The sequence below is a fragment of the Canis aureus genome, chromosome 2 (genome assembly GCF_053574225.1).
Source record: "Canis aureus isolate CA01 chromosome 2, VMU_Caureus_v.1.0, whole genome shotgun sequence".
NCBI classification, from domain to species: domain Eukaryota; kingdom Metazoa; phylum Chordata; class Mammalia; order Carnivora; family Canidae; genus Canis; species Canis aureus.
In genome coordinates this window covers 27,281,355-27,352,964 of record NC_135612.1, presented here as the reverse complement: position 1 = coordinate 27,352,964, position 71,610 = coordinate 27,281,355, and the positions used below count along the sequence as shown (strand labels likewise).

At 44.2% G+C, this 71,610-nt stretch overlaps 1 protein-coding gene, 1 long non-coding RNA gene and 1 pseudogene across 2 annotated transcripts; 2 read left to right on the top strand and 1 right to left on the bottom strand.

Moving 5' to 3' along the window:
* Positions 1 to 12,915: 12,915 nt before the first annotated feature.
* On the top strand, positions 12,916 to 54,973 carry THBS4 (thrombospondin 4). Its single transcript, XM_077866877.1, has 22 exons — positions 12,916 to 13,048; positions 17,812 to 18,015; positions 29,019 to 29,266; positions 31,558 to 31,666; positions 32,041 to 32,123; positions 32,471 to 32,522; positions 32,734 to 32,945; positions 34,728 to 34,865; positions 37,377 to 37,445; positions 39,368 to 39,520; positions 42,598 to 42,702; positions 43,228 to 43,335; positions 43,609 to 43,768; positions 45,650 to 45,768; positions 46,654 to 46,706; positions 49,307 to 49,500; positions 50,415 to 50,593; positions 51,161 to 51,209; positions 51,307 to 51,503; positions 52,222 to 52,394; positions 54,079 to 54,218; positions 54,752 to 54,973. Exons 1-22 carry the CDS (start codon positions 12,961 to 12,963, stop codon positions 54,811 to 54,813), a joined length of 2,895 nt encoding a protein of 964 aa, XP_077723003.1. The 5' UTR covers positions 12,916 to 12,960; the 3' UTR covers positions 54,814 to 54,973.
* Positions 48,533 to 54,701, bottom strand: LOC144294848 (uncharacterized). The gene is made up of 3 exons (XR_013362186.1): positions 54,026 to 54,701; positions 52,676 to 53,094; positions 48,533 to 51,899 (listed from the first exon to the last, which is right to left on the bottom strand). It is a non-coding gene; the product is annotated as an uncharacterized LOC144294848 (long non-coding RNA).
* Positions 54,974 to 63,392: 8,419 nt separating the features above from the next.
* On the top strand, positions 63,393 to 66,012 carry LOC144294836 (WW domain-binding protein 11 pseudogene; annotated as a pseudogene).
* Positions 66,013 to 71,610: the final 5,598 nt, after the last annotated feature.

Sequence of the window (71,610 nt, the reverse complement as noted above, 5' to 3'; positions counted from 1 at the left end):
TCATAAGTTCTTTTTTTTTAAGATTTTATTTATTTATTCATTATTCATTATATATATATATATAGAGAGAGAGAGAGAGAGAGCGCGAAAGAGGCAGAGACACAGGCAGAGGGAGAAGCAGACTCCATGCAGGGACCCTGACGTGGGACTCGATCCCAGGACTCCAGGATCACGCCCTGGGCCAAAGGCAGGCACTGAACTGCTGAGCCACCCAGGGATCCCCGAGTTTAATAAGTTCTTTATAGATCTTGGATACTAGCCCTTTATCTGACAGGTCATTTGCAAGTATCTTCTCCCATTCTGTAGGTTGTCTTTTAGTTTTGTTGACTGTTTCTTTTGCTGTGCAGAAGCTTTTTACCTTGATGAAGTCCCAATAATTCATTTTTGCTTTTGTTTCTCTTGCCTTCATGGATGTATTACCTCTTTATATAAGAAAAACTTAGTAATACGGATGCCATCCACAATATAGTTTGGCAACTTACAAACCAAAAGAATTCTGTGTATTTTGAGGGATTTTTTTTTTCCTTGTTCATTTTCTTCCTTTTACTGGAGCAATACATCCTTTGTCTATTCTTCCAAATGTTAGTATAAATATATTAATTTTTAATAACATCTAAATTTAATCAATATTTTTACCTGCTCCTGAGAAGTACAAGGACATTTTAAGATTGTATCAAATTTCTTCCCTCCCAACTTTATTTTTTTTTTCTTTTTCCCTCCCAACTTTATAAGCTTACTATAAGTTTATAGTACTTTGGGTTTTTTCTTGCTTTGTAATTCTACAAATTAAACGTTGTTATTTTATGTAGCCAATGTTTAAATTTATTTATATTTATGAATGGCTTTACTCACCATTTTTTGTTGCATTCCAGACTTTCAATTTGCGTTCATTTTCTGAGTCTGAAGTAAATCCTTTAGAATTTGATTTTGTGAGGATTTATACTCAGTTTGATTTGTCTTAAAATGTCTTTATTTTCCTCTCATTATTAAAAGAACTTTTCACTAATTGTAGAGTTTGGGATTGATAATTATCTTCTCTCAGAACATTAAAGGTAATTCCTTATGTTCCAACTTCCACAATGCTACTGAAAACAATGCCACAACAAAACAATTCTAATTTTTATTCACTTGAGGTGACTTTGGCTGCCTTTAAGATCCTCTCTTTGAGCTTGGTATTCTGAACGTTTGCTACAATGTGTCTAGGAGTGATTTTCTGCTTATTTATCTTGTTTGGGATTTGTAGGGATTCTGTGGTTTGCAGTCTTTCAACAATTCTGAAAAACTCTCAGCCACTATCTCTTTAAATACTGTCACTTTTTCATTCTTTCTACTGTCTCCATCTAGAACTTCAGTAAGACATGGACTTCCTCATTCTATCCTCCTTTACTTGTAATTACTCATATTCTTTTTAACCTGCTTTTCTGTGCTACCTTCTGTATAATTTCTTTAGCTTTATCATCTGCTTCACTAATTATCTCTTAATTTTGTCCAATCTGTTATTTAATTTATACATTATTTTTAATTTCAATTCTATTTTTCATTTCTAAAAGATCTATTTCAAATACACTTGGTTTTTTATTTAATACTTTTTGTTTGTGTGTTTCTTATTCTTGCTTTCAGGCTTCTCTTTTATTTCTTGAGGCATATTAAATGTACTAACTGTATAGTTTGAAAGTTTGTGAAAATATAATTCTGTTCTCTGTATTTTTGTTGGTTCTCACTTATGACCCTTGTTTCCTTGAGTGTTTTGTAATTTTCTTTTCATTATGGGCCTATATTCTTTGGAACATTATCTGTAGGAATTTTTTGAGAACTGGGCTAATGTTCCTGTCCCCCAGAGAGGATTTTCTGTGACTTTAGTTGCCTGGAGTCACTATCAGTTCTCTATTTGGGTTTTTCACACCATATTTGAGCATGAATTTGAGACTACAGAACAACAAGGAGCAACATCAGCTATGAAGCATTCTTGATGAAAATATTTCACCTGAATCTAGTCATGAGAAAAAATTTGATCAAACCCAGAATATAGGACATTTTACATGACTACTGGCCTGAATTCTTAAAAAAAAAAAAAAAGTCATTGTCACATAGGCAAAAAGAAAGGGCAGGATACTCTTAATTAAAAAACAAAACAACAAAAAAACTAAAGAAACAGAACAATCCAATACAATGCACTTTAATCAGCTTGTTTTCCTTTTTTAAAGTCATTAAACATATTTGGGAGACAAGAATATTAAAATATTGAACATATATGAAATGATATTTTGGAATTCTTACTTTTCTGAAGTAAGATATGTTCTGAAGTAAGAATGCCTATTCAAGTATTTAAGGGTGCTGCGTTTGTGTCCTGTGCTTATAACTTCATTTCAGCTGGTTCAAACAAAAATCCCCTAGGGACAAAAAAATGAGCCCGTGGGTGGCTCAGCAGTTGAGCATCTGCCTCCCAGCTCAGGGAGTGAGCCCAGGGTCCTGGGAAGGAGTCCTACGTCGGGCTTCCTGCATGGAGGCTGCTTCTTCCTCTGCCTGTGTCTCTGCCTCTCTCTCTCTCTCTTTCTATCTCTCATGAACAAATAAAATCTTTTAAAAAGCCCAGATGGTTATTTACACACACACACACACACACACACACACACACACACAGAAGTATAGGTATAGGTAGAGAAATTGGTGATTCTAGGAAAACTATTCATTTTTATTTTCTCTTGACTTTTTTTGTAGGTTTTTAAACATTTAAACTTTTAAATTTTGTGGGAAAAGGCAAAGACAAAGAAATAAACCACATGAGGGATAGCTGTAGCTACAAATTTTCAGGAGGAAGACTTTCTCCCCTCCAGGAGAGCCAAGATGAAGACAGGCAAGTCTCCTCATTCTCCCCCTTCTGAACAGAAGGTTTATTTCTAATCTTGTCTTACACTATGTAACCCTTGAGGTCTCAGCCTTATATGGAAGAGGAGGTCCTGTATTAGACTCTTCACCTTAGAAGAGCCTTAGGCTTTTTAAAAACCCCTTCAACCTAGGAAACTGGTAAAACAAAAGTTCAATATCCCAGGGTTTATCAGATAATTTCAGGGTAAAAGCTGATTTTCCTGCTCATCTACCTCCCAGGATTCACACTCTATATTTGACTTCTATGGATTTCTTGCTTTCTTACAGCTCAGCAATTCATCTAATTTGTAAAATATTTTCCACCCCAAAATTTTAATTGTTCTTACTAGGAGAATCATTTAGGGCATCTTGCCCTATTATACTAGTAGAAACAGAAGTCTTCATGCAACAACATTTTAAATGAAAGGTATTGTTTTTCTTCCGATTCCTGCAGAGATTTAAAAAGCGGTTAAAGGGGATCCCTGGGTGGCGCAGCCGTTTGGCGCCTGCCTTTGGCCCAGGGCGCGATCCTGGAGACTCCGGATCGAATCCCACATCGGGCTCCCGGTGCATGGAGCCTGCTTCTCCCTCTGCCTGTGTCTCTGCCTCTCTCTCTCTCTCTCTCTCTCTCTGTCTCTGTGACTATCATAAATAAATAAAAAATAAATAAAAAATAAATAAAAAATAAAAAGCGGTTAAAGCCACAGGCACATTTTGAAAAAACATTCCTTATCGTATCATTATTATAAACCCTTGGCCTTAATACATAAATCCAGTGTATTTACCTTTCAACTATCCGATTGAAAATATAGTTGTCTCAACACAAAAAATTACTCCATTAAGTCGATCTTTTCCCCTAAGTTAAGAAGCTCATTTATTAAATTTATTATAAAGTCATAATTCTACATTCTGTGCCCAAAATATATATATATATGAGAGGCTAGATCATGAAAGAACACCTTCTCAGTAAGTCATAAACACCTTTCATAACAACAGTAGAAACAGCGCTGTTGAAAAGAGCAAAACATCCCTTTTTCTATGCTTGATTTATTTGGCTCTGTGAGGAGCAGACTACTAAAGCCACTATCTCTCACATCTTCTTTCTTATTGTAGTGGACTTGGGACGCTCTGGATCAAGGTACTCCCTAGGATGTCACACTTCCCTTAACACAAGCCTCCAGCTAAGAACCAGGGTGAGCCTTTCCCTCAAGTAGCTGAGTAGGCTATCATCAGTTCCCTCAGTTGTGTGAATACCAGCCTCAATTGGTGAACAGAAAATAAGGAAAAAGAAAAGAATCATTATATATTCTGCAACAAGCAAATTTCAGAATCATAATTTTCCATGATGTTCCATAGTCCCTGATTACAGTAGAATAATTGTTCTCCAATGTCAGTTATGGGTTGTGGATGGAGGATATTTTCACTCTAGGACCTTCCTTGGCCTGAACCAGACTCAAACTCTATTTTTCTGATCTGTATCTTGGCCAACATATCTAGGTGTCCCTGTACACACATAGTTACTTGGGAGTGAGATTATTCTGCTTCTGTCTATAGTAGTATAACCTCCTCCCTTGATTTTGAAGCTCAATTTTTGCCCTTGGTTACCAAAGCAGTCAAAAGCATCAATTTTTGCTTGTAGTCAGGATAATTAAAACTTCCTCTAAATCCTGCTGTCCTTTTCTTCTTTTTACAAGAGGGTGGGTACCCTTTCCCTACAAGAATATGCTCTACTTGGGACGCCTGGGTGGCTCAGTGGTTGAGCATCTGCCTTTAGCTCAGGGCGTGATCCGGGGTCTGGGGATTGAGTCTCGCATTGGGCTCCCTGTGGGGAGCCTGCTTCTCCCTCTGTCTGTGTCTCTGCCTCTCTCTGTGTGTCTCTCATGAATAAATAAAATCTTAAAAAAAAAAAAAAAGAATATGCTCTACTTGTTTAAAGATTGTCAAGGCAAGATACTGCTTCTCCATTTCCTTTCATTTAGGCTCTGGATAATAATAGATTAACTAACTCAATGACAAATGACAATACCTGAACCTCATGAAAGAAGAAGAAGGAGAAGGAGAAGGAGAAGGAGAAGGAGAAGAGGGAGAGGGAGAGGGAGAAGAAAAAGAAAGAAAGAAAGAAAGAAAGAAAGAAAGAAAGAAAGAAAGAAAGAAAGAAAGAAAGAAAGAAAGAAAGAAAGAAAATACAATGATCAACAACTGTGTCCTAGGCAATAGGCAATTAGGTCAAATTGATCTTAAATACTTTACTAGCATCTCCATTCACCTTACAGCAGGTACCATGAGCATCTTTATCCTAGAGTGACACTCCAGTCTCCAAGACAGAGCTATTTAATGGCTTCCCAAGGATACATGGAAACAGAGTCAGGAACAAAACCAGGCGTTATGGCCACAGAGCCTCCTGCAGTCCTAACCAGGACACTACCCCTGCTTGTTTTCACCATCTGCTCAGAATTGTTTTGAATTCATACATCTGGGATGTCAGCTTCAGGTCTCCAGAGTCAGAGCCCCAACCTAGGAATAAACAACCACTACTAATTGAAAGCCACAATATATCAGGTACCATCCTAGAGCTGCCTTTCTACAACTCACAAGGTTGGTGTCATTTGCACTTCCTGCTGAAGAAATGGAGATACCATCCCTCCCACAACAAAAGCCTAAGGGTATTCCCAAAGCCAGACACCTAATAAATGCCTGAGCCTGGTGTGGCTCCTCCATGCTACTTCCCGGATTAGTCATAGCATTTCCTTCACAGGTCAGGGCTAGGTGGTAATATACTGTGTTAATGATCATGCCATTTTGGCAATGGTCTTTAAAAGGTATATATATATAAAAAGTAAATACTGGAAAACTGAGTTTTTGTTTCACATACCATTTTTTAAAAAGATTTTATTTATTTTTTCATGAGAGACACAGAGTGTCAGAGACATAGGCAAAGGGAGAAGCAGGCTCCCTGAAGGAAGCCTGATGCAGGACTCAATCCCAGGAGCCCCAGATCATGACCTGAGCCAAAGGCAGACACTCAACCACTGAGCCACCCAGATGTCCCTCACATATCATTTTCATATAAAATTAACAATAAGAAAGTCATTCTTATGGCTTCACTTCACTTCATCTGCCTAGGAAGCAAGGTTTTATGCATTGATCAGATTTTCACTCTCCCGAGGCAACACAGCAGAACAAAGGGGTGCTGGGCCTGGGATCAGAGACCTGAGTGTGAGTCCAAGCTCCGGCATTTCCTTGGGAAGGTTGTTCAACCTCCCAGACTTTTAGTTTTCTAGTCTGTATAGTAGGAATTATAATCATCCTATCCATCACATCTTGTTGTGAAGATTGAGATGAAATATATGAGCTACTGAATGAGATATTAATGAGATATTTAAAGTTGATTACTATTATGATGTGGGGTACTACGACTCCGCCACAGAAAAAAGAAAAAGATGAGGTGTATGTATGTGCTTACGAATATACACACACACACAGATATGCATGCATGAACACATATGCATGTACTATGTATAAGTAAGCTGTGTTGTACAGATGAAGGTGAAAAAAATTAGTCATAATATGACAGGAAAAGCCCTGATACAGTGTGCTAAGACAAGCCTGCAGGCCTCGTTTTAGCTGCTAACTATGGGATATGCAAAGAGTGTTGAAAGATTGCTGCTGTGACCAAGAGGAATGATAGTCCTCAGAGGACCGGAATGAAGCTTTGCCTCCACTGGGGACTCCAGGGAGCTGCCATGGAACACCCTAGTTCCCCCAGAGGGCACCAGAAATGAGCTCTCAAGCCAGGGGTGTGGGAGAGGGAGGGATGTGGGATGATGAAAGAGGAAGGTATTACAAGGGGCATGGGACTCACTGAAGGGAGTTTACAAAGAATCAGCATTTAACAGCCCTGGACACAATAAGCTTGTCCTTAAGGGATGCTTTGCTGCCTTCTCATCTCTCCTTCCCCTGCTCTCCTTCTCTTTTTCTTATTCCCTAGTTCCTCTTCTGCTTTTGCTCAGTTCTGGTTTTTTGGGCACAACTTTTACGCAACTGAATTGGACAGATCTATTTTCCTTTCCTGCTGTTCAATTTTTAAATGCAGCAGCCAGAATAATCATCACTAGCAATTAGATCTATACTCAGATTACGTCTGTGAAAGGAACACGCCAGACCCCATAAGGAAATCTCTGAGAATTACATAAGTCAGAATTTCATTTTTAACTGACATGTATGATGGAACACATGCTATATACCAGTGAAAGCCATTGTTCCAACAGAATGCTAAAATGTGTTTGCAGTTCCCATTTCCCATAAAAGGAATCACATTTTCATTAGACATTTTTCAGGTCAGTGACCAACTCTTCATCTCCTGAAACGGATAGAAAGCTGGTCCATTTTAATACCACTGGGAAAAAACTGTACCTCGAAAGAGGAAGGAGAGAAACCGTGGATTTAATATTAGTTTGTGGTGCTAGACAGCAAGATGTAACTCATGCCCATGCCCCTCAAAACCTAGGTTTGAGCAGAAGATAGTAGAGTAAGGAATGGAGTATCAGCAAGAGGAGTCCACTAATATTTGCTTCTTCCTTCCTACCCTTTTTTCCTCTCTGCTTAGTAATTAAGCCTAACTTACTGGACAGGATTTTCAGAAAAATTATGGTCTGAAACAGAGCTTGGTAACATTTCTGTAGAGGGTCAGGGAATAAAGACTTGAGGCCTTTACATTCCATAGGAATTCTGTTGCAACTGCTCAACTTTGCAGTTGTGCAATAAAAGCAGACGCAGATGAGTGAACATGGCTGTGTTCCAATAAAACTTTACTTATAGCTTAAATTGTACCTAATTTTCACATGTCAGGAATAATACTCTTCCAGTTTTTTCGTATCCTTTTAAAAATATAAAAACTCTTCTTAGCTTGCTGAGTCTACAAAAAGAGACAAGGGGCCACTGTAGGCCAGTTTGCCAATTCTGGTCTAGAACTTTTTAAATATTAAGAGTATTCTTCCCATTAGACTCGTCAAAGTAGAAGTTACTCTGTCTTTTATTCCCCTTCCACTTTTCCCTACATCAGTTATTTTTCCCCATAGCCTCCTTCCTACTCTGATTTGCTATTTTGTACTATGAACCTCACAAGAGAAATTGCCAAAGACCCCCTTGAAAGCACCCAGCATTGGAGAGAGCACTAATGAGATGGAAGACACAGAGTCTGTGGCTAACCACGTTGACACGGCCAGTTATCCATTATCCTCTTTCTTGTCCTTCCTAGTACATTCTACTCCCACAAAAGAGGCTGAACACTAGTCATCACTTTCCCACCCCTCCTGGTAGACAAGACATGGGTATGTCTGTGAGCCACACCGAGACAATTAAACCTGAGAAGTCTCTTTGGGTGCCCCTGAGAAAGGTTTTTTTCCACTAGAAAAAGAGAGAAAGAGAGAGTGACGGCCAAAGTGTGAGAGAGAGACAAGAGCAGAAGCCTCATCTCCTTGCTACCTACCTTTGGATGATGTCATATAAGATTTGGAGCTATAGCAGCATCCTGCAACATGAGGAAAATCCAAAATCTTTCTGTCACATGGAAAATGCCTTCTTATCCTTTATGACCCAAATGAAAAGCCAGCTCTTCTGGGAAGCCCTTTCAAATTCTAACTACAAGTTATTTTCCCTTAAGTACTTCCTAATTTCTTAGGATACATGTCTATTATAAGCCTGAACATATTTTTTATATCTTTTCTGAATAGACAATGAGCTGGAGAATAAGAGCTATCTTATTTGACTTTGTATGCCTATCATCTAACACAGTGCTGGGAACATTCTAGGAGACTCTCGGTAAATATTTTTTGAGTGAATTAAGTAATGGATACAGAGTAATTATTTGTTGCTTACCTGATCACATGAATGAGAAGAAACTCTAAGATTCTGTACCCAATAGGCAAATATTCTAACTCAACACTTTTCTCACTCAGCAACACCCATATAATTTTAGAATTTGGAGTTGGAAAAGTTGTAAATATCTAGCCCTACTCCTTTATGAACTCATTTAAGGCTCATTTAATTAGCAGTATGAGTTTTCCCCTTGATAGTAAACAAAGATCTTTGATATGTTCATTCTCTTAGTTAGGTCAAACATGTACCCAGGAACCCAAGTGATTCTATTTGTCTGCTTACAAAACTTTTTTTCCACAGAAAAACTTCAATTCAAAGCAAATTATCCTCAACCCTAAAATCCTTACATCCAAATGAATAGAATTATAGCATTTTTTGCAAGTTTGCTTTATATCATATTATTTTATTACACTTTGTATTGTGTTTTCTTAGCAAATATATTTAGACATCTGATATAAATTTGATATTGTCCTGGCACAGTAATCATTGTTATCACCTGATATTGCAGGAACTACCATCTGGGTGGATTAATGTATTGTTTAATGAAGTAGAGAAGTTACTTTAAGAAATGCTAGTTGCAGGGTGCTTGGGTGGCACAATTGGTTAAGTATCCTACTCTTGGTTTTAGCTCAGGTCATGATGTTAGGGTCATGAGATCTAGCGCCATGTCAGGCTCCATGCTGAGCACAGAGTTTGCTTGAGACTCTCTCCCTCAGCCCCCATGTGTACTTTCTCTCTTAAATAAATAAATAAGTCTTAAAAAAGAAAAACGAGATGCTAGTTGTCAAAACTCTGGACTTCAAGTTGGGTAGACATTGTTATTTGTAGTAAAGGTCCTCACAACTGCATTTTTCTAAGGAATTTTTACGCAGTATTTAGTAAAGTATGTTAAAGAAGCTTAATGAAAGCTTTTTTAAATAGTCTGCTTAGACCCTTAGTGAAATTGAAAATGAGTGATTTTATACATTTGTGTTTTGCTTCACTAATCTTCAGTGCCTAAATTGCTGTCTTTTAAGTTCTGGGGAAAAAAAAAAAAAAAAAACACCAAAAAAACTTTTTACTTTTAACTGCACACTAATCAAAAGCCCTCTCCTTAATTTACCAGGCCCTTATTTGTGCTAACTAGTTTCTAGAGAAGCTATTTTCCTGTCAGTTAATCAAGTGCCTTCCTTTGCTATTCACATTAAATTACATAGTAGCCCAAAGTCTACATTTTCCAGTGCTGTGGCATAAATGTTATCACACATTAGACTATAAACCATATTCCCTTAAAGCCATCTTTAAATGTTAATAATTATTTTCCATTTCCACTCCCTTCAAGAATTCAAGTGGAAAACTTAACATAACTAATGATAACCTTATTCAAATATCAATTAACAAATATGTGTAAAGCTACTTAGCTGTGCCAAATAACAGTATATAATATGAGTAACTTCTCCCACTTCTGAGGAATGGAAGGAGCAGGAGCAGGAAGGGTATTCCCGTACACAAAATGTGATCTGGATGTTAAGAGTGATGACAGTGCCACACATCCACAAAAGGGTTTGAAAATGTTTATCACCCACATAATGAGGCTTTCTGGCAAGAGTAGGATGGGCTCCCAAGCTGATGTGAAGACGGCTTGAGAGAGTAGGGAAAGGAGGTCGTTTGGGGGTTTTCATGGTGGTTAGAGTGTGACGCCAGGGTGATGATTCCTGGGTATGATGTAGGGGTTGCACAGTTGGAACTTCCTGCCAGCACCAAAGGAAGGAAAACCCAGGCTTTCTTATCGGCTCGCTGAGATGTAGGGCCAATGGGAAGGGGAATGCCAGAGCTCAAGAGCTGTAAGCAAACATGAAAAAATGAAGTTATACTCTGTACAAAATAGTTACAAGTGGAAGGACACCTAGTATACCAGTTATCTATTGCTACAATAATACTACATAATAATCCTAAAATCGTAATGACATACAAAATAAACTTTTATTGTTCCCATGTTCCCATGTCTGGAGTTGGCTAGACAGCTCTGCTGATCTTGCCTGAACTCACTCCTCTGTCTGAATCAACTGCCGGCTGATCTTAGGTGGCTATGCCCAGGAGGACCGTGGTGACCCAGCTCTGCTCCATGTGGCTCATCCTCTAACAAGCTAGCACAGCCATGCTATCATGGCAAAGGCAGAAGTGAAAGAGTAAGCAAGTCCAATCACACAAAACTTCTTAAGCTTCTGAATGTGGCATTTTTTTTCTAAACTCTATTGTGCAAGGAAGTTACATGGCCAAGCCTAGAATCATAGTGGGAAAGCAACAGATGTGTAGACTGCAGAGTGAAGCATTAGGACAATTTTTGCAACCTACTGCACTAATGGATCACTAACATATCACGACCTCTTATCCTACAGTGCTGCTGGTAGAGGGAAAGACAATTCAACGAGCTACTCACTACTATGTGCTGGGTACCAGGATTTGGGTCTACAAAAATAAATGAGAGATAGTGCTAAGGAGGTCAGAGTCGGACATTGGGGAAAAATCAAATAATGCATTATTAAAATAAATTAAAATTCACTTTAATAAGTGCAACAATAGATATTTTAATGAGGTGTCACAGGAAAGACACTAACATTTTCATCTCTGTTATCGTAGATTTCATAGCCAATGTAATGGATTTTATTGTAATCGAATTTCCTCTTGGTTCTGAAGGCATAAAGAAAAAGCTGACAAGATTCTCCAATGAATGGTTTCATAAAAATCCAGACTCTTTGGAAGCAAAAGGAGATTGTAAGTATGCTAGGCTAGTGGAAAGTCGCTACACTGTTGATCTGCTACACTTAGCAGTCATCCAGTTTCAACCAAACGTTACCTGTGCAAGCTATTTTGCTGGGAATTTTCTAGGAATTGGCGTTACCTAGCAAAGATGAGTAAAAAATAATATCCACCTTTAGTTATTCTAAAAGAACTTAGAATTTAGTCCTGCTGACCCTCACGTCCATCGTACAAGATATATGTAAGCGAAGCTCTTCTGCTTAAAGCAGAAGTTGTAAACCTGGAGCTCCCTCTAACTCAGGTCACTGTTGGGGACACAGTTGATTTGAAGATTACTCAGCCATCCCATTAGCTTACAGTCACATTGCTACAGTACACTGTCATATACAGATCAATGATGACCCATCCCACAGAGTGGCATCTGTGTGAGGGGACACCAAATGAAGCCTAGAGCTAAGGTAGACCTCAAAGAGAAGAGAGGCCTCAAGGTATCCGGCAAATCTCCAGGTCACCAGCTACGGCCACAATCATAACTGGTGAGGGGTTATCCCAGCACAGTTCGAAAATAAGATGGTGAGTCAATCTTCCAGCTCGTGGCAGATTAAATTTCGAAACGCAATTCTTTGAGACATGAAGACAGGGACAGAAATGCTTTGGGGCACTTTCTCCAGTTCTCAAGTTTTTTCAACAGGCAAACGTTTAGCCATTGCTCCGAGATAGTTTTTCTTCTAGTTACACCACCTTATTTCCAGGGGGCTTCGCCTGGGAGAAAGACAACTTCCTTGGGTTCCTTCCGGACCTTTGAACGGTCCCGAAGCCCGTCCAGGAGGACGGAGGTGGGGGGGTGGGGGGTGGGTGGGGGTGGGCTGGCCGAGGCCTGGAAGCCCAAGGCAGAGACCTTGCCGCGAGGCAGCCCCGTCCTGGGCCGATGGGTTCCTCGGGATGTGTTTTATTTCCATTAAAAACCCAACGTTTTCAAACGTTCGCTGTTCAGGTCTCAAAAGTCGATGGGAAAAGTACTCAACATTTGGAATATTCAAGAAAAGCTTGGAGAAAGGACAGAAACCGAGGACCCCCGGGGCCGCTTTGGGGGGCAGGCGTTCCTGGGGAGCCTTCAGGGCTCCTGGGCGGGGGGGCTGCGACGGGGGTTCGGGAGCCTCCGCAAGAAACGTTCTGGGGCGGTGAGGGGGGGTGGGGGGGTGAGCGGGGTGGGGGGTGGGGGGGCGAGCGGGGCGAGCGGGGTGGGGGTGCCGACGCCGGCGGGACCGGGTCGCTGTCCTCCTCCCGCCGCCCCTTCTCCGCCTGCACCGCCCCGTCGGGGCGCCGGCACTCGGCCCTCCCCCCGCCCCCCCGGCCTCGGCCCTCCCCGCCCCCCCCGCCCCCCGGCCTCGGCCCTCCCCGCCCCCGGGCCGGGCCATAAAGGGCCGGGCGGCGGCCGCGCGGCCAGCTGCGAGCGCGCCCCCTCCGCCCGCCGCCGACATGCCGGGCCCGCGCGGCGCCGCCCTCCTGCTGCTGCACCTGGTCCTGCAGCCGTGGCTGCGCGCCGGCGCCCAGGGCCCCCCCCAGGGTAAGTGCGCTCGCGCCCCGCCGGCCCCCCGCGCCCGAGCCGCGGCGCCTGCGACTGCAGGGGGGGTCGGGGGAGCGCGTTTCCCGAAGCCCTTATTCGGCGGGGACGCCAGCTCCCCAGACAGCCGCCCCGGGGATGCCAGACGGCTTTGCAGCCGGTGCACACAGCGGGGCTCCCGGCCTGACGGCTGCTGACCCCGCGCCCCCCGGCCCCCCGCCCTCCGCTCCCACCCCCCCGGCCCCCCCGCCCTCTGCTCCCGACCCTCCCCGCCCCCCCCAGAAGCGCACGGCGTTCCCCTGCTCTGCCCTTGGTTGGGACCCCAAAACCTCCCTTGCGAGCCGACTTGATTCCTTGACACCAGCAGATTCCCCGACGCCAGCCCCTGGATTCCCGAGATCAGCGGAGCAGGACGGACGGAGAAGTGGGCGCTTCTCTCCTAGACGCACCAAGGCCCTGTGGCCGCCCCCAAACCCCCGGGTACACAGGGCGCCAACAGCGTTGGCCAGAAGGCACTTAAGCTTCAACTGGGTTTTTGTGGGTTTGCTTTTGTTCGTTTTGAAGCCCAAAAAGAAAAAATTATTTAAGCCAGGAAAGATCCTCGGGCTCTCTGGCCAGGGATGACCTTCACCTGCTGCCCTGGGCCGACTGGTGCAGAAAGCTGCAGGAGCCCACAGGCTGCAGCACAGGCTGTCCTCCCTGGCTGGGGCGCAGGCAGGGACTTCTCCCCTTCCTTCCCTGCCCAGGGCAGGGATCCCCCGCTTGAACTCTGCCTTTCACCAGCTAACTCCCTTGGATTTCTGACCAGGCAACCAAACTAGCAGGTTCAGGGGGTAATGTACTGCATTTAGTTTTCCTTGAAATATTTGAGAGGAAAGTGACAACCTCGATTCCCTAAGTATACACATTGTGAAACGGTCACCACAGTAAGTCTAAACATCCGCCGCCATACAGCATTACAAAAGACTATTTTCTTATGATGAGAACTTTTGAGGTCTTCCCTCTTAGCGACTTTCAAATATGCAATACCCTATTATTAACTACAGTCGGGTGCTGTGCTTTAAATCCCCATGATTTACTTATTTTATAGATGGAAGTTTGTACCTTTTGTCACTTTTCACCCATTGCCCGCCTCATCTGCTGCCTGTCTAGGAGCTCGGGTCGTTGTTTTAGATTCCACATATAAAAGGAGATCGTGCAGTATTTGTCTTTCTTTTTTATTTATTTATGATAGTCACAGAGAGAGAGAGGCAGAGACACAGGCAGAGGGAGAAGCAGGCTCCACGCAGGGAGCCCGACGTGGGATTCAATCCCGGGTCTCCAGGATCGCGCCCTGGGCCAAAGGCAGGCGCCAAACCGCTGCGCCCCCCAGGGATCCCAGTATTTGTCTTTCTGTGTCTGACTTACTTCACTTACCATGATGTTCTCAAGAGGCATCCATTTTGTCACAAATGGCCAGATTTCTTCCTTTTTTATGGCTAATATTCTATTATATACATCTATATATCCCCCACATCTTCTTTATCCATTCATTATTAATGGACACTTGGGTTATTTCCATCTCTTGGCTACTGTAAATAATGTTGCAGTGAACGGGACGTGCATGTATCTTTCTGAATTAGTGTTTTTGGGCTTGTTTGTTTGTTTGTTTTGGATAAATATCCAGAAGTGGAATTGCTGGATCATATATAGTTCTATTTTTAGTTTTTTGAGTATCCTCCATACTGTTTTCCGTAGTGAATGCGCGGATTTAAATTCCTACCAACAGTGCACAAGAGTCCCTTCTCCCCCCCCCCCACCCCTCCACATCTTCACCTACACTTGCCATTTCTCTTTGATGATAACCATTCTAACAAGTGTCAGTTTTTACTTTGCATCTCCCTGGTGATTGCTGATGTTGAACATCTTCTCACTGCCCGTTGCCCCCTGTATGTCTTCTTCGGACAAATGTCCACTTGATCTTCTCCCCACTTAAAAATCAGATTGCTTGTTTCTTTTTTGCTATTGAATTGTAGGAGTTCTTTATATATTTTGGGTATTAATCCCTCATCACATATGATCTGTAAATACTTTCTCTCATCCTGTAAGTTGTCTTTTCATTTTATTGGTGGTTTCTTTTGCTGTGCAGAAGTTTTTTGAGTTGATGTAGTCTCACTTGTGTATTTTTGCTTTGTTGCCTTTGTTTTTTGATGTTAGAAAGGAAGCTTTATAACACAACTCAAAGGTTTACTGATTGCAGACATTATTTGGCAGTTTTAAATTTATGGGTTTAATATTTTGTGTTTTATAAATTCTTGACAGTGGAACACACAACTTCATGGTGTGCTGCATGTCTGAATTTTGCTTCTTAGAGCTGCCTGTTTTATGGGAGTTGAAATCAGCCTGAACTACCTAAATTACCTGGTTAATTTAGTTGCTGTAGATTATCAGATTAAGTCAAGTTTCTGGTAGATTCTTTTAGTGAGTTAGTCTTTTAATCATCAGCTCAACTGAATACTTTGCTTTTATATCCTTTCTCCTCTGGGCTGCCTTGCTAGTCTTCTTAGTATGTATTCAATTTTCATACCATGGTGTTTGGGCTGATGGGTAGTAATTTCACCTCTAACACTAGAAGGTTGTACTTAGATCCTGGCACTATTACTAAAATGTAATAACATTAATAGAAAATTGTTGTGTCTCATTTCCTTTTCAAAACACACTCCAAACTCATTACTAACTAATCCCAACTCTGCCCCTTGAGAGAGAAGCCAATGGATTAGATGAGCCTTGCAGATTGAAATAGAGTAAATTTAGCTTAAGTTAAATTATGAACGTAATCATAGAGCAAGAATCAGGAAGAGTTTAATTTTGAATGCAATTCCCATACCTTAAACTCACATCTGCAGATACCCTGTCCTGAATGGAACTTCTAGACCTTTTTATTTTTAATTTTTTTCTTTTTTTAATTTATGATAGTCACAGAGAGAGAGAGAGAGAGAGAGAGGCAGAGACATAGGCAGAGGGAGAAGCAGGCTCCATGCACCGGGAGCCCGACGTGGAATTCGATCCCGGGTCTCCAGGATCGCGCCCTGGGCCAAAGGCAGGCGCCAAACCGCTGCACCACCCAGGGATCCCGGAACTTCTAGACCTTTTGCTCTTACCGGTGGACATGTAAAGCTTCCAATTCTCTGGAAATTAAAAAATATTTCCCTTTTGAAGTACGGTAGGCAGCAAGCTTCATGTTTTGGGGGAATGTGAAGTGCTAGAAGGAACATAGTAGATTTTCTGCTTTCCAATGCTTCTAGTATCAAATTCATTATTTTGTAAGGCCCTAAGCACATGGGAAAGAAACAATACAAACCAGTATTAAGGCAGATTGTCTTTTACAGAGTAGACATTCTTGAGTAACTAGGTTTTGCCTGTTGGTTTTACAACTTTTTTATTTACTTTTTCCTACTGCAAAAGCAACACCTGTTCATTGTAAAAATAAAAATAAAAAACTGGATAAGCAAAAGAAAAGGAAATATATATATAATTATACAACCAGGAGATATCTGTTATTCATGTTAGCATTCTCTTGTGTTGTCTTTCAAAGCTTTTATGTGCAAATATTTATTTCAAATGGGATTATGTTATACATAGTTTTATGATTTTTTTCCAGTTCATATACCTCTAAGTAGTCAGCTGTATTACCCTTTTAGTTAGCTAATATTCTACTTTTTGGAAGGACCAAAATTCATTTATCCAGGGTTTTAATATAGGACACTTAAGTTACATCAAGTGGCTTGATATTATAAACAACAATTTGTTGAACAATTGTGGTGCGCAGGAGGGCTTGGGATAGCTAATATCCCCTTGATCTCTGTTAAGGCCTTCTCTCTCTGCTAAGGACAGTTTATGTTTTAATAACAGTGTTATCCCAACAGGGGTTTGTTTTTTCACCTCTTCCAGTCAGATTTTCTCATAATTCCTTCAAATAGAAATTATAGAATTACCACTGGTAATTAATGCCTTTGGGTGTTATCGTATTTATTGTATTTTCAATGAGATGGTGTAAAATAATACCTTATTTTTCAACTTAGCAATTCCTTAATCTTTAGTTAAACATGAACTTTTATATGTGTATGTATACACACACACACACACACACACACACTTATTTGCCATTGTAACTCTTTTTCTGTAAATTGCTTTTTCATTCGTGTTTTGTGCCCGTTTTTCTATTGCTTATTTTATTGATATGTAAGAGGTCTTTATAAATTATGGGTACTATTACCCTTTCATAACCAGATCATTGTATCTAAAGTTTTAGAGGCTGAAGGCAGAAATTCACTGCTTGGGCCCATAGGAGAAACAGTGACTTGAGTGTTCTCACCTGTTCCCTTTGTACTCTAAACTATTAGTCCTTTACCTAGTGGGCATTTTCAGAGCCACTTCTTTGACCAAATACAATTTAGGGTTTGCAAATTTAGCCTTCTCTTGGGGGCCATGACCCAGCGATGAAAATTGTACTGTATTTTTTTCTGGCTCAAATGTCCAGCCACTATAAGAGTGATAAGAAAGAACTGTAAAGAAAGAAAGAAAGAAAGAAGGAAAGAAAGAAAAGAAAAGAAAGAAAGAAAAAGAGAAGAAAGCAAGTTAATGAACTGGTGATTTTAGCAATGTGGAAAGTGGTAACAGTGTTAGTTGACATTCCTTGTATCTTACTAACAAATTGTGCCCCCTCAAAAAATCTAGTTGTCTCAAACTTTTTTCACTGATGATCCTTTTCTCCCTGTTATTTCCAGTCTTTGACCTTCTCCCATCCTCCAGCCAGAGACTGAACCCAGCTGTTCTGAAGCCAATCCTGACAGATCCCACCCTGAATGAGGTCTATGTGATCTCTACCTTCAAGCTGCACACTAAAAGCTCAGCCACCATCTTTGGCCTTTACTCTTCAACCGACAACAGCAAATATTTTGAATTCACTGTGATGGGACGCTTAAACAAAGGTAAGCACATTTGCAGAAATCCTTTTCTTAAGAATTTTCTTTCCCTATCCCAGCTTTTGGGGTCCACTTAGATGGTTTCCTCCTACAAATCTATTCTCATCCACCATTCATTTCTGTTTTCAAGACCAAACTCTTCTTGTACATTGAACTATACGGGGAGGATGAGTTGATATATGGAGCGAGAACAAAGAATTGCTTATGGCGAAAAGGCCCAACCTCCTGTTATTCTGGGTCCAGTTTGGAAAGGAACAGGACCCAGGGCCATTAGGCCACCATCTTAGTTCGGGCTGTTATACCAAGTACTGTAGACCGGGTGCTTCAAACAGTAGACAGTTATTTCTCATGGTACTAGAGGCTGAGAAGTCCAAGGTCAAGGTGCCAGCAGATTTTGTTCCTGGAGAAAGCCTGTGTGCTACTGCCTTCTTGCTCTGTCCTCACATGACCTTTCCTCAGCCATCATGAGGGTCCTACCTTTATGACCTAATTTAAACCTAATTGCTTCCTAAAGACCCACTTCCTACTACCACCACATGGGAGGTTAGAGCCTCAACATATGAATTTGCGGGGAGAGAGGGACAGACACCCACACCATTCTTATGTTCCCTTGGAAGCATGTGGCTTAACACACCTAACTCCCAGCTCTGCAAGCACTTTCCTGGACTTGATAAAGAGAATATGCCTCAGTCAGTAGAACTAAATGAATGGCTCTCTTTTTCGCCTGTTTTGTGCCAGTTTACACAGGTCTGACACCTGTTTGGTTGCTTTGCTGTCAAATGTTTCACTGTCAGAATGAGTTACTACAAATGCTAAGAAATGGCTTGCAAAGAAAAAGGTCACTATTTTTTTCATCTCTTTCCCTTCCACCCGTGCCCTGAGGACAACACCTGTTCCTGCTTATTGAGGAATGTGACAGATACATGTTCTTGCTGCTGCATGCTTTTAATAATAATAGTTAAAAAAAAAAAGGAGGACTGGTCCTTCTGGCTAGATTTTATATTTATTTTTGTTGCACTGCTTCAAGACTCTATCAGATTCCAATTGTGATTGAACACTGAAATTTTCAGATATTAGGAGCTAAAAGAAATTCCTAATTCTTAGCTTTCATAAGACAGCAGAATTAAAAGCAAGAGGGAATGGGATTTTAATTCCTTTTATGTCAAGTTCCAGCATCCACCTTCCCACTTCCCTCCCCACTCACTTGTCTCCTCTCTGTCTGTAGCCAGTCCTCTCAGATACTGTGGTAAGGTCTCAGAGAGTGAAGGGAGACTGAGAACATGGCTCAGCAGATGGTCTAACCATTCCTGCCCCCTTTGCCTCATCCGTACCCCTCATGGGAGACAACTTCACCTATCTCTCTGCGTTGAATCAGATAGCCCCATATGCCTCCCATCTCTGAAGGAACTGCTCATGCTCTAATAACCCAGGCTATTTAGTTTGTGATCTATAAACACCACCCTTCTTCATCCAGAGATCAGAGCTTCTCACAGAACTGTGTATTTTAGATGCATTGGAAGATTCTGGATTAGCTCGCTAAGCTTAGTAGCTAGAGGGCCCTCTATGGAGTGAAAAACTCTGTGTCTAGCAGTCCATCCTCACTGAATCTCCCCATCTATTTCAAAATTGGCCAGTATGTGGAAGCCCATTGTGGAAAATCTGTGTTGCCTGGAAACATAAGGCCACAACTTCCAGGAACTGATTCTTTCTGTCTGCTCTATATGAGCAAAGGTACTGCTGGATAGGACGGTGGAGAAGTAATGGTATTTGTAAATGTATTTACTTTGGAAAGCCACCAGTCATGTAAACACCAGCTAATCTCCATGTTGCTGAACACCTCTCCACCCTCCAATCTATTAGAGAAGATAAATAGCTCTTAGGATTCTTTTTATGAATATTTTCTAACAAACTCCAGAAATGAAAATTCTCAGAAAACAAAGCAATTTATACCAGAGTTTGGAGAGTTAAAGAATTTGGCAAAGAGACGTTTCACTGGAGCAATAGGAAAAAGCACAGAAATTTGCCAACATTGGTGGATCTGGAGGTTCTAAGGAGCAGCAGCCCATGGTGATGCAAACAAGGAGAAGTCACTGGGTCCATTAGCTCCCTGGAAAAGATGGGCATGTGGTTGTGACTCCCCGTTGAGGTATTTGGTGTAGCCGTGCAGGCCTGACATAATTTGTGGGGGGAGAACCTCTTCCTGGAAGGTGAGCCCCAGTCATTATCTAGGGCCCTAGACGAGCTCCTATAATCAACTGAAGTGGATTCCAGGAAGACTGCAATGCACAAGTTTGCCACTGAGCTCTCTGCTTCTACTGTCTTGCTCCCAAGACATCTTTCCAGTCATTACTGTTCAGAAGCATAACCTGAAATGAGTTACACGGATAGCAGATAGTTACTGTCTTCCCATTCCAGACTGAATAAGGTACAAATGTCCCTGCTGGGCAGTCAGGACTTTCTGCTACATGTTCCCTAACCAGCCTTTCCAATGTATCCCTCCTTCCAGCCCTCTCTGTAGCTTACCCTTCAGTTGATGGACTAGTTACATTCCCTGGGGTGCCCATGCTGTCTGTGTTTCTCTGTCCTTTTACTGTTGCCCTCTGCTCCCCACTGGTATGTTTACTGCACCATCTACAGATGCCAAATCATACAGATGCAAGACCCATGTCCTAGTCCTTCTGACATCTTTCATTATAGGACTTCGTCCTTCCATAGAAGGTACTAATATTAGTTTCTTAGTTTGCCTTGTACATGAATTAACTCTAGGTCTTCTCTCCAGTAGGTTGTAAGCTCCCTCAAAGCAGACACTGAGCCTCCCTTTACTAATGGTTGTGGCTGCTGCAGCACCTAGCGCAGTGCCTCATACAAGGAAGTAGCTCATGAGCAAATTGAATGGCGGCTGGGAAGAGTAGCCTTATTTCTTGAAAAAGATATATACTATTGTGAAAATTCTGGAAGTACACAATGTCTGGCACATAGTAGGTCTGATTGAAATTCATTCATGAATTAATGAATTTTGAACACCATTTGGATGAGGTCATAAAGGAAATTCAGTCGTATTTCTGATATAAATGATCTATCAGATTGTTAGTAATACAGGTGGTACAATCTTGCTAGAAATGAGCATTCTACAGAAACCACCTGGCTGGACAGAAGATGTGGTTGATACTTTTCTTGTATCTAGCATAGGGCAACTTTCCAGTTAGTATTTTGAGTTTGAGTCACAGTAAAAATCCTGACAGCTGTGTCCCCATGAATATGTCTCTAAATTGCCCAGCCTTGGTTTACTGTCTCTACAGTGGGGGGTGATAATAACTACTACACAGGTTGATTGCAAGAACTGAATTATATAAAGTATGATTTTTTTAGATCGTGATGCTCAATAAAAATTTGAGGTTCTTCCATAAGCTTCTATAAGATGGGTAGGTAGAAAGAACGAAGAAGGGGAGATGAAGATCTCTACTTTTCAGCAACTGTCTTCTGAAGATGATTTGGTGAACTCTTGGCTTGCTTTGATGAGGCCTTCACCTTTAGAAAAAAAAAAAAAAAAGAGCTGCTCCTTTAGTCTTAATTTGAATGCCACAGAAAATCAACTTGGTGCTGTGGAAACAAAGGGAACCCCAAAATTTGCAGTAATGACTGTAGATAATCCAGCCCCTTAGCCTAAGGATAGGAATGTCAAATAGTGCAGAGTAAGGGTCCACAGAGAAGCCTGTGGGCTAAAGAGAAACCCAGCATGAGGGAGCTAGAAGAGTTTCAAAATTAGAATTATGAACCCAGTACTGAAGGAGGAAAGTGAGGTGAATTTGTGGAGCTCTTATAATGTACCAGGACTATACTGAAGGCTCAACACTCATTTTCTTTTTTTAATCTTCACAGTATTCTTGTGAGGTGCCCTTGAATTGGCACACATTTAAAGTGATCATATACGGAAAATGGAAAGAATTTTAGTGAACTTTAGGACAGACTCCTGGAGGGTTATATCATTATCCTTGTATTTGGGGATTACTTAGGAAAGGAAGCTGGGATTATTTGAAGGCAAATAGGTTCACTAAAAAGAAGTCATGCTGAACTTTTTTAAAGTAAAGATTCTAAGCTGACAGATCAAAAAGATACTGTGAGCGTAATGTATCTTGACATCAGAAAAGAATTTTATGAAGTCGCTCATTATACCTTTCTGGTTACTGTAGAAAAGAATGAACTAGATAAATAATACTGTTAGGGGTTAATAAGTTGTTTTATAGCAAAGTATCTAGTGGTTTTTGACAAGGCTCTATCTTGGGCATTGAATTATTCAACAAATCGGTGACTTAGGTGAAGACGTAAATAGTATTTATCATGTTTGCAAATGGCACATAGCTGGAAAAGACAGTTGAACATACTGGATGCCATCAAGAAGATTAAAAAGGTCCTAGGTAGGACCTGACACATATATGCCACAATCAGCCAGATGAAATTTAACGAGAAGAAATGTAAATTCATCATCTAGGAGTGAAAAGTAAATTGCGCGACTACAGGATATGGAACACATATCCTAAGAGTTCTAGGCAACAACATTCAGAACCAAGTAGTGTTGGGCACAGAGCCTAACATTTAGTAGCTATTTAGAAATGTTTGCTGAATGAATGAAAGAAAAGATACAGTGATTTTTTTTTTTTTAGCAGTTTTTTAAATCTTAAATTTTAGGCTTCATTAATGCATTCATGTGGCCAGATTAAGGGAGCTAATAAGTCCCACCTTACTCGTAACCGTCCAGGCCACATGTAGAATGTTATGTCTCATCCTGAACACATTTCAAAGGGACACTCTCAAGTCCGAGATCACCTTGAGGAGACTCACCAAAACAGTAGCCCATTTTTTTATGACATCACAAATCACCAATGTTAAAGGACTTGGAGAAATAAAGGAACCGGATAGAAGACATAAGAGAGATGAAAGTTGCCTTAAAATATTTGAATAGCCTTTAGATTAGGGTAAGACTAAATTTACTGTCTATAGCTCTGAACAGTATCGTTAGGACCCATTGGTAGAAGTCAGGGAGAGCAGATACTGGCTCTGTATTTGGAAAATCTTGGAGAGCAATCCAAAAGTGAAATGGGTTTCTCTTTAATTAGTTCCGATGGGCATTAAGGAGAATACAAGAGAGATGAGCACTGGTTGTTATACTATATATTAGAAAATTGAATTTAAATAAAATATTTTTTAAAATCTATCATCTTCCTACTTGTCAAAAATAATTAGTTCCTTATTCCTGGAAATGTGCTGGTAGAGGCTGTACTTTTATTGAAGGGATTTGTGAAGTGAGATACTGCACGAGATGACTTACAGGGGTCATGTTCTGTGGCTCTGCTACGGCCAGAAGGTTCCATGGGCGCTTAAGGAATTGCTTTGCAACTCTCTCCTACAACATGACCTTGGGATTTTGTGCACCCTCCCAGCTTTGTTGTCCACCAGATAGTCGAGTATACCATGCATCTCAAAACTTCTCCACGTATAACGTCCTCTGCAGATGTTTGATATAATTGCTGTGTTTCCTTTCACTGGATGGTTTCTTTGCAGGGCGGGGGTGAGAGGGTGGGTGTACGTACATATACTCTGTATACTGTATATTTGTTCAAACTGCTAGAAGAAGGTTTCGAAACCTCCAGACTGCATCCATCACACCTGGGAGTCACCAGAGTACTTCCAGGAAAAGCAATTTGATGATTTACCTTTTATATATCTTTCCAAAGCACTGAGTTACAAAGTAACAAAGACCCAGTGTATAGGGCATAAAGATAAATAAGCAAAGGCAAACAAGAATATCCATCACCAGAGACATTAATGGCAAGAAGGCTTTTTTAAAAATGTACAATTATTTAAAAGAAGAGGAAAGGTTGACAGCAATGGCTTTCATCATATATTTAAAAGTGCCAAAGAGCAAAGCCATTTGCCAAGCAAAGCAGAAAGCCACGGACTACCTTCACACATTTGCTGCCTGCAGGCCAGGTCACTCTGAACTCTTTTGCCCAAGCAGACAAAATATTATCATTTCCAGTCCTTGAAAGCTGGCACCCTGCTTCATTGCTTTGACATTCAGTACATCATAATATTTTTGACTACCAAGTCCACTTTTTAAACAGTACCTTTTGAAAATTCTTTTCCAAGAAAGCAATACTTCAAATCTTCCTTGCTTGGGTTTGCTCTTTCATCTCCTGCCAGTCAAAGAGACAGTTTTTAATCAAGCTAGGCTCTGTGGTTCTGGTGTCAGGCTGGTATCCGGGCATGGAAATAAAAGTATAAAATCAGACCCCAAATTGTCCAGTGTACAAAGATGTAAAGTTTAGAAGACTAAAACTCTGTAAAAATAAGCCAATAGAAACTGCCCCCCCACACACACACACATATTATTTAAGAGATTGTGGGTAAAAAAAAAAAAATCGGAGTGGATACATGAATATTCTCTTTTATCTGTTTTTCATTCAATAAATAGTTGTATTTGGTGTTGTCAGATGCTGTGGTATATGAGAAAATTAATAAGAATAGAATGCTGGTCCCAAGAGCTGTGTTCTAATAGGGAAGATAAGAAATAAACACAAATAGATATACCTACTGTTGTAAAGCAGTTTATAGTTTTTGCATTTTCTTGTTTGACTACCACTGAAAACAAAATGGGACAGAAGGTGCAAATCTTACTAGCTCCATTTAATAGTTTAAGCAATGGACATTTCGCAAAAATAACAGGCCCAGGATCACATAGTTATTAGGTGTCTGGGCCACAACTGGACTCTGCATCCTGGAAAAGTGTTATGGGAACAGGAATGAGAACAATTGCCAGCCATTGGGAAGAAGAAAGACTTTGGGGAGTATTAGGGTACATTTGAGCTGGGTCTTGGCTTCAGACACGTAGCAGTGATGGATCGCGGAAGAGAGTGATGGAAAAGAGAACATTCCACACAGGGAAGGAGGAGGGAAGCCAGAGAAAGCTAGAGAGAGGTGAAAAAGTAAGACAAACTGTTCAGCTTGGCTGGCATGGCAGCATGGAGGGAATGCAGAGGGGGAAGGTTGTAGCTAGTCCTGGGATGAGGAGTTCAGCTCTTAGGGACCACTGGGGAGCTATTAAAAGATTTCATTTGCTTGTGTGTGGCTTTGCGAAGGCAATAACTTGGTCAGAAGAGTCCTGTAAGGAGCTTAAGCTGTCGGTCCAGAAAAACTGCAGCAAGAAAGCTTCAGTAGGAAGGTGAGTCAGGAATTGGGGGCCACACTCAGTGGTAGAATGGAGTAGAGGCCCAGAGGCCACGTGGAGACCCGTAGCCTTCCATGTAATCACATGTGTGCCCAGGTCTTTGTACAGGCCCGGGAGAAGCAGGCTGACAGCACCAATGAGCTGGTGTCAGCTAGGGCTGAGTGAAGACGGACTAGGAGAACTCAGCGTGCGACAGCTGAAGAAAGTTGTACCCAGTGACCGTTTCCAAGTGCCGTACTCCTGGAGATGGTGATGGGCAGAGGGTGGTTGACCTAGAAGACCACTCCCTCCAGCCTCAGGGCTCCCACTCTTGCTGGAGGAGGGAAAGATGTGTTACTAGCTCTGTGCTACTTCCCCTCTGGTCTCTCTGCTGTGTGTGTGTTCACGCACATGTGTGCATGCATTGGGCTAAGAGAGGGCTAAGTGAGCGCTGAGAAAGGGAGAGAGAGAAGAAAGCAAACATGTCTGTTCTCTCCTGCTCCAGTGGTACTATCTCTGGAGAACATCAGAGAAACTTCCACCCAGCAGGCTGCAGGCTCCTGGAGCCAGAGCTTTAGACTGTTTCTGGACTCATTGTGACTGATGCGAAAACATTGAGTTTCCTGAGCAGGTGCCTGTCTGCCCTCTGGGGTAGTCTTAGTGCTCTGAAGATAAAATAAGTATTGAGGCACTGAGGTAAGGAGTTTGCAATAAAAAAGAAAAATGAAAGCCATAAGAGAAACGAGAATTACCAAATCAAATATGAAGAATGGTAAATGTCAAAGCACTTGATAATTTTTCTGCTAACAGAGATTGTGAAGATGGAAGTTTCCATAATTCTTCTTTTCCTTTTTTTTCCTCTTGCTATTGTCGCAAGGTCTGGGAGCCTGAGGAATTTGTCATTTCAGTGTTGCATTGCAACATGAAGCAAGGCAGAGGTATAGAAACCCCTTAAATGACAGCATGAGCACAAAGGAGCCTTTGCTACCTGCAGTAGATGTTGAATTGCCACTCTCTAGACTTTTAAATTTATATGTGAAATGCTTTCAATGCGATCATTTTATTATTCATCGAAAGTTCATGTGTGCAACATTTAATGTGCACCTGTTACGTGTAAAGTACTCCACTGGGTACTATTTATAAAATTAAACTTGGTGATTTCAGATCTGAAAATAAATCATGACCCACATACTCTGGAAGGACTGACTGTCAAAAAGCAAGCAGGATGCCCGAGAAAGTATGTTTCCCTTGAATTCCACAGAAATCTCTGTTTGGGAAAGAAAACCATGCCTATTTGTTTTCAACCACTATGTGTATCTCCTCAACTGTTAATATGAGGAGCCCAGGTTGCAGCTGTAAAGAGAATAAGGAGATGTTGACCATACGTGTCTATGACCTAACTGAAGCTTGGTGATCCCAGTGACATTTTCTTGGGTCTGTAAAAACTCCAGATATTTTTTAAAACCGTTTTAAAAAATGAAGAAATAAGAATTTTTAAAAGTTGAATTGGTGGGGCACCTAGATGGCTCAGTTAAATGTCCGACTCTTGGTTTCAGCTCAGGTCATGGTTTCAGGGTATCAAGGGTGATGGGATCAAGCCCCATGTCTGCTTATCTGTCCCCCTCTGGCCACCCCCACCAAAATAAATAAATAAAATCTTTTAAAAAGTTGAATTAGTGCATAGTTTTGGTCAATTTTCCCCCTTTTGGGTACCATATATGCCTCCAATTTCCAGCTATGTGGTTACTATTTATATTCTCAACGATATTAAGTAAAAGGGTAAAAATTCTGTGGTATCCCATATTTAAGATACCTCTTAAATTCATGTCTCTTTTCTTCCTTCCCATTCTTTCTTTTCATATCATACCTACTTAAGTCTTACCAGTACTTTATTTCAGGAAATATAGTATTGTACTGTAGTCCTAGAAGGGCCTTGTAGCCAGTCTGTCTTGCCAGGTCTTAGCAATTCTTTTCTCTTGGTAAACAAGTGGTGGTGACCACGTCGGTATTAAAGATCTCCTTACTCCTCCTGGAATCTCTCTTATCACAGAACCTAAAGCCATCTGGCCCTCTCCAACCATGGTCAAATGGAAAAGCAGACCTAGTCAGATTTTAGAAGCCATGGGAATATCAGCCTAGAAAGTGTAATATATTTGGAGGAAGTCTTCAAATAAACCCTAAAGTTTCACAGTAGTGATTATTTTCTCTGGCAGTGCTACAACATAAATAGGCTGGTTACTCCATGGGGCAGCACCAAGTTGGCATTTACACTCTACTGAAAAGGTACCTGAGGAGAGATAGTCCAAGTTACTCGCTACAAATTGTACAACTTGACAGAAGCACAGTCTGGTTATTTGTGTGAAATACCCTTTCACACATTTCCCTTTTTTTATTATATAAGGAATATACACTTCTTGTGCAAAAATTAGACAATGAAGATGAGCAAGAGGAAAAACACATCATCCAAGCACCCAGCAATGACCCTATTAATGTTGACATATTTCCTTCTGATTTTCTGTATATTTTTTTCTGTATGAAATTACACTGTGACTCAACTTTTTTTTCCACTCAAAAAAATACTGGGAATGCTTTTGTGTTTTTAATATGCATCTATTCCATAGTATTCCATTTCATGATTACATCATAATTTATGTAGCCAGCCGGCCCCTTCTTTTTATACATACATGTGATACAGATGTTTCTTATATGAAATTATTATTTCTGAAAATGAACTTGGGTTTGGCAATGGTACCTATGAATGGATCTGGAGTTGTTCTTGGTAGACTCATTAAGTCCTTGGAAGCAAATCACCTTGTTCTTTACAGCAAATATCACCATTGGGCTTTACTCCCAGAAGCTCAGCATCCAGGAACAGATTTTAGATCAGGGCTCAATAAATTCCAGGCAATAAAGGAGTAAAACAAGATGGAAAACCAGAATCCTAAAATTTGTATGATTTTTTATTTAACAAAAAGTGAAAATGTTTGAGCTTAAAAAGATATGTGAGTAGATAGCTACCTGCATAGAAAAAGAAAAAAGCAAACAGAACAAACAGAACATGAGATAGTGGATGGTAGTCCACTTTGTGCTTGTCCTTCTTTTGCAACCATGGATATCTTTGGTTCTCTAACTGAGCATTGCTAAATTGAAGATAGGTTGCCGAGGGACAGTATGACAGATTATATTCCATTCAGTAGGTGCTTACAAAGGTGCTTACAAAGGCCTATCCGTATGTCACATTCTTTTAGTCATGGAATAAACCACACTCAGTTTCAAATTCTAGTCCTGCCACTTATGATGTCCTTGAGTAAATTCCTTCACTTATCTGAGCTTTGCTTCTGTCATCTGGAGTTACTCCAGTTTGCTCATATTGCAACGAGTAGAAATTAAACGTTGAAAGCAACTCCGGGCAGCATCTAGCCCACAGTGTTGTGCTTAGTAAGTGTTTGGTAAATTCATGAACGTTGCATCATGAACATGTTCGTTCAAGGAATGAATGCATTGAGGAGCTTACTTGGATTACAGTTGACTTTTGATGGGTTCTCCTTGCTCATTGTATTTACACTGTCTGAAATTGTTTTCTGATTTGCTGTTTATTGTCTATCTTTCCATGAGCACAAAGCATCTGCAGCAACTGAGTGGGTTACCAGTGCCTAGAACAATGCCCAGCACTTAAGATGTTGAATATTTATGGTTCCAACTCACTTGGATTCTTTCTGGTAACCCAGCCTTGTGACCTGGAGGCTGTTCAGCAGAGCCCTGCCCCCCTAATACTCCCCATTCACTGATATGTGCTTGGTTCCAGCCATTCTCCGTTACCTGAAGAATGATGGGAAGATTCATTTGGTGGTTTTCAACAACTTGCAGCTGGCTGATGGCAGGCGGCACAGGGTCCTCCTGAGACTGACCAACTTGCAGCGAGGGGCTGGCTCTGTAGAGCTCTATCTGGACTGCACCCAAGTGGATTCTGTGCACAATCTTCCCAGAGCCTTTTCCGGCTCCTCCCAGAGTCCTGACTCCATTGAATTGAGAACCTTCCAGAGGAAGGCACAGGTAGGAATTGTTCCCCAAAGTGGAAGGATGGACTGCCCAGGCTCAGGGAATGCAGAGTAATATGTCAAGGCCATGAGTGGGTCTAATTCAGGCTGTGTAATTAAAAGCACCTGTGGAACTTAAAAAACTAGAGGGTCCACCCTCAGGACAAATTGAATCAGAACCTATAGAAGTGGTGCCTAGGAACAGGTATTTTTTTTAAATACTGATTCTAATGGGAAGCTAAGTGAGAGCTTCTGCTTTAGATGATAAATGAAGACTTTCTGGATGTAATTGTGAGGTTGGAAAGAAATAGCAAAAATCTAAAAAGCAGTCTTACGGGGGGTACCTGGCTGGCTCAGTTGGTAGAACATACAACTCTTGATAATGGGGTCATGAGTTCAAGCCCCACATTGGGCATGGAGATTACTTAAAACAAACAAACAAAAACCCATAAAATCTTAGGGCAATAGGATGATCTATTTTAATCTTTCTATAATGATACTATTTACTATTTGTAATGAAAGTGATAAAAAAAAATGATTGGAAACTGCCATCCACTTAGGAACAACATTTTTCACAGGTCTTATTAGAGCATCCCTAACAAAAAGGACCCTATTGCCAACTTAGTTCCACAAGGCTTAAAAGTTCCATCACTTCTATTATCTATTTTATGCCATGTTGATGGAATTTTTTATTATATCATGGTACCTACCGTAGAAATTGCCACATATAGTTTAAAAGAATCTTTTGTGTTGGAAAATATTTTGTTTCCTATAAAGAACTAGCATTCTTTGTCCTTTCCATTAATTATAACTAGAACTGGTCATAGTTGCTGAATTTTATCTGATGTGGAAGTCAATGCCAAAATCAGTAACTGTGTTCATCTGTTATGGCCCATAATGTTATCTTCTGTGTCTCATTGTCACTTTCCATTTCCTTTTTATTATTTTATTCTATGTGCTTTAGTTACAAGCTGCTCTGAGCCCTTTGTACAAAGAGGCTGGGTGTAAGTAATAATTTCCATTACAACACTGGCATGCTGAAAAGTTTTATATAATAGTATAAAAACTATGAATCTGATATTAGAATTTGTGCTTGGAAAATAGGAAGTATTTTCAAGCAGAAATTGCAAGAAAGCTAAAATTCCAGGATTTTGTTTTGTTTTTACAGAAAAAGAGAGAAAGATGTTTATATACTTAGTATAGATTTACAAAGGAAAAAAATAGTTAATAGAGAGATATGTAGAACTTTATTTCTGAATCCCCGAAGTAGCCCAGATAATTAGAATGACAGAAATTGTGTCACTACCATTTCAGAAATTAGTGTCTACCACCAAATAGGTCAGTTTCTAAAAGCCACGTGTCAGCCACAGCAAGGTCATAAGAAACTATACTTAGTGGAATTTTTTCAAAAGTTCTAAATCCTTAGACTATCAGAGACGGCAGTGGTCTATCTTCATAGTCATCTCATTTATTCAGTTAATTAACAAATTCTAGGCATCAGGGAAAGCATGGAGGGCAAAATAGTCATAGCCCTACCCTATTGATCTCATAGCCTGATGTCCAAAACAATATCTGCTTTACAATAGGTGCTCTGTATGTCTTAACTTAGCTAAATTAGGAAGTAGAATTCATCTGAAAATCCTTAGCATCCTCATTTTTAAAATAAGGATGATGGCATTACATTGGCAATTAACATAAACTTTTTGTCATGTATATATAATAATGGGTACAATTAAAAGTTAAAAATAAAGAGGTGAGGAAATTGACCTTGTGACTAAAAATGAATGATTGATATCAACCAATAATGTAAAAAATCCGATTCCAACTACCTAATAATCATAGAATATACTGTTTATTCATTCTCCTATCCCAGACAATCAGGGACTTTGCTAAAAACCTGGAGCTAAGACATCATAAAAACAATAGTGTTTAAAATTGAGATCATTATCTTATTCATTACCATCCAAACACTGTAAATAAATTCCAGACAATTTTTAATAAGCTCCTGCCACAAAATGACTTGTTTACCATGAAACCAAAAGCCTTTCCTCAGATCCACCTTGATGAACCCTCAGGCCAAGTTGGATGCCAACATTTTCCTAGGCTATTGGCTGCTTCCATATTTGCTCCAGTCAAAAGGATAGGACTGGCAGGTTTTAGGGAAAACCAAACTCACAAAATTATGTAAGATGTCAGAATCCAAGCCTACAGGGCTACTTAGTATATTATAAAAACTGTGTGAGTATGCAAGCACATTGGCTTTTGAGCAGTGTCAGCAATGTGTGGTATGAATGTGATTTCTTCCAGGACTTCTTGGAAGAGCTGAAGCTGGTGGTGAGAGGCTCACTGTTCCAGGTGGCCAGCCTGCAAGACTGCTTCCTGCAGCAGAGTGAGCCACTGGCCACCACAAGCACAGGTGTGGGCTCTTGGGCAGTTTGCACACCTTCATCAATACAGTTAAACCCTCAGCCCCCAAGAGCACTGGGTCTCCTCACTGAAAGGTGGACTTCAGCAGAGCACCCCTATAGGATGTGTCTACAGAAATCAGGCTCTAGTGCCAAAGTTCAGGCCAAGAAATATTTCCATTGTACTTGTGTTTGTATAACTCATGAATTTGGGCTAATAGCCAGTGCATCATTATCATTTTTTAGGTGTATTAGATGAATTACCCCAAGTTAAATTCCTGTACCCTAGGGACTTGTCACGATGGTTCTCTGGGAAATCGTTTTTGAGTCATTGTAGGAATGTCAGTCAGTGGCTAATGCTCCTTGCCTTTTGCTATTGCTACAGGAGATTTTAATCGGCAGTTCTTGGGGCAAATGACACAACTAAACCAGCTACTGGGAGAGGTGAAGGATCTTCTGAGACAGCAGGTAATGATGAGGACGCAGCATCGGAAAACCCTAGTCCCATCAGAGAAGCTTATTGTACGAGCTAGTGGAGCTGCAGAGGCCGTGGAGGCAGGGAGGCGGACCTGGAGACAGACCTCAGGTGGCCCCATGTGCCCACTACCCTGGAGGTCTGTTAAAAGGGCTCTGGAAATGGGGGGCAGGTGTGTGATGAACGCACCATAGTTCCAAGCAGAGAGGGAGCCATCAAGAGCTACATGAGCACTCCCTTAAGCAGTGTTTACTGGATTGCTTCACGTGAATTTTTTCCCTCCTGGATTATATATCAGATCCTTCTTTTCCATCCTGTTTTTCCCTTCCCATTTCTAAAGGTCAAGGAAACATCATTTTTGCGAAACACTATAGCTGAGTGCCAGGCTTGTGGTAAGCGCTGCTCAAATAACTGCTTCGTTCTGAGTTGGATGGGCAGATGAGGAGGGATGAGGGGCCTGGGGTCGGCTACATTGACTGTGGTTTCTGGATGTTTGGCACAGAGTTGGAGGGAAGGGAAGCTCGTTGGGAACCCAAATTTCATTTTGTATCAGCTGTGTTTTTCTGGTTGTTAGTAGGTCTGTGGATTATTGTTTTTGTCTAGGTCCTCTCAGCTTTCAGTCTCCTACCCCAAACACACTGGTGCCTCCAGCGCCCCCAGCACCCGCGACATCCCCGACACCCCCAGTGCGCCGCTGTGATTCCAACTCATGTTTCCGCGGCGTCCGGTGTACGGACACCAGAGATGGCTTTCAGTGTGGGCCCTGCCCCGAGGGCTACACAGGAAATGGGATCACCTGTTCTGACATTGATGAGGTAAAACTTCAACTTGGTGGGGTGAGGGCTCCCTAAGTATCTTGGATACCCTACAGCTTAGGGAAAAGGAAGCTAGGTGGATGACTAAAGGATGACTTGAGGTGTCCAAATGACATAAAAACTACTCCCTCATGGATCCTTAGAGACCACAAGCCACTGTGAGCAGGGGGACGAAGGAGGCCTGACACACTGTTGTAGCTGCGTCCATAATGTCTCCTGTCTCCAGCTGCTCTGCAGGGCCCATGCTGCTACAATGCCGACATTTGTACTACAACATTGATTACTTCTCATATGCAGTCAGCAATACAGCTTTGATTTTTCTACACTTCATCATATGTGGGAGGGGGATGATCTGCATAGGGGTATATTTTAGGGCTTGCAACCAATTTCTTCAGCCTTCCTAAATTGCAAGTGCAGAGGGGAATCTCAAACCAACAAGACCTGTTGAGGAGGTCCCATAAACCAAACCGTGAGTAACCCAAAATGCTGGAGGATGGAGCCAGAAAGACACAGCAAATGCAGGCTGTTTGGCCAGCTTGCAAAGCCTCTGAAGGAGACTGATTCAAGGGAGGGATTAGCCAGTCATTAATCCAGTCCCAAAGCAATTTTCACAGTACATAGCAAGGCTGCCATTAGAATATGCCATTCCCTTCCCATGGGGTCAGAGATGTGCTAGAGGGAGAAAGGAGGTGGCAAGGTGCATACTAGGAGTTTAGGTGTGCATGCATACACACACACACACACACACACACACACACAGCTCCTGCAAGCTCATGGTAGCACCCAACTAACTACTTCCTCAGGTGGTAAGCAATTGAGATGGTCTATAGTAATCCCTCAGTTGGAGAACCATCGTGCGTGTTTCACAGAACTGCATCTGGTTTTGATCTGTGAGCTGGAATTTCCCTCCTTTTGAAAGGGCAGGAAGTGGTCATGTTTTTTACATTAGTTCAGGTGGTTTAAAAAAAAAAGTTAGAAGCAGTCTCCTAGGTTCTAAGAGTTTTGGAAAAGCCGTGGAGTTGATAGGGCATGAAGGCAGATGCAGACCACAATAGACCGCAGCTTACTGAAAACACAAGTGCCCTGGCTTTGTCTCCTCTGGATCTCTTCTTTGAGAAGTTGCTTTGGTAATACGCTTGGATTCATCTAACAGTCAGCTGACAGGTGGCCCGGGAGCACTGTCCTTTCATGGTGATTTTTAAATTACAAGGTGTAATATCAGGGAATTTACATTGGGAGGTAGACTGATGATCCTTAAGGACCTTTTCACTTGGTTGTGCCGTTATTCTGTAATAGAGCAAAGCCCACTACAAGGCAATGCCATACTGTGTGTGTCTGGGATTCTGTGGGCAACTGTGAAATTAGAGGCTTTGATTTCCTTTTACCCATTTCACTAGTACGGGGAATATAAAAAATAGTGAAAGGGATTATAGGGGAAAGGAGAGAAAATGAGTGGGAAATATCAGAGAGGGAAACAAACCATGAGAGACTCCTAACTCTGGGAAACAAACAGGGGGTAGTGGAAGGGGAGGCGGGTGGGGAGATGGGGCGGCTGGGTGACGGGCACTAAGGGGGGCACTTGATGGGATGAGCACTGGGTGTTATACTATGTGTTGGCAAATCGAACTCCAATAAAAAAATATACAAAAAAATACTTCCTTTTACCATTTTGGTCTTCAAAAAATGAATAGTTAAGTAGATAAGTATATATAAATAGATGAATGAAAGTTTATTTTCCCTGTGTGGCTAAAGACTTCAGGTTTTTTTTTTTTTCCTTTCCAGTGCAAATATCACCCCTGCTACCCAGGTGTGCGCTGTGTGAACTTGGCTCCTGGCTTCAGATGTGAGGCCTGCCCAGTGGGCTTCACTGGGCCCGTGGTGCAGGGTATCGGGATCAGTTTTGCCAAGTCAAACAAGCAGGTGGGCTGAAGTTATGGTCTTTCTATTCATTTTTTATCTTAATTACCAACAGAAAAATCTTGGTTTGTTCCCACTTCCTTCATTATAACCTCCTTGAACAGCCAATGTCGTGTGGAATGTCTTGGTGAATAATAGTGGGCAAAAAAGGAAGTTTTCCGACTCATTTCTGAGCATATTTGTTCATAACATCTAGTAGGGAGGAAGCTGTTAAATCAGGATAATAGTGTATCACTAGGAAAACAATCAGTGGGATAATACTAAATGTGTGGCATGATTTCAGGCCTATTCTGTTAGCCATTCAACGTTTTGTCCTGCAGAATAACTTGAGAATACGGAAAACAAATAAAAGCTTTGAAAAATTAGGTCACTTTTATAGAGTCATTGTTGCTGATAAGAAGCTGTTTCAGAGATGAGAGGATTTCAGGAGTAGAAATAATCCCCTGAGGAAAACCCCTTCTTCTTATATAAGCTATAAATTGTCATAAAGCACTTGAGCACTTTGTGACAGTCTCCATTTATTTCCAAATGTTCTACTATATCCTGGCCATTATTTAACTGACTGACTGTGAAATTCTTTTTGATGTTTTCAGCCCTTAAAAATGGTTAGTCTATAAATATCTTTTACTACCTTAAGGAAATTATCAGGTTTGAAGAAGGGCAGGGGTTCATTATTTTCTAGCTGCATATCAAAAGATTCTAGAGGGCATCTTTTTTTTTTTTTTAAGATGAGAAAAAGGAGGCAAGCTGGACATATAGGAGTGACAAGAAACCATGAGAGTAATGACCCAAAGTTTTGCTTCCTCTCCTCTGAAGACAATATCTCCAAGACTAAACCAAGGAAAATAGACAAAATGAAATAGTGGGTGCTTTATGTGAGCTAGTAAGAGTTCCAGTAATATGGTAGACTGAACTGAAGTAGAAGGAGCCACCTTGCTACAGCTTAACAAAATAATACTCATGGGAGCTGGGAGTTGGTCCTAGGAGTGGGGATCTGAGGTTTGAGCACCTATGTGGACCTTTAGGAAGACCTAATACCCCTTCATAAAGACACAGCCTCCAAGAGCTACCCTACCCATTACAAGATGGTGAGAAAACCACTAGCTCCCAAAAGCAACAAGGAAGCTTGATGTCATCTCTGGGAATGGTTGACAAAAAAGAAAATTGGCCACCGCAAATCAAAGTTCCAAGTTTATAGTGCATACTGCTATGAGCTTCAAATCTATGTTACACATATAATGTGGGACTACAAGCCAGAAAATTAACATAAAAATCAGCTCTGGAGCAGTAAAATCCCCAGGAGCTTGGCTAATGTCAAGACCATACCACTGGTAAAGAGACTCTGAAACTCAGGTGCCAGTAGAACATGGGAAAACGGGGCCACTAAACATATGTTCATAAATAAAAGTGGGGATTTACCTGAAGAAGCTACCATGAGGAAATATGATCAATGTAAAACAATTCAAATGGATAAAGAGAAAAAGGAAGGAAAATATACCATAATTTAAAAATAGCGTAGTGTGGGAAATAAAAGAAACTTTGAAAAATTGTCAAGTTAAATTTATTCAATGAAAAATGTAATCATTGACATTAAAAACTCAATAGATGGGGGGGGGGGCATCTCAGTGGCTCAGTGGGATCAGTGTCTGACTTTTGATCTCAACTCAGATCTTGATCTCAAGGTCATTAGTTCAAGTTCGGTGTTGGGCTCCAAGCTGCGCATGGAGCCTATTTAAGAGAAGCAAGCAAACAAACAAGAACCCCACAAAACTTAATAGATGGACAAGACAGCTATCAGAGAATGTATAGAAGGGAAGGTGGATTTAAGGAAACCATGCAGAATGCAGCACAGAGGGGAGCCAGGTGGCTCAGTTGGTTAAGCATCTTCCTTTGGCTCAAGTCATGATCACAGGGTCCTGGGATTGAGCCTCACTTCAGGCTCCTTGCTCAATGGGGAGCCTGCTTCTCTGTCTCCCTCTGCCCCCCTCCCCACTTGTGCTCTCTCTCTGTCTCAAATGGATAAAATCTTTTTTAAAAAAGAATGTAGCACAGAGAAATAGAGATGGATAATAGGAACAAGAAGTTAAGAGGCAAAAGAAGAGATTAATGAGAAAGTCTAATATTTGTCTAATTGTAGTTCCAAAAAAAGAGTTGAAAGAATAGGAGCAGAGCGAAGCTGAGAATCCTCCAGAATTGAAGAAAGCTAGGAATCCTCAGGTAGAAGTACATGGAGTACCGAACAGGATAGAGAAGAACCTTCCCAAGTAGAAAGGCTGTAGAACAGAGTAACCATACAAGCTGTGTTTCTGAACAACTTGAAATACCAAGTCAGCAACTATCACTTGAAATTAGGTTAAGTACAGACTGATACAAACACAGGGAGGCGGCTAGAGTGATGCTCCTATTATCATTTTATCTGAAATCCCATACCTTCACACAAAGGCATCAAAGCAAAGCAAAATTTATTTGCATTTCTGCTTAAACAGAGTATCTCTTTAAACTTTTCTGCACTAGGTCTGCACTGACATTGATGAGTGTCGCAATGGAGCATGTGTTCTCAATTCTATCTGTATTAACACCTTGGTAAGTATTTTTCATGGATGATATCAAAGCAGACCAGTTATTAAAACAAATGTATGTTTATAAGTCGTAACCCCCAAAACACACATAGAACAGATGGGCACAATATATTTGGTTGGCAAATGAAGATAAAAGTTTACATTGAAAAATGGTTTTTCATGTAAAAGTAATTTAATAAGTAATATTTATATAAGAAAAACTTTATAAGTGCCAGACTTTAATCAGAGTTGCCATGTTGGGCTTTCAGAAAAATATTTGTTGAATAAAACATTGTTCTTATATTTTAAAAATGTGAAGGGCTTCTGAGTTTATATAGTTGAGAATATGCATTTTATTGGTGATGACACAATCCCCAAATAGTGTTCATTATTTTTATAAATCTTTTCAAAAGTCATTTGTATTAAAATGCTTAGCCCTTGGGGTGTCTAAAATGTATATATTTTAGGTATGGTTTAATTTCGAAAGTTCTTGTCCACTGATTCCAAAATAGAGATGTGACTCAGAAAACCATCAACATGATGGAAAGACGGCTTCCAGCTTCACATCCCTTGGAAAGATAATCCATCTCTAGGTTCCTAGTTTCCTTGTATGTAAAAACATTTTATAGATAACAAGTCACTTATTTTAATCCTCCCAATAAGTTTGTCACTGGGCACTATTAATTGCCATTTTACAGTTGAAGACATTGAGCTATGGAAAAGGCCATTGGGCCAAGGCCAAGTCATGGTCTCCTAAGGCTTCTGGTCTGGCTACAGAGCCTATGTTCCTATCTACACACTCTGCTGCCTGATGGGGAGCTGATGGGGATTGTTATTTCTTTGCTTTTCACCAGGGCTAGCTCACCTAGTCTGCAGATACAGATTTGGGAGATGCTGGCATAAAGGGAATACCTAAAGCCACCCTGGGGGAAGGAAACTAGACCTTGAAACGACCTAGAAAGTAGATCTCCAGGGAACCTCAGAAATGGGCAGAGAAAAAAAAGAGCAGGAGTAAAGAAAAGAAGAGAGCCAGCCAAATGGAGCAGTCCAGTAAGGCTGATAGATCAAGGAAATTAAAAAAAAAAAAAAAAAAAAAGATAAAAAAAAAATCACTGAAGAGCATCCTTTAGATTTGGCAAGTAGGGGATTGTGAGACTAGAATCATTGAACTGTATACTCTACATGGGTGTCTTTCATGAAATGTAAATTTTAACTCGGTAAAGCTGTTTGAAAAAAAAAGTCATGGCTGGCCCTGGAAGTGCTGTTGCCGTGGAGCTGACGGGTCATTTGCCAGATTGCTTCCATAGCAGCCGTCTCATCAAGAATTCTCGGGGCAAGGCCACTGACACTTCCCTGTACACCTGTTCTCTGTCACTCAATTGTTAAAAAGCCAATGGAACGGTTAAAAAAAACATTTTTTTCACCCTAACCTGCTTCTCCATCAAACCATCTCCCTTATCCCCAGAATAAATTCTCACTCCACCTCCCAGGGCTTCACTGACACCACCAGCCCTTTCCCTTGTGTCATCCACAGTGCAGCTGGCAGATCACAGTGACGGGGGTTCACTCTGGCCTTCTTCTGCCTTCGGTGCTCTTCCCTCATGCCAGCGTGGCTCCAGGCTGCTGGTGTCTCCCTGGGTATTCCCGTAATCTTATAAGATATGTATGGGCGTGGAGAGGCAGGCACGAGTGTCACTCAATCTTGGCATCGTTGGGGCGCCTGGGTGGCCCAGTCAGTTAAGTGTCTGCCTTCGGCTCAGGTCATGATCCCGGAGTGCTGGGATCAAGCCCCACATGTGCTCTCTCTCTGATAAATAAGTAAAATCTTAAAAAAAAAAAAAAAAAACCCTAGGCATCATTGAGTACATATAAAAACACACCTGATTGCAATAGCTTTGCTCACAGTCCTGAGCCCCTGGCCCATCCTCTGATCTTGGCTCCTTGCAGGGATCTTACCGCTGTGGGCCTTGCAAGCCAGGGTACACCGGCGATCAGACAAGGGGATGCAGAACTGAGAGAAGCTGCAGAAATCCCGAGCTGAATCCTTGCAGCGTGAATGCACAGTGCATCGAAGAGAGGCAGGGGGATGTGACCTGTGTGGTGAGTTGTTTGTCACTTGCTCGACCCTCTTCCATTTTAAATGCCACCCCTCCTCGGGTACTCCTTGCTTCCCAGTAATAAGTACTCACAAGTGGAAACTTTCCCCCTGAGAGAGCACAGAATGTAATAGCAGCAGGGTGAGTGGAGTTCCTGGAGAGCACTCCGAAGCCCAGTTAACCTCTGCTCCCCCTCTAGGCCTCGGGTGGTTAGCAGTGGGGCCCCCGCATCCAGCCCCCTCTGTGAAGGGCCAAGAAGGAGGCTCCTCCCCTCCCTTGCATCCACGCCCTGTTTGTGCAGCTGGCTGGCATCCTGCCGTCCTCTGTGGCTGTGCTCAGTGGGGCCTGGCATCCCAGGAAGCAGGTGGCAACGAAGTGCAAGCAGCTGTAAACTCTCAGGGAGGCCCTATGTCTGCCAGTGAGCAGGAGGGGGCATGGCACGATTCTGTGCCCATCCCCACCGGGCTCAGGGAGAGCTGCAGGGATGGCCACCTTCTCCGCCTGGGCATTCCCAACCCTGGAGCCGATCGGGGGGAGGTAGCCGGCAAGAGAGCAGGTTCCCAGGCGGCCATGGCTACGGTGCCAGGCGGGTGGTGGGGCCTGGGTGAAGGAGACCCTGCCACCCCCTCCCAAGTCCCAGGCTCCAGAGTCTTCAGGGCTTCTGGGCGCTGAGAAGTCAGCCGTTGAGCTGCTGTCCCCTCCTTCCCTCCCAGCAGGCCAGGCCCTTGGCAGGTGGCCCTGCAGATGGTGGGATTTGTGGGTTCGCGGGGATCACCTCTGAGTGGCAGGACAGACTTTCCTCTCCTCCTGATACCCCAAACTTAGACTTCTCTCTAACGTCATGCTCGCAAAATTTTCTACGGTGAGCCTATCGCTTTTCAAATAGGAGAAACAAGAAGAATGAGAACTAAGTTTGAGAAAGAAATGTAATAACATCCGTCCTCTCTGGCGGCACAGATAGTCCATAATGAGGTCCTGACAAAGGAGCAAGTTGGGTCAGAGGGGAAACCCCCCCAATGTTCCTAATTCCCGTTGCTGGACATGTTTATTACCACCGAGAGGCGAGGGTAGATCTATGTTTAAATCCTAATTTTCTGTGAACAAATTAATGACTTCCCTGGGATAGTGGGTGATGGGGCTCTTAATATGTTTTTGAATTTGTAATAAGGCACAACGACAGATGGTAAAGGATTAATATACTTGGTGTGACTACTAAAATAATTTAATCTGCCAGCAAATGGCTCATTAAAAATGTATTTGTTCCTAGAGGAAATTTTTTCTTCATTAAATTGAGTCAAGGACTGTACCCCATGGCTGAGCTTTCCAGGCCTTCTGAAGGCCCGCTGAAGCAATTGAGCGGAAATAGAGGCACTTAAGGGGAGGGGTGTCGTTGGCCTCCTGCCTTCTAAATCTCTGGTTACAGAAGGAGAGCCTGGACGATTGAGAACAGGCAGGCTGCCACTTAGGAAGTCATTGGTCTTCAATCACCTTATTTTGATTAGCAAGGCCAGGAAATTTAACATTGGTTCATGGAAAGTTTCTTTCCCTTGGCCCTGCTTCTGTTCCTCAGATGCTCTGCCCCCTGCCTGCCTTTCTGGTTCCCCAGTCTCTTCCTGGTCCCCTTCCTCTGTGTTCCTGCTCTCCTGTCTGCCCCCTTTGCAGGTGCCTATCCCATTCCTGGACTGAGCAATCTGGTCCCACCTTCTGCCCTGGGCACCACTTAGGGAATTAATTTCTTTTCTCTCTGGTTTGCCATTGATCCTGGCTCAGGAGCCCAGTTGTCTCTGGTACAGTGGGTAGCAATGACCTTGCGGTGTCATTGTAAGGATTGGAGACAATGGTTATACATTCCAATGTAGGGTAACTCTTAATGCCTATTCTGCTGATAATGAAGTCAGTGGCTGGTGGTGGCAAGATACTTGGGTAGACTTTTCCAGGGACAAAGAGACCATGCAGGCCCAGCTCTGCACCTGTGGGAATCTTTTCCTGTTAAAAGGGCATGAGTAGGAGTAAAGCATGTTGGAAGAGGTAGAGGTAAAGCACTTTTCTTTTGGTGGAAATTGATCTAGAAGACTGTAAAAGTCAAATATATGACTGTAGTTCAAGAATGATCGTTTCTGCTGGGAGAAGAAATGAGACAATCCCATGGGGAACATTTCCACAGTAACTCAAAATTACAAATAACCTTTGAACCAGGAATTCACACTAAGAAACCAGTACAGGTGCAGAATGACAAATGTACTAGAATTACTTGTTGTAGCATTATTTGCAAGAGAAAAAAAAATGTTTTAAAAACCAGCCACACACACACACAAAAAAAAAAAACAGCCACCCACAAGTAGAGGACTGGTTGAGATTCATGGAGGCGCACACACACCACTTTATGTATGATAGATCTGTGACCATTAAAAAGAATGACATGAATCTACATGCAGTGATATGGAAAGAGTTCCAAGGTATGATATCAATTTTTTAAATAAAGTGCAGAACTGTGGGTATGTGTGCTCTCAGTTGTGTCAAAAGACAAGGTAGAAAAAGAATGTGTGTTTGCTTATCTGTGCATGGCATATCTCTTAATTAAAGCATATGGAGGAATGGGGGCACCTGGGTGGCTCAGTGGGTTAAGTGTCTGCCTTCTGCTCAGGTCATGATCCCAGGGTCCTGGGTTCAAGCCCTGCATCCATCTATCTGCTTGGCAGGGAGCCTGCTTTTCCCTCTCCCTCTGGCTGCAACTCCCCCTGCTTATGCTCTCTGTCAAATGAAAGAAAGGGAGGAAGGAAAGGAGGAAAGGAGGGAGCGAAGGAGTGAGGGAGAAAGAAGAATGCATTGCCCGAGTCAAGGGAACAGGAATGGGAAGGAGTTTTTATTCTGTGTCCCTTTTAACCTTTTGATTCACTAGACTATTCAAAAAAATAACAGTTTTAAAATCCTCCCCAACAACGCTGTGTGGCTGTGGGCACTGCCTCTGGGAATGCGCACAGGGGAGCAGGGATTCACAGGTACAGCGCAGAGGCCCTTGTCAGCCCCCCACCTCCCACGGGGCTCAGCTCCCCAAGCCCCTGCTGGGCTTTGCCTTCACAGTGTGGCGTCGGCTGGGCTGGTGATGGCTACATCTGCGGGAAGGACGTGGACATTGACAGTTACCCTGACGAAGAACTGCCTTGCTCTGCCAGGAACTGCAAGAAGGTAAGGGCGGCACACAGGAAAGAAACTACACCTCCCATGGCGGGGAGACTCTATGGGCTCCATGGCATTTCTCACGTAGCTGCATCTCAAACGTAGCAAAACAGCCATCAGGAATAAAGTCAGGCGGCTGCCGTCAGTCTTGAGGTTAGAAATCATTTCTGACTTAAGACAGATGTAGACGAAGGTGGAGAAACAGAAGTGGATAGAGGGACACAGACTTACAGTGACAAGATGGATAATGTCTGAGGATTTCATGTAAAACATGGTGAGTTTTGTTGATAATACTGTATTGTCTAATTGAAATTTGCTGAAAGGCCAGAACTTAGATGTTCTCAGAAAAAAAAAAAATGGTCAGTATGCAAAGTGCTGGATGTGCTGACTCCATGATGGGAACCCTTTCATATATACGTGCATGGTAAATAATCACACTGTACACCTCAAGTATATTACAGTTTTGTCAATTATGCATCAATAAAATTGGGAAAAAGGTCAGAGACGTCTCTCTGAGCTGTTTCTTCTCCCTAGGACAACTGCAGGTATGTGCCAAATTCTGGCCAAGAAGATGCAGACGGAGATGGCGTTGGGGATGCTTGTGACGAGGATGCTGATGGAGACGGGATCCTGAATGAGCAGGTACTTGCCCTGCCAGGAGGACCTGTGAAGTGCCCCATTCCAGGGATCGTGGGAGGAAGCCCGCGAAGTCACCTGTTTCTATTACTCATCCCAAATACTAGTTTCCATGCCTGCGATCCTGTGGCATTGTGACTTCTATCCTGAGTTCTGACTGCGTGTGACCGGTCGGGGGTGGGGATGTTGGGGAAGGTTGGGGCGTTGCGGAGGCTGGCTGGCATCCACTATAGGACCAGCAATGAGCCTGAGTAAATGCTTGGCCTTCCAATCCTTTAGGATAATTGTGTCCTGACTCACAACGTGGACCAAAGGAACAGTGACAAAGACATCTTTGGGGACGCTTGTGATAACTGCCGGAATATCCTAAATAATGACCAGAAAGACACCGATGGGGATGGGAAAGGAGATGCCTGTGACGACGACATGGATGGAGATGGTGGGCTTGTCTCACTTTGTCGTTCATTTGGGACTCATTTGTCCTTTTGCCCTCGTTCTCTGTTAGGAGCACAAATAGAACTGCTGACTCAGAAGGGCTCCCACACTGCGTGGTTACCTGTGGCCGGTGTCTGGCCCACCTGTTTCTTTTCTTTTTCTTTTTCTTTTTCTTTTTCTTTTTCTTTCTCTTTCTCTTTTTCTTTTTTTTTTCTTTTTTTCTTTTTTTCTTTTTTTCTTTTTTCTTTTTTTTTTTTTTAAGAGAGAAAGAGAGGTACAGAGGGGCAAGGGAGAGAGGGAGAGGGAAAGATAGCATCTTAATCAGGCTCCACACCCAGTGCAGAGCCCGACTTGGGACTTGATCTCACAAGCCTGGGATCATGACCTGAGCTGAAATCACAAGTCTGGATGAGCCATCTGGGTGCCTCTGGCCCACCTGTTTCTCCCTAATCTACTCTGCTATTTAATACCCCGAGTGTTTCTGGAATTCTACATCATTGCCAGAAATTTTGTAGGAATTATTTCAAGCTGTGTCTTGTCAGGGCTTTGTCATTGTAGGGCATCTGTCTTCCTAGAAAAAGTGTGTCTTTCCCCACCACCCCCACCACCATCCTTCTGCATGCATAAGAGTCCTGGAAGCAGAGAATTGAATGAGGGGCCTCAAAAGAGCAGGGTCACCGGCTACACCTGGGTCAGGCTCCTCCAGCAGAGGATCAGACGTCTCCTGGGAAACGTGTCCATGCCCTGCCTATTCTGGGAAGAGCCTGGAGGCAGGAGATCCACGTTGCCCAGCTCCTAGCTCCGCTGAAGGGGCCTTCTAGTGTGGGCTGTGTGAATGGCACCCCCTAGAGCACAGCTTGAGCTCTGGAGCCTCTCCTGATGTGAAGAAGGACATGTTTGGGGCCTTTTTTTTTTTTTTTTTTTTTTTTTATTTGAAAGAAAGAGAAAGTGCAGGGGATGGGGAAGAACAGAAGGAAAGGGGGAGAGAGAATCTCAAGCAGACTCCCTACTGAGCTCCACATGGTGCTTGATCTCTCGACCCTAAAATCATGACTGGAGCTGAAATCAAGAGTCAGCTGCTTAACTGACTGAGCCACTCAGGCCCTGCTGAAGGACATTTGTTTCTGTATAGCTTCCATGACATAGAGATGACTGTCATCGAAGTATAGACTGGATCTGATAGTTTCTAAAAAACATTTCACATCACAAGGGCCTTGAAGGAAAACCTTCCCAGATGTGTACCCCCTCCCCCCATTCCTACCACCCACCCCCCCCACACACCCCACTCCAGAATATCTACACCTCCCTAAAACATTACCTCATCTTCTGCAAGCCTGATGGACGACCAGAGCCAGTGGTATGCTGGTGAACCAGCTCAACAAAACCAAAAAGCCCCAAGTTGTAGTGTTGGCCAGTTTCTGTGGGATAAATCCCATTCCCACCATGACTGATTTCAAGCAGTTGGTATAAGAGGACCTGATGAGACAAAAGCTGAGAAACGAGGGGCACAGTGGGCCTGGCTCCAGCACACCACTGCCTCAACCCTCAGGTCCCAGTCTTTGTTCACCAGCCCTCCTCCAGGGTCAGGCCATCTCACCCTCGTGACCTTCTCATCTAGTTGCAGTGGTTGCCATAGATGTCTTGGACAACTTAAAACTCCGTGGAGAAATGCCTCAGGTCATCATTCATTTTTAAGTCTCCCAGAATCCACCCTTTGATGTCACTTGCAGATAATTGCTGACAAAAGGTAGCGGCTCCGGGAGGATGGCCCCAGCAGAAGTCACTCACTACGTGCCTGCATCTAGGCCTGATCTCTTATCGCCTAGAAGTCTGTAAACCCACCTGAGATGTTCACTTGACTCAGGCAAGTGTTCCTTTCTTGTAGGAATAAAAAACATTCTGGACAACTGCCCAAGAGTTCCCAATCGTGACCAACGGGATAAGGATGGTGATGGTGTGGGGGATGCCTGTGACAGTTGTCCTGATGTCAGCAACCCTAACCAGGTGAGTACCGTCCGGGGGATTCAGACTCTAGGCCGAGCTGCCCTGTGCAGATTCTTTAAGAACACTGTCTAGAAAACCAGCTGAGCGCACTGGCCCAGCTCCTTGTCATTGCCACAGCCTCCTGGAGCAGAGCTGATGGGGTTGCACACTCCAGGCCTGGGGGTGCTAGGAGGACTGCTACAGGAAGTCTGAGGCCCTCTGGGTGGGTCCCACAAGCTGCAGACTGCTGTAAGATTAGTGGCAGGAGTTAGTGATGCCCAAAACAACAATGATGTTTTCCTGGAAGGAAAATGTAACATGGCATCTAACCATTGGGCGCCTTGTGTCCTTTTAGTCTCCAAACCCCTACACAGCCTATGTATGGACATTTCAGATGCACTTCAGTCAGCGACGTGTTGTTTCCCTTCTCACTCCTCCTTCCTGTCTGGATAATTGGATAGATTGTGTCATGTATTTTTAAAGCCCCAAGAGAGGGGCGTCACTGTTGCCCTCTGTGACTCACTCCCATTCTGGCTCAATTCCAACATGCGGAGGGAAAGCAAAATCGGTTTGCCTAGTCCCCAGGCCTTTGGCTGGCTCCCCTCCGGCCCGTGCCAGAGTTGCACGTCTCCACCTGCCACCCTCCTGCCCCGGCGCCCTTTCCAATCAGCTCATCTGGTGTGTAGGCAGCCCAGCCATGTGGCTTGATATTTTGGAAGGCTTTTTTGACAATTCAGCATTGTGCCTACACCAATATGGTGTTGTCCTTTTGCAGTTCTGCACCAACCCAATTCCAGAGAAATAATTCCTGAGATGCAGTGATGATGGGCCAGGTCTGCCTTCTCTGGAACATTCTGTGCATGAAGGCCCAGGCATAAATAATAACCTGTTCTGTTCTCTTTGCAGTCTGATGTGGATAACGATCTGGTTGGGGACTCCTGTGACACCAATCAGGACAGGTATGGCACCTTTCCCAGCTGCATGAGGGCCAGATGAAAAATTTGGGGAGAATTTTAGCTTTGAGAGCAATCTGCCGCTACCTTACTTTGGGATCTCTCTGAATGGATGGAGAGAGATTGAGCTACTGGTGGGACAGTAGCCCGCCTCTGGTCAGGGTTACCACACCTCCTCGAACGCTCCCTATATTCAAGTGATGGGGTCAGAAGGGGCCACCGAGCATTCTAGTGAGTGAGATTCTATTACAGGAAAAGCAGCAGAGCATCGTGCTTCAGAGTTGGCCTCCGGATGCCCAGCCAGCTACACATCCCAGACCCCTCACTTCAAAATACCTAACCTTAGGCAAGTCACCAGTCTCTGTTATTCAGTTGTCTCTCATCTGAAAAACGGGGATGATGGTGCCATGTAGCTCATAGGTCTGTTGTGAAGACTGAGTTAATTTATGAAGAGTGCACGTTACAGCTGCCCTTACCTAGAGGCGCTCAATGGGCTTAGCGTTTTCATTATGTTCGTTCAACTCAGGAAAGCTTCACCACGATCCCAAAATAGAAAGCTGTCAGTTTGAGAGATCACTGTCGTTTCATTGTCCTTGGAATTTTTTTCATTCTGCGTCCCTTATTTTCGGTGGGATTGTTCTGGGCAAATGAGTTTTGTCACCACCTCCCCCCCCCCCCCGCCCCACCCGCCCCACGTGGAGGTAGTCCTATTAAGATGCAGGCCTAGGGCAGCCCCAGTGGCTCAGCGGTCTAGCGCCTACCTTCAGCCCAGGGCCTAATCCTGGAGACCTGGGATCGAGTCCCACGTCGGGCTCCCTGCATGGAGCCTGCTTCTCCCCCCACCCCGCCCCCTTCTCTCTCTCTCTCTCTCTCATGAATAAATAAAATCTTTTTAAAAAAAGAAAAGACAAGACGCAGGCCTGGATGGGATGCTGTGGAGCGTCACCCAGGACATAGACAGCATCAGCTCTGCCCGGGAGACTCCTGCCATCCAGGCCCTGGCCCCTTTCCTCTGCATCAAGAGACTCGGGAGGGCAGAGCAGGGGCAAACAGGGCTCTCCTTCCCGACCTCCTCTCCAAGGCCGCCCTGCACACAGTGGCTCTGGAGCCAAACTTTGTGCAAGGACAGCTCCTAGGAAGCCCCAGCTCGGTCCTCTGTGTGCCTGTGGCCCAGTGAACGTAAACACCCTTAGCAGTTGCACTCTCGATGTCTTTCTCTGCAAAGTAGAGGGAATTAAACGTACCTTGCAGGTTCCGGTAATAATGAAAGAGAAATTAGGCAGAGCTCGGGGCAGAATGCCGGCCCTCAGGTGACGTGCAGCAAATGGCGGCCTGCGTTACCGCTGCCACAGCTGAGGAGAGGTCGCCATTTCTGCGTGGAAGGTGGGACCGGCACCCGGAACCCTCCCTAAGTGGTGGACATCGAGAATGTTCCCCGTTTGTGGATCCTCTTGCGCTGCCAGCCATCCCAGGAATCTCTAAAATATCCTATCCTGTCAGCCTCTAGATATTTGCCTAAAATAAATGACTCATCCTGAGACATTTTAATTCCCACAAACTTGAACCCTGGGGAGGAGGACAGGAACTGCTTGTTTTTGCATAAGAATGTTCAAGGCTGTATAGAACAGCCGCGTGGAAATACCCGATCCTAAGATTTAAACACCAGCCCTGCTGCAGGCACAGCCATTCCACTGTCCCCTTCTGCTTGTCGGGGTTGGCCTCATTTTCCCTGGGACCCCCCTGGGAAGCGGGGCCTGAAGGGCGTCGACAGGTCTCCGACCCCTCCCCCGTCCTATCCCAGCCTGGGACAGGCCATGGGTGGATGAGGTGAAAGGAGCATCTGTTCTGACTCCAAGTGTGTGGCCTGCATCAGCTCAGGGCAGCCTCTGGGGACAGGGCAGTCTCATCCTTGGTGGCCGTTAGGCCTGGAAAAAAGAATTGTCACGTGGGCAGAGAATGAGGGTTCTGAGAAGCTTTAGAGCGGGACCGAGCCCAGACTCCACGCGCAGCTCTCGGGAAGAGGCGGCCCTGTCCTCTCTGCCACTTTCCCCGGGGCATTCACCTCTCTTCCTTCTTGGGTCTGCGGGCCAGGGGACGCGAAGAGGAAGAGAAAACATTATAGGGCTTCCCAGGAGCCAGCGTGTAGAAGTGCTTTACCACATACTAAAATGTAACGTGCCAAATTCTAGTCGTGTGAATATTTAATCTTTATAACAACCCCATGAGGTAGGCTCCGTTATTCCCATTTTACAGATGAGGACACTGAGCCGCAGAGGGGCCGGCTGCTGGTGAGTGCTGAGCCAGGATCCACACTAAGCGGCCTGGCTCCACTGCCCCTCACACTTGGCTCCCTTTGTAGGTTCTCAGTTGCGTGGGGGGTTGGGGGGGGGGCAAGTGATCATAGTCCCCAGGGACTGATTGGGAGCATCTGGTCACAAAATCGGGAATCAGCCTTTATCCTCTGGAGTGTAGGATATGATCTACTTGTTTCAACAAGACGCAGGAATGGGAAAATGTTCTCTGGCCCAACCCCCAAACCCCAGCTCTCATTCCTATCCTGTTCTCTGCTTATCTGTGCCACAAACCACCTGTTCTTTCTCCCGCAGTGACGGAGATGGGCATCAGGACAGCACAGACAACTGCCCCACTGTCATTAACAGTGCCCAGCTGGACACTGATAAGGATGGGATTGGTGACGAGTGTGATGATGACGATGACAATGATGGCATCCCAGACCTGGTGCCCCCTGGGCCAGACAACTGCCGGCTGGTCCCAAACCCAGCCCAGGAGGACAGCAACAGTAAGTGGGCTTAGCGTCAGGCTGCGTGCGGCTCCCAGGCTCCCTTCCACCAGGCGCCTGGGGTGGGAGTGGGACGCCTCTCCCAGGACTTCCCTGAGCAGCCACAGCTTGTGTGGACAGTGGACAGCTGGCAGACACAACCCCCTAACTCTGTCACAGAAGAGCTGCTTTGCAGCTTCTCAGCAGCCCCGGATGAGGTCACATGCGACAAGGGAGCAGCCACGTGCTCCTGCCCAAGGGGCTTTCACCAGGGGCCACAGGAAAGGAGCAGGATAGAGGGAAGGGCAGAGCCGCGAACGGCTTCAGTGGGCTCATCACCTCAGTGGCCGCCGGGGGCCAGGCCCACAGGGAGAGTGTGCACCAGCCAGAAAGGAGACAGAACCGTGAGGACCCTGGAGGGCCGGTGAGGGCACAGCCGTCCACAGCTAGGTAGCATTTAGCTGAAATATTTTAATAACATATCAACGGAACAAATCATACCATGAGCCGGATTCAGCCTAAGGATCACCAGAAAGTACGGTCTTAGAGACCCTCTGGTGACAATTTCCCGGTTTTTCATATGTTACAGCGAAAGCGCTATGGATGTTGCTTCTGTAAGGTCAGCCTTCAGACCCACCACTTGGTGAACCCCAGTGTCCTCAGAGAACATTCAGAGTTTCTTATGAGACCAATTTTGAACAGCTGCCTTCCAGTCTGTCCCCAGGAAATTCTTTTGGTCACATACAGTGGGGTTCACCAACCCACCCTGAAGATTCCAGGGTGGGGCCTGGGGCCGCATGGGCTGAAGATGGTCGCCCTGGAAGAGGGGGCTCCCTTCGGCTCCTTGCCCAGCCCTGTCTCTGTGAAGGAGCAGTGGTGCAGGCAGTGTGGACGGGAGCCAGATCCTCTCCTCCTCCCCACCCCACCCCACTCAGGGGACGGCGTGGGAGACATCTGTGAGACCGACTTTGACCAGGACCAGGTCATCGATCGGATCGACGTCTGCCCGGAGAATGCAGAGGTCACCCTGACTGACTTCAGAGCCTACCAGACGGTGGTCCTGGACCCTGAAGGGGACGCGCAGATCGATCCCAACTGGGTGGTGCTGAACCAAGTAGGTGCCCGGTGGTGGGCAGCTCTCCACACAGGAGAGGGCGCGCTGCCCTTGGCCTCTGGCCTAGCGCTTCCGCGAGCCCGTTCTACACAGGACATGGAGCCCCCTCAGTCTGCAGTGGTGGCTCACGGGAGCTCCGCAGGGAGAGTCTGGAATGGGGACCCAGGCAGAAGCAGTCTGGCCCGAGAGCCATGCCCCCCAGCTCTCCAGCAGACTGCCTCCCACCTGCCCCCCTCGTTGTGAAACTACGAAAAGCAGGCACAGAGAGGCTTCGAGCCTTTAGCCTCACCCGGCAAGTCACATGCGTTAGAAGTGATGCTCTCTCAGAAGTAAGCTGATTCAAGGAACTCTTAATTCCCATTTTAGCAAAATCATTTCTGTTCAGCTTTTCTCCCCCTCCCAGGGCTGTGCTTTGTTCGAGCACCAGCGAGGTAGAGCAGTTCCTCAGATAAAGCAGGCTGTGTGGAGGCCAGGCCTCGTGAGCGCTCCCCGCCGCGGAGGCTCGGGGCTTCCTTGAGCTTCCCCACCCTCTCAGATTGCCCTTAACTCCTTCAACTTTCTCTGCAGGGCATGGAGATTGTCCAGACCATGAACAGCGACCCCGGCCTGGCAGTGGGTATGTCCAGGGCCTCCGCAGCACGTGCATGGAACCCGCTCTCCGCAGCTCCTCCTGGGCCCGGTCAGCTTTTCTGATCTTCTTGTGGTCCCTGCAGGGTACACAGCGTTTAACGGAGTTGACTTTGAAGGGACCTTCCACGTAAACACCCAGACGGACGATGACTATGCCGGCTTCATCTTTGGCTACCAAGACAGCTCCAGCTTCTATGTGGTCATGTGGAAGCAGACGGAGCAGACGTACTGGCAGGCCACGCCGTTCCGCGCTGTCGCCGAGCCTGGCATCCAGCTCAAGGTAGCGACCGTTCTGTCACTTACCTCCCCTCTGGGCCCTTCACCCTCCTTCTCAGGCCTGTTCTCGCCTACGGCACTTAGTTCACATATGGACGTTCCTGTGGACAAGCTCCCTCCTGGGTGACTCATGTCCTCCCCATCAGGTCAGCTCAGGTGGGGAATCAAGAGTTGGGGGAGCCCTGGGGGCACGTCAGCAGGTGCACTGTGCCAGAAACAGGCTAACCTGAGCTCTCGGTGGGGTCCGCTCTAGTGGGCACTCGCTCTCTGCTGGGAGAAAAGGCAGACTTCCAAGTCCTCAGAGGACAGGTGTGGGGCGCGGTGGAGTTACAGCAGGAAAGCCATGGGCGAGGTCAGCGGGGTATCGGCCAGTGCTGATTATTCGAGGGCTGAGGGTCACCTCCATAGAAAGGGCAGATCCAAAGGCAGCCAGATTATAACCATGAAGTCACCACCCCAGGAACCCAGGAAGCAGGAAGGGTGGCCTGTGCATTCTGGTCTAAAACCTCGCTTATTGGGCAGCCCAGGTGGCTCAGTGGTTTAGTGCCGCCTTCGACCCAGGGCATGATCCTGGAGACCTGCGATCGAGTCCTGCCTTGGGCTCCCTGTGTGGAGCCTGCTTCTCCCTCTGCCTTTCTCTCTCTCTCTCTCTCTCTCATGAATAAATAAATAAAATCTTTAAAAAAATAAAAAAAATAAAAACTCGCTTATGTCCCTTCCAGGCTGTTAAGTCTAAGACAGGTCCTGGAGAGCATCTCCGCAACTCCCTGTGGCATACTGGGGACACCAGTGACCAGGTCCGGCTGCTGTGGAAGGACTCCAGGAACGTGGGCTGGAAGGACAAGGTGTCCTACCGCTGGTTCCTGCAGCACCGGCCCCAGGTGGGCTACATCAGGTACGTGGAGGACATAGCTCCTCACCTTGCTCTTGAAGCTAGGCCCACCCTCGTTCAGCCTCACAGAGCCTCTGCTGCCCTGAGCAGCCCCAGCCCACCATGGCCCTCCCAGGGCACACCAGGACTTCTGAGATGTCAGGCTCTGGCTCCTAGGAAGGAAGTGGGAGGAAGACCCCCAGCTCAGACTAACCAAACTGGGGGGTAGAGGGACTCTTTGCATGGAGGCCTCCGCATTGGAGGAGGGGGGTGCTTGACTGGTGACGGACGCCTGCCACACTCACCAGTGTGAAGGGAGATGCGGCTCAGCCTGGGTGTTGGCTCCTTCATGGACATTCCAAACTGCACTGCAACGAGTCCCTTACCATCTCTTCCCGGCTGGATGGTGAACTCCATGGAGGCAGTGCCTGTATCTCACTTTATGTTGGCCTCCTTGCTGCTCTGTGTGTACCACACGTGGCAGGAACCGACCTTCATGCAGCCAGTGCAAGCTGCCTCATTTCCCTAGAGGACTGTTTGAAAACCAGATGCAAACAACTGTCCGCAGAAGCTACAATGGCTTAGGCTGCACCTTTGAAATTTAGACCAGGTACTTCCTTTCTCACTCCTCAAGCTCGCAGATCAACACCGACGCCATCTTACGTAGCGCACTGAGAAAGGAGTACAAATTGCCATCTCCTGACCGGGGCAGGCAAGCAGCGTGCTGGAAGAAAGAAAATCATGAGGGCTAATTCATGCTTTGTTCTCCCGAGGACATTAAGTCCAGTGTACTCTTTGTCACACAGTAAGATGATCACGTTCTCAGCCCGAGGAAGCCTGATGCCTCCTTTTCCGTCCCAAAATGAAATCATAGAAGAGACAGTCTGCCTGCAGACAATTTGGAAAACAATCTGATCCCTAACAATTTAATAGAGAAAGAAGAGTAATTTATAACAGAATCACGTAAATGCTTAGACACAACTACACCACAACACAAAATGACATAGTGGCAGTGACATTTTAATGCAGGTTGTTCTCCTGCTGACTTCATTTCTAAAATGGAGAACAGCTCTTGTTAAGCCGAAGAAAGTACTCGATCGCTTCTCAGCTGACCCACAGAAAATTCAGTATATATTCAAACGGTGCAAAAACTACTCGCTGTCGACAAGGAAGAGGAAGTTTGGTCCCAGGTCAATTACAAATGGCCTTTCCACCTACCCATGTGTCTGGAGGCAAGTCCAGAGTGTAGAGGATGCAGGACAGGTTTTGATCTTTCTGTCCAGGGCCAGGTGAACCGTTCAGCATCCCTGGCTTCGGTCACAAAATGCCAAACAGCCAGCCAGAAATGGCCCCACTTTAGGGATGCAGTTGCCCCCAGCGGGGATCACTATTCTGCGATTCGACCAGATGCTGTCGGACCTCAAGAAAAGCAGTGGGTTTTGTGATTCCTCTTGAACTCCTCAGCGGGTACCCATCAGGTTTGACTCTGTGCCCAACATCGTGTTGGGCCTTTGGAGAGACAGCATAGGGGAGGGCATGAACCTCCAGTCCCTGACCATATGGAGCTTCCAATCTAGTAGGGAAGGGGGGACAGTGAGGACACAGGCCAGGGCTGTGAGAAGTGGAGTATGAAACAGTAAAGAGGTGGGTCTGACCTTGACTCCAGTTTGAGCTTCATGGTGACCAGCCTGGGCTGTGTTGTCTGCAGAGTGCGATTTTATGAAGGCTCCGAGTTGGTGGCTGACTCTGGGGTCACCATAGACACCACCATGCGTGGAGGCCGGCTTGGTGTGTTCTGCTTCTCCCAAGAAAACATCATTTGGTCCAACCTGAAATATCGCTGCAATGGTAATGTACTATTCTTGTTATTATACAATAATATTACTAGAATTAATCAAATCCTACTACCTTATTCTTATAGCACATTTTCCTCTCAGAAGCCCCAAGCTCACGCCACGTATTCATTAAAATGCAACAGTCCCTGCTTAGCTAAAGTAAATGGTAGATCTCATTTTTCCTATTTGATGGATGAGGAAATTGAGATGCATAGAACTTAACTGCTTGACTTAGGATTTGGGGGTTCAGTGAGAAATTCAGTCAGATTTCATTTACGGGCAGCCTTTATTTTCTTATGGCTCAAGCATAATCACGGACTCCATCCCTCCTGCCTGCTAATGTCCTTTGGGCCCGTGAATGAGCACTCCTGGGCTTTAAGCCAACAGTTTGCAAAGCAGCCTGAGGTAGAAAATGGCTGTGGAGCCTTCTGGGGCCTGTTGCTCGGGCTGACAGTGACCCCTACTGGATGCGTGCGCGGCGCGAGCCGGGCCAGGCTTCCAGGTGGCAGGAGCCTTACTAACCCCTGGGCCTGTTCTTGTCCGCAGACACCATCCCAGAGGACTTCCAAGAGTTTCAAACGCAGAATTTCGATCGCCTGGATAGCTAAGCCAAGGAAGCAATCCGTAACTGCTTTTCCAAACACTAAAGCCATATATTTTTTAACTTCTACAACTTTTTTTTTATATACACGGTGGCTTCCTTTTACCAACCCAACTATATCAGACTTTTTATATGAACGTGACAATAAAGAAGAGATAATTTCTAAACACCGTGTTGTTCAAACATTGCTTACATGTGGCTCAGGCTTTGGGGGTGAGTCTGTTGTTCTTGAGGTCTGTGTATTGACCTTGCTGGGGGATCTTTCTTGCTCAGGGAGTCAGTGAGATTGGGCAAGTGCGTGAGTCAGAAGGCTCAGGAGGGAGCTCCCATCTCTGGTCACTCTGGCTGAGCTTCACAGCAAAGCCTCGAGGTGCCATGCTCGCCTCAGCAGCCTCCCTCCCTCTTCTGGGTAAGGAAACTAAAAAAAAAAACACATGCTCGGGAGAACCTTCCCCACGAAGACTGTACCAGACCAAGCCTGGAGCAGATGTGTGCAGTGCTTTCTGCACATACCCCCCGCCCCCCTTCCCAGGACGCACCCTCCAGACCAGCACCAACCGCCCCATCGTCAGGCTTGTTTGTAGCGTTGGCTCCCCCTAGTGGAATGTCAGCTCAGCGAGCTAAAGGCCCCCTCCCTCTTCCTATAGTCAGCGTCCCCCACGCCCAACACAGTACCTGGAATATAGTAAATACCCAGGACGTGTTTGCTGGCTGGCTGAATGGACAGTAGTGTAGACGGATCATACAGGCCCTCCTACAACTCAAACGGCTCCTCACAACAGACGCTCGAACGACGATGGTATCCGTGACATCACCTGGGGCAGGGCAGGGAGGTGCCTCATCGCTACACTAGCCTTTTGACCACTGCATCTGTGAGGCAAAGATCCAGGCGAGTTTTTACAAACTCCTTAAGAATTCTGGTTTTTGTTTTTTGTTAAAAAAAAAAAAAGAATTCTGTTTTAAAGAATATTGCTGGGTAGTAAAATATTCTGTTCCAAAATTCCTAGAGGAATCTTAAATCCTAAGGGAAGCATAAACACAGTCACCACGGTTTGAGCATGATTTCAGTAGTCAGAAAACCCCATGGCCCAGGCATGACCAGCACAGGGACAGGACTTCGAGGTAGCTGCCTGCACACGTGAGGTGTAGAGACAGATGCTGCATCATAACGCAACATCTGATCTGCATCCGGGTCTTCGCTCAGTGGCCAGAACTCAGGCCAGTCTACCAACTCCTTCTGCTGGACTGTGAGTCCCCCTGGGGGGATTCTGTTCCAGGATCCTTCCAAGGATTTCTGGGCCATCATGCTGTCATGGGCTTCTTCCAATTTGTGGTTCCACATCTATAAGTCTTCCCTAATTCCAAAAAAAAAAAAAAAAAAAACTCAGAAGGACAAATTCATTTGGTTAGAGATTGTCCTCTTTCAATATTACTCCTTTTCCTAACTTTCTATATCTCACGGAAAGATGATTATTTCCTGATCCCTTAGGAACTCTAGAAGCTCTTGCACTCACTGTATCAACAGTGCCCTTAGGTTATACCTTTATAACTATTTTAATGCCCTTTTACTGAGTCTTTGGCACTTTCCTAGGCAGTCTATGGTGAAATCGTGGGAGATTTCATGCTCATCGTCGAAATACACTCATCTCCCAATGTGTTGATCAGATCTGGATGTGAATCTAAGATGAATTCTTACTGTATCTTGATCTGACTTTCAGGGAGCCTGGTTTCCTTAGCAAAACGATCCTATGGCTCCCACAGGAGTCTTCTTGAGACCGGTGGAAAGGAGAGGCGGCCTTCCAGTGCCCTCCTCACCCCCAAGTCTCCCTGCTACTAGCTGTGCCGTTGCGTTAAGAAAGCAACATATCCACAGGAAATTTCCTTTAATCGATACTTTTGCATGTGTAACCATGCTAGTACCATCAGCTTACTGGAGATCAGGAATATAACTGCATCCCTTAGGGAACTTATTATATTGTTGGGAAGACAAAAGTCATCAAATACAGAGAGCAAATAGATCCAGTGATGTGCTGAAGCCAGCACATACCAGCTCAGGAGAGCCAACAATTAAATTTTGAGGAATTTTGAAAGACAGTTGTCAAGATGTTGACAGTTAGAAATCAACCATGGTGAAATATTTACACTATAGAAATTGGCAAACACTACAAAGCAGGGCACCAGAGAACCGATCATCAAACATTTAGTGACACACAACTGAGTGGGTACACTCTTTTGTCTTACTTCTAGTCATCCTTCCTCAATATCTTGAGAACTGGGGTAGAAAACTTGAAACTTACAGAAAACTTCTTGTTTAAATGGAGAATTACTGGGGCACCTGAGGCGCTCAGTTGGTTAAGTGGCCAACTCTTGATTTCAGCTCAGATGGTGATCTCAGGGTCCTAAAAATCCAGCCCCGTGACAGGCTCCAATCTCAGTGGGGAGTCTGCTTTCTCTCCCTCTGCCTCTGTCCCTTGCCCCACATGCACTCTCTTTAAAAGAAATCTTTAAAATAAATTATAAATAAATGGAGAATTACCGGGAAAAAATGTACAGAAAAAGCTTCTTGACATCGGTCTTGGCAATGATTTTTTTTAATATGATGCCAAGAGCATAAACAGCAAAAGTCAGCAACGGAACTACATCAGTCTCAGAAAATTCTGCACAGAAAAAGAAACTAATTGAAAAGGTAACCTACAGAATGGGAGAAAAATTTTGCAAACTATACATTAGATAAGGGGTATATATAAAGAATTCATACAACTCAGTAACTTAAAAAAATCTGATTTTTTTAAATGGATAGAACTAAATAGACATTTTTCCAAAAAGGACGTCAAAATGGCCAACAGACACATGGAAAGATATGCAACATCACCAAACATCAGGGAAATGTAAATCAAAGCCATAATGAGCTATCACCTTCCACCTGTTAGAATGGCTTGTCTTATCAGCAAGACAAGGGACAAGTGCTGGTGAGGATCTGGTGAAAAGGGAACCCTTTTGCACTGTCGGTGAGAAAGTAAATTGGTCCAATCACTATGAAAACCAATATGGATTTTCCTCAAAAAATTAAAAATAGATCTACCATTCCATCCAGCCAGTCCACTTCTGGGCATATACCCAAAGGAAAGGAAAACAGGAGCTCAACCAGTTATCTGCACCCCTACGTGTATGGTAGCATTATTCACAAAAGCCAAGATATGCAAACAACCTGAGTGCTCATCGTGGATGAAAGGATAAAGAAGAGGTGGTAAATATACACAATGGAATATTGTCAAACTATGAGAAAGAAGAATATCCTGCCATTTGTGATGACATGATGGACCCTGAGCGTAATAATTCTAAGTGAGATAAGTCAGATAGAGAACAATAAGCATTCCTATGTGACATCACTTATGTGTGGAACCTAAAAAAGTCAAATTCCTTAAAAACAGAGTGACATGGTGGTTACCAGAGGATGGGGGTGGGCGGGATAAGATTAATGGTGTTTAAGGGCACAAACTTGCAATGAATAGTAAATAAGTCACAGAGATCTGAGGTTCAGTATAATGAATATAGACAATATTGTGCCACAATCATCAAACCACTAACAGACTAAAAATTATCCTAACTGCTAAAAGAATAATTATACATGATAGAGGTGCTAAATATCACTATGATGGCAATCATATTATAATATATAAATGTATCAAATTAACAAGTTGTAATGCTTAAATTTACACATTACATGTCAAATATATTCAATTTTAAAAGGAGGGAGAAGTAGAAAGAGTTGTGAGAATCAGGAAACACTTGAGACAGTCTAGCCAGAGAGTAGCAACACACTATGGGACTGGACCAGCTGGTGTGGTGCCCTCTGCCCCAAACAGAAACCTGGGATTTCTGAATGTTTATACTCAACCCTAGTGCAGAAACTCACGTTTCTGTGAGAGTCCTAGTCATGTTAGTGAGGTCTTCATTTGAATCTTATCAACACCTGTAGGGGTGGGAACAACCCTCACTCTCCAACTAGGATGAATTCATCTAGTGCCCATCTTCCTCCTGACTGTTCATTGAGCTCAAGGGTCCTGAGGTGACTGGGAAAAGGAAGAGGGACGTCCCTGGGGAAAAAGACCATACCGGGGTATTCCCACAGGATGTGAGGAGAGTTCCTAGGGGCAGAGGAGGGCTTTGGGGCCATGGGTAGAAGGCCCAGGGAGATGGAAGCAGGGGGCAAAGAGGGAAGTAGAGCACATTTTGCCTCCATCCAACAAAAAGAAAGCTCTTCTTCCTCTTCTCCCAGGTTATTATTCCTATATCTGAGAATTATTACAGGGGACTGTCCTTCACTTAATTTTAATGTGGGGCTACAAAGTCAAAGAAAATGAGAACGATACAGAACCCAGTTACCCATTACTTAAGTACCTATAAGCATTTCTTATGGCCCAGACTAGGAAATAATTAGGAGTATAGTGATACAACAAAAAAGAATCTGGTCTGGAAGAAACGAGAACTAGGTCATTAATGATACGAAGCAAAGGGAGTGATGCATGAGGTACCCTTGTTTGAGGGCCTACACTTGGGCTCCTTAATATCATTTATCATTGGGTTTATGAGCACTCAGCCTTTCTTTCAGAGTTATGAGCAAAATCCCTTGCACTGTCCACAGCTCCAAATCTTACATCTTTGCTCAAATCTTTGGTAATAAATAACCTCAGTCCACTGAGAAGTTTACCCTAAATTTCTTGAGGGTTTTTTATTCCTGAGAAAACTTAAAATTAAGTACAGAGATAATAAACTCACCTTCCTAATATTTTTGTATAGTGTCTAAAAATTATCTTTGTATATATGATATTGATTTTTAGATTATTCTAGAGAGTGCAAGAGCCAATGAGTGCATGTGAGGGGGAAGGGGAGAGGGCAAGAATCTCAAGCAGACTCCCTGCTGAGCATGTGGAGAGGGGCAGCTCCATCTCATGACCCATAAAGTTACAACCTGAGATGAACCCAAGAGTCTGACACTTAATTGACTGAGCCACCCGGGCGTCCCTTAATATGTGATATTCAAAGTACCTGAGGGGCACCTGCCTGGCTCAGTTGGAACAATATGCTACTCTTGATCTTGGGATTCTGAGTTTAAACCCCACATTGGGTACAGAGATTACTTAAATAAGTTAACTTTTTAAAAAAATAAAAATAAAGAGGGACACCTGGGTGGTTCAGCAGTTAAGCATCTGCCTTTGGCTCAGGGCATGATCCCAGGGTCCTGGGATCAAGTCCCACATCAGGCTCCCTGCATGGAGCCTGCTATTCCCTCTGCCTCTCTCTGTCTGTGTCTCTCATGGATAAATAAATAAAATCTTTTTAAAAATAAAAATAAAATGCAAGTAAAGTATTTGAAATATTTTAAAGAATTTGGCATATTAGAGAATCTAATAAATTGAACTTGTGATTCAATCAAAAAACGCATAATTGCATATTTGACTTTAGACTTCTGATTTTAGGTTAAAAGGTATGAAAGAATTTGATTGACTATATAAATAAGAAATAGTTAAGATAATTTAAATCCATAATATGTATAAGTTTGTTATAAGAGTTACTTGAGTACCTATGTAGGCTTTGTCAAATGTCAAAAAAAGTTAAATTTATAAATGAAATCTAAACATACTACATTTATAGTCTATTACAAATTAATATAGCATTTTAGATGCTATAAATTAATATATTCAATTTATAAATGAAATTGAAAATGTCTGTGGAAATTTAAGTTTGCAAATGAGACTAAACAAAGCTTAAAAGTGATGATAAAATTTGCTATCGTATAATAAATATATTTGTATATTTATAGAGTATAGAAGAGTAATAAAAATAAGTTGAGCTTATAACCTTTAAGGTTTTACAATTTGTATCTTTAATCAAACACTAATTTTCAAAACCAAAGTAGCCATAAATTGTGTTTTCTGTGTACAGAAGCTGCCCTCATAAGCAAAAAACAAAACCGACAAAAAAACCAGCCCAGTGCTAGTGTGGGCAAACACATCCTCAACCCCAGATTAGTAGTGACGACTGTTCTAGAGCACACGCCTTTTCTCCAAAGGGGACTGTCACTGCACAGAGGGGAGAAGAACCTCGGTGCAGCCCCTGTGGTTCCAGGGGTGCCACCAGGCCGCCGCATCCCCCAAAGGCCTGGGCGGGGTCCCGGGGGGCTCAGCGGGGCAGCGCGTGACCCCGGGGTCCCGGGATCGAGGCCCGCATCGGGCTCCCAGCGTGCAGCCTGCTGCTCCCCGGCCTGGGTCTCTGCCCCCACCCACCCCAGGCTGAGCCCCTGGGCCCACGGGCCCTTCCCTCCCCCACACCATGGGGCCCGCGGAGCCCCCCAGGCCTCCCCCAGGCCTCCCCCTGGCATGAGGGGATCTATCCTGAGGCTGAGGCAGAAAGCCTCATCTTCCCCCTTGCTTTTGTTTTTTGGTTTGTTTTTTACAGATTTTATTTGTTTATTCATGAGACACACAGAGAGAGGCAGAGACACCGGCAGAGGGAGCAGCAGGCTCCACGCAGGGAGCCTGACATGGGACTCGATCCCGGGACCCCGGGGTCACGCCCTGGGCCCAAGGCAGCCACCAGCCACCCGGGTGCCAGGAGGTCTTGGCAAGGAATGTTGCCTGTCCCAGCCCGCAGGCCGTCCCTGGTGCGGTCACAGGCTCAGAGCCCCCCTCTGCCTGGACAATCAGGGAACGGGGACTATGAAAGGGAGATGGGGGGCAGCCCCGGTGCCTCAGCGGCTTAGCACCGCCTTCAGCCCAGGGCCTGATCCTGGGTCCTGGGATCGAGTCCCACGTCAAGCTCCCTGCATGGAGCCTGCTTCTCCCTCTGCCTGTGCCTCTGCATGTCTCTGAGTGTCTATCGCCTCTCTGTCTTTCATGAATAAATAAATAAAACCCTTAAAAATTTAAAAAGAAGAAGAAGAAGAAGAAGAAGAAGAAGAAGAAGAAGAAGAAGAAGAAGAAGAAGAAGAAGAGGGAGGAGGAGGAGGAGGAGGAGGAGGAGGAGGAGGAAGAAGAAGAAGAAGAAGAAGAAGAAGAAGAAGAAGAAGAAGAAGAAGAAGAGAGGAGGAGGAGGAGGAGGAGGAGGAGGAGGAGGAGGAGGAGGAGGAAGAAGAGGAAGAAGAGGAGGAGAAAGGGAGATGGGGTCAGTGCCCCAGGGAGCTACCCCAGCACATTTCGAACGACCTCAGTTGCGGATGATCCACGGTGCAGTGTCTTCTCTGGGTTTCCGGGGCCTACCTAAAAAAAAAAGAAAAAGAAAAAAAAAGCCACCGGGAATACTGTTTGGAGAAGTCAGACTTGCAGAATGAAAGGAGTTACTCAAAAGGCAGAGCAGGGGTGGCGGAAGGAGGGATTCCTCGAGGCTGGAGGCGCAGAGGGTGCTGAGGGCGGTGAGGGGCGCTGGGGTGCAAGGGGCCTGGCCTGCCCCTCCCGCCTGGTGGGAGAAAGCCCTGGAGCCCCCAGTTGGGCACCTGCTCATGACCGTGGACCGCACACTCAGCCCACACCCGGAGCCACCTCCAGATGCACCCCGCAATGGCAGGCAGGCCCATCACGAGGAACACCCATTTGCCATCCTGAGGAAAAGCACCCCCTCCCCTTCCCCGCCTAAACCCAGGGAACCTGGGAGATGGGGTTGAGGAAGGAGCCCCAGGAAGCTGACGATGCTGGCCGGTTGGGGGGGGGGGAGCGGGGCCTGGGCTCTGCTCACCCCGACCCACCCACGGGAGCTAAGAGAAGAGGTGATGAAGGGAGGACCCGAGGGCCAGGGCCAAAGAGACCCGCGCCCAGGAGAAGGAAGGGGTCCACAGGCAGTGCGAGGCCCACCTCCAGGCCCCACACTCCCAACTCCAGAAGGGGTTTCTGGTGACACGCAGCCTTGTACCGTACCCCCCTGTGGAATCAGGAGGCTGCCAAGCATAGTCACAATTCTAAAACTCCTGCCCGTGTGTGGTTTCTCTAAGAAGAAATGGAATCGAATTAAGGTTAAGAAAGTATCAGAGAAACCACTGAACAGTTTAAAGTGATTCAACAGGATATTGGCTAAGAGAAGTGGGGGGGGGGGGTAAATGTTACGAATCGAATTGGGTGGCCCAGGTGGCTCTGCGGTTTAGCACCTGCCTTCGGCCCAGGGCGTGACCTTGGAGACCCAGAATCGAGTCCCATGGCAGGCTCCCTGCATGGAGCCTGCTTCTCCTCTGCCTGTGTCTCTGCCTCTCTCTCTCTCTGTCTCTCATGAATAAATAAAATCTTCTGAAAATAAATAAATAAATGATATGAATGGGAAAACATAAAATGGAAATCAAACAGCCTTGGCTTTACCTCTCAACTCACATTACCAAGGCCAGATCTCAACTCAGTTTCTTGAGTGGCTACAAAGTGACCTGGATTATTCAGCTCCTACTATTTGGATTTGTTCCTAAAATTAAAAGATGCTTGTGTTTAGACCAGGCCAACTCCTCCACCTAGAAATCTCACAAACAGCCCCTGAGCTGAGTGTTCCATGTGGGTGGGGGTCGATCCCACCCTCGAAAGGCAGCTCTCGGAAGTCACAAGTTCAGTTCAAAGTACCCTGAAGAGGGCAGGCCGAGGTGAAGGCCCCTACGAAGTAGAAGAGGCCGAGAATCGTTCCCTCCCCGCTTCTCGCAGTCCCAGGAACCCAGCAGAAGTGGTTTTTTGTTTTTTTAATGAGCCCGGTAAACCATATAAGTTGTCAACATGGGACGGAGATCTACATCATCCACCAAGAGTGGAAAATTTATGAACCCCACAGACCAAGCCCGAAAAGAAGCCCGGAAGAGAGAATTAAAGAAGAACAAAAAACAGCGCATGATGGTACGAGCTGCAGTTTTGAAGATGAAGGATCCCAAACAGATTATCCGGGACATGGAGAAATTGGATGAAATGGAGTTTAACCCAGTGCAGCAACCACAGTTAAATGAGAAGGTGCTGAAAGACAAGCGTAAAAAGCTGCGTGAAACCTTTGAACGTATTCTACGACTCTATGAAAAAGAGAATCCAGACATTTACAAAGAATTGAGAAAGCTAGAAGTGGAATATGAACAGAAGAGGGCTCAACTTAGCCAATATTTTGATGCTGTCAAGAATGCTCAGCATGTGGAAGTGGAGAGTATTCCCTTGCCAGATATGCCACATGCTCCTTCCAACATCTTGATCCAGGACATTCCACTTCCTGGTGCCCAGCCACCCTCCATCCTTAAAAAGACCTCAGCCTATGGACCTCCGACACGGGCAGTTTCTATACTTCCTCTTCTTGGACATGGTGTGCCACGTTTGCCCCCTGGTAGAAAACCTCCTGGTCCTCCCCCTGGTCCACCACCTCCTCAAGTCTTGCAAATGTATGGCCGTAAAGTGGGCTTTGCCCTAGATCTTCCCCCGCAGGCGGGATGAAGATATGTTATATAGCCCAGAACTTGCTCAACGGGGTCATGATGATGATGTTTCCAGCACCAGTGAAGATGACGGATATCCTGAGGACATGGATCAAGATAAGCATGATGACAGTACTGATGACAGTGACACTGACAGGTCAGATGGAGAAAGTGAAGGGGATGAATTTGTGCACCGTGATGATAACGAGAGAGACAACAATGAAGAAAAGAAGTCAGGTCTGAGTGTAAGATTTGCAGATATGCCTGGAAAATCAAGGAAGAAAAAGAAGAACATGAAGGAGCTGACTCCTCTTCAAGCCATGATGCTTCGAATGGCAGGTCAGGAAATCCCTGAGGAAGGACGAGAAGTAGAAGAATTTTCAGAGGATGATGACGAAGATGATTCTGATGATTCTGAAGCAGAAAAGCAATCACAGAAACAGCATAAAGAGGAATCTCTTTCTGACGGCACATCTACTACTTCCTCACAGCAGCAAGCTCCCCCACAGTCTGTTCCTCCTTCTCAGATACAAGCACCTCCCATGCCAGGACCACCTCCTCTTGGACCACCACCTGCTCCACCTTTACGGCCACCTGGACCACCTACTGGCCTTCCTCCTGGACCACCTCCAGGAGCTCCTCCATTCCTGAGGCCCCCTGGAATGCCAGGACTCCGGGGGCCTTTACCCCGACTTTTGCCTCCAGGCCCACCACCAGGCCGACCCCCTGGCCCTCCCCCGGGTCCACCTCCAGGTCTGCCTCCTGGCCCTCCTCCTCGGGGACCCCCACCAAGGCTACCTCCCCCTGCACCTCCAGGCATCCCTCCACCTCGTCCTGGCATGATGCGCCCACCTTTGGTGCCTCCACTTGGACCTGCCCCACCTGGGCTTTTCCCACCAGCTCCCTTGCCCAACCCGGGGGTTTTAAGTGCTCCACCCAACTTGATTCAGCGACCCAAGGCGGATGATACAAGCGCAGCCACCATTGAGAAGAAAGCCACAGCAACCATCAGTGCCAAGCCACAGATCACTAATCCCAAGGCAGAGATTACTCGATTCGTGCCCACGGCATTAAGGGTACGTCGGGAGAATAAAGGGGCTGCTGCTGCTCCCCAAAGAAAGTCAGAGGATGATTCTGCTGTGCCTCTTGCCAAAGCAGCTCCCAAATCTGGTCCATCTGTTCCTGTCTCCGTTCAGACCAAGGATGATGTTTATGAAGCTTTCATGAAAGAGATGGAAGGGCTACTGTGACAGCTCTTAATGCCAGAGCGTTTCTGTTCATACCAGAGGTTGGTGGGGAAAGAGGCTCTTACTAAACTTAGTGAAAGAGCGACTTTCACTGTCAGGGTATTTTTAAATTTCAGTTCAAGGAATATCCTAAAGTTTAGCCTTGTTCAGAATTTATTGCATATAAGAGAGGATTATTTCATTCAGAATAAATTGGTTATTGAAGCAGTGCTGCTAACATCCATTCCCTTTCATACCACCGTTTTCATCCGGTTTGTTCCCCTTCTCCAATTTTTTGGAAACTTGTGATCGAGGGGATCTTGTTACTTATTTGTTTTGATTCTCTTCTTGTGTGCAGTGGGCACTGGAGTAGAGATTTCTGAAAAAAAAAAAAAAGTTTATTTTACCCCATCTTGCCTTTTGTGTTTGAGTTATTTTAATATTTTCTTGTAAATATTTTGTAATATTTTAGTGAAATGGATCGCAATGTCATTTCCTAATACAAAGCAAGATATGTGGGAAGAAAATGTACAATTCTTTGATTAAAATTATTTCCCACTGACCTAAACTTTGAGTGTTTCGTGGAATAAATAAGTAAATGTTCTACACCAAAAAAAAAAAAAAAAAAAAAAGTACCCTGAAGAGGGGCGCCTGGGCGGCTGAAAGGTTGAGCATCTGCCTTTGGCCCAGGGGGTGATCTTGGAGACCTGGGGTCAAGTCCCACATCAGGCTCCCTGCAGGGAGCCTGCTTCTCCCTCTGCCTGGGTCTCTGCCTCTCTCTCTCTCTCTCATAAATAAAATCTTTTAAAAACAACAACAAAGTACCCTGAAGAAAGGAGTCCCTTCAAGCCTTACCCAAGCTATGGTCTAGCACACAAGCCTCCCCTTCATTAAGTTCACCTTGCTAAGTAATATCAAATTCATACATTATAAAACACAATAAGAAATCACAGTTGGGAACGTATGTCTCTATGAAAAAGAGTTGTCCAACTAAGTGTGAACATCTCTTACCAGTTTGGAGGGTTTTCTTTTAAGTAGCTGTTCATTAATTGTTTTTCTTTTATAGCACCCACTAGAAAAAAAAACAGTAGCAGACACATAATGTCTAAGAAAAATTTATGGAAGGAAAATTTTCATTCAAGATGTTCTCCGTTAGTTTATTTTTTTATGCGTTATCCTCACAAGGGCCCATCTTGCTCCCACTCTTCTTCCACCAGACTTCTGAGGATTAAAAGTTGAGAAGTAATGTCCCTTCCAGCCCTGCGGTTTCTGTGAGCTGCTGGAGGGTGAGCACTGTGCAATATTTATCTCTGTACCCTACCCTCAGCCCCTCAATAAAGTATTTGTTGAGTTGGAAAAGCCAGTTGCTCATCAAGCCCAACAGCAAGCTTCAAATTCTTGTCTTTCTCCATAGACTCCACGAGGGGGCAGCAATCCTCCAAAAATTGGCCTATTCTGAGCAAGCTTGTGTTCTAGCTAAAAAAAACAATTCCTGAAGTTCATTAAAAATACAGTAACAATTACAATTTATTAAATACTTACTTTACTCCTAGCCTCGGCACTGTTAATAATCCAATATTTAAGAACTCTGTTCAAAACATTCAACTGAATTAAAAAACGACAACCACACATGCAACAAATAAATGTGAAATATTGCAAATTACACTCTGAATTAACACAGAAGCCTCATTGTCTTTACTTGCCAGAACTGCCTAGAGAAGACCTTCCCGTCCCTCAGCCGAAATTCGCATGACAATCTTCTCTGTGAGTGGAGAAAAGAGCCCTTCACCTTTCCATTCACCACTCGCTCACCCACTTACCAAATACCTACTGAGCAACTGCTGTGCGCCAGGCACTGTGCGGGACACAAAAAAGTAGGCAAATCCAGTTTGGACTACCTGGCTGTAGTCCAGGTCTCTATAGGAGTGAAAATCATCTCTCTAACACCAATAAGTGCAAAAGAATAATTTGGGGCTAGATGAAACTTAAAGCAATTTTCTTGATTCCCTTGCTCTCTGACTCTATTTGTAAAGCACCTGTCTACTGGAAGAACCTCTGCTTATTTAATCTTAAGAGTTTTCAGCTCAGCCAAAAAGAGCCTCATCCTAAATATCCCACCAGGAAGAGTGGCTTTCCAGGGAACAGAGGGCAGCTTTCCAGGCAGGGATGGGTGGCTTGACCAAAGCTGATTTAGTCAAAAACTATTTGGCCTGCATAGTATTTTCATTGTTCTTGGGGTTTTTTGTTTGGGTGGTTAACTTATGCAAACATTTAAAACTTGGAAGAAGTTGGACTTATAGTCCAAGGTGGCAATGTAAAAAGACCCTGAACTCCCCTCCTCCACAGACATATCAAATCTATCCCACTTATAGAGCAATTCCCCCTGAAGAAGGAATGAGGGCTGACTGAGAAGCTTCTGCAAATCATAGAGAGACACACACCCTCCTCCCCCGCCCCCCGCCAGAGAATGTCAAGAGATGGAGACACAGTAACAAGAGGAACCCCCATCCCTGATGCTGTTAACTACACTGGAGAGGGATGGTACCCAGACACTGAGCAAATTTATCTGCCCTGAGGCACAGAAAAAAAAAGCTATAGCTTAAAAGGGCAGTGCCTGGGTGGCTCAGTAGGTTAAGTGTCTGACTCTTGATTTTGGCTCAGCTCACCACCTCAGCATCATGAGATTGAGCCTGCATCAGGCTCCACACTGAGTATGGAGCCTGCTTGAGATTCTCTCTCTCCATCTCCCTCTGCCCCCACCCACCTGCTTGCTTTCTATCAAAAAATTTTTTATTTTAATTTAATTAAAAAATAAAAAAACAAAAGGGCACCTAGAATATAAAGGAGCCCCAGAACTCTGCCAGACTGTGTGGGAGCTGCTGGAATGCTCTCAAGGTTAGAGGAATTGGTAAGCACCAGAGTTTATGTACCCCCTCTACCTCGATAGTGTGGACAGGAACAGGGTCGGCACCGGCGCAGCTGGCCTGCCACGACAGTGAGCCCCAGGCCCCCAGCCCATACCATCCCCAGCCATCCCATGAAGGCAGCCTCAGGATGGTGCACACTGAAATGCCCCTGGTCAGTATTCACTATAGCTCCAGCCATTTCACTAAGCTGACACAGATGTGAAGCACCCTAGAACACTCCAGACCCATATTACTTTGGCTCCAGATGACTTCTCAAGGTATGCCAAACACAATGCAACCCAGGACCCCCTGGGACACACTGATCTTGGGTCCAGTCACCCTAGCCAGGTACCACCTGTACGAAAGACCCTAGAATCCTCTGGCCTGTGCCCACCTCACTTTTAGTTATAATGCCCAGATGCTCCCTGCACAAGACAACCTGAAACACCCTGGGCCTTGTACTCACTTCAGATTTAGGTATCCTGCCAAGGCACCCTCTGCAGAGAGCATCCCAGGACCACCCTATCCTATGCCTGCTTCAGTTCTAGCCATCCCAATAGGACATTCCAGCACAGAGTGTCCCAATGACAGCAACAGCTTCAATCAATCAACCAAAGTCACTAGGGATGAGTTGTCTTCACAGGGAATGACCATACACTCAAGACCATTCCTTCAAGGTTAGAAGATGTTCCATCTAATTCATAGATACAAACACAGAAAGTCAAGCAAAATGAGGAGACAGAGAAATATGCTTCAAACAAAAGAAGAAAACAAAAACTTCAGAAAAAGAACTAAGTGAAACAGAGATAACCAATCTACCTGATAAAGAGTTTAAAGTAATGGTCATAAAGATGCTAACAGGACTGAACAGAAGAGTGGATAAACTCAGAATTTCAACAAAGAGATGGAAAATATAAAAAAGAATCAATCAGACTTGAAGAGTACAATAAATGAAATAGATGGCAGGATAAGAGAAAGCACCCAAGCTGAACAGCAAAAAGAAAAACAATATTTTAAAATGAGGGTGGGAGGGGATCCCTGGGTGGCTCAGCAGTTTTAGCACCTGCCTTTGGCTCAGGTTGCGATCCTGGAGACTTGGGAATCAAGTCCCACATCAGGCTCCCCATATGGAGCCTGCTTCTCCCTCTGCCTGTGTCTCTGCCTCTCTCTCTCTCTCTCTCTCTCTCTCTTTCTCTCATGAATAAATAAATAAAATCTTTTAAAAAATAAAATAAAATGAGGGTGGGAGAGACTGAGAAGATGGCAGAGTAAATGGCCCCTAAGCTTGCCTCATCCCGTGGATACAACTAAGTAACACATCAGCATAAACAACCCAAGAAATAATCCAAAGACTATCAGAATAAACTCCACAACCAAAGATTAGGAAGGGTCTACATCAAGGAAGATAGAAAGGACAAAGACACAGTTTGGGAACAAAAAGGAGATCCCCCCAGAAAAATCAATCCAAGGAGGTCTGCACCAAGACACATACTGATTAAAATGGCAGAAAGTAGTGATTGAGAAAAAATTTTAAACAGCAAGAGAAAAGGACACAGAAAAGGAGAAACACAATAATGCCATCAGCAGATTTTTCAGCAGAAACTTTACAGGCCAGAATAAAATGGTATGATATATTCAAATTGCTGAAAGAGAAAAATCTGCAGCCAAGAATTCTCTATCTAGCAAGGCTATCATTCAGAATAGAAGAGATAAAGAGTTTCTCATACTAACAAAAACTAAAGGAGTGCATGACCACTAAACCACCACTTCAAAAATTATTATAAGGTAGTCTCTGAGTGGAAAGGAAAGAATATAAGTAAGAGTATGAAAAGTAAAAACACAAAAGCAGTAAAAATAAGTATTTCTGTAAAAATTAGGCAAGGGATTCACAAAATAAAAGGATGTAAAATAGGACACCATAGAACTAAAATGTGGGGGGAGAGGAATAAAGAATGGGTTCAAATTTAAGCAACTATCAACTTGAAATAGACTGCTATAAACAGAAGATATTACACACAAAGCTAATGGTAACCACAAATCAAAAACCAGTAATAGATATGCAAAGAATAAACAGAAAGCAACCCAAGTATATCACTAACAAAAGCCAACAAACCATGAAAGAGAGCAAGAAAAGATCAGAGAAAAAATATAAGAACCACAAAACAAGTAAAAAATGGCAATAAATATGTATCTATCAGTAATAACTTTGAATGTAAATGGACTCAATACTACAATCAAAAGGCATAGAGTGACGGAGTTGGAAAAAAAAAAAAAAAAGACCCATCTACATGCTGCCCACAAAACACTCATTTCAGATTAAAGACATGTGTAGACTGAGAATGAGGGAATAGAGAAACATTTATTGCGCAAATGGAAACATAAAGATAGCCAGGGTAGCAAAACTTATATTGAGCAATATAGATTTTAAAACAAAGACTATAATTAGAGACAAAAGGAGGGGACGCCTGGGTGGCTTAGCAGTTATGTGCCTGCCTTAGGCTCAGGGCATGATCCTGGAGTCCTGGGATCAAGTCCCGCACAGGGCTTCCAGCCCGGAGCCTGCTTCTCCCTCTGCCTATGTCTCTGCCACCCCCCTCCCCGTGTCTCTCATGAATAAACAAATAAAACCTTAAAAAAAGAGAGACAAAAAGAGACACTATATACTAATAAAGGGAACATTCCAACAAGAGAACATAACAATTGTAAATATTGGACAGTAACATGATAATAGAAGGGGACTTTAACATCCCATTTAGATCGATGAACACATCATTCAAACAGAAAATCATCAAGGAAATAGTAGCTTTGAATGACACACTGGACCAGATGGATTTAACAGATATATTCAGTACATTCCATTCTAAAACAGCACAATACACATTCTTTCCAAGTGCACATGGAACATTTTCCAGAACAGATCACATATTAGGCCACAAGCCTCAAGAAATCCAAAAAGATTGAAGTCATTCCATGCATCTTTTCTGACCACAACAATATGAAAATAGAAATCAACCACAAGAAAAAATCTGGAAAGAGCTAAATACATGAAAGTTAAATAACATGCTACTAAACAATGAATAGATCAACCAAGAAATCAAATAAATCATAATGTACATGGAAATAAATGAAAATGAAAATACAATGATCCAAAATATTAGGGATACAGCGGAAGTGCTTCTGAGAGGGAAGTTTCTATCAATACAGGCCTATCTAAAGAAGAAAAGTCTCAAACAACTTAATCTAACACCTAAAGGATCTAG

What these genes read in the sequence shown, in the direction of transcription:
- THBS4 (XM_077866877.1), top strand. Translation starts at nt 12,961, where the DNA reads ATGCCGGGCCCGCGCGGCGCCGCCCTCCTGCTGCTGCACCTGGTCCTG. An exon ending in CCTTCCAGAGGAAGGCACAG is followed by an intron (nt 29,267 to 31,557) that starts GTAGGAATTGTT and finishes GATTTCTTCCAG; the next exon opens with GACTTCTTGGAAGAGCTGAA. An exon ending in CCTGTTCTGACATTGATGAG is followed by an intron (nt 32,946 to 34,727) that starts GTAAAACTTCAA and finishes TTTCCTTTCCAG; the next exon opens with TGCAAATATCACCCCTGCTA.